The following is a 72,089-nucleotide window of genomic DNA, read 5'->3' as shown; positions in this document are numbered from 1 at the left end:
AGTTTTGGGGTGCCTGAGAATTGCATGACCCGCCACTACATCACCAGGGTCACATACAGCCTTGCAGGTACAGGGGGGCTGTTAACATCTTGCATCCCACCCCCTTCACCCTAATTGCCCAGGACAATTGTGGTGTACATCTCCCATTGGCACTCCTCCATCTGTGCCAGCACTACTCCATCTGTGCCATGGTTGGGAGGCCACCAAAGGTGAGGGGCGCCTTAGCTGGGCATCCTCCTCATGGCGGGCTTGGTCAGGGACGTGGCCGGGGTGACCAGGGAGTAGGGGGACTCCAGGGTGTCCAGGGTGGCCACAGAGGGGGAAGAGGCAGGGGTGCACCACTTGAGCATGATGTTGTGCCATGTGTCAGTGCAGTCATGCCACCACCCCCTGTGGTTCCGGGAGATGCAGCTTCTGCATCTGGCACTGGCACCTGTGTGACCAGGCAGTCCGTTTCATCGACTGCCACGGGCCCAAGGGTAGTGGTAGCTGCAGGTGCAGCTGTGGACACCACCACCCAGGTTCAGGGTCTGCCAGCGCAGGCTGCATTGGCACTTGAAGAGTCCTTGGGAGATTTCCAACAGGGCAAGAGGGAAACCGTAGGTACACGCAGGGCTGCCCTGACCGAGACACGTGTCCTTGGGGCAGTAATGTCACCTGCTGCCCGAACAGCTGGGAGTTGGCAAGTGCAGGGGTAGATGCAGCCAACAACACCCCGGTTGTGAGTCTGCCAACCAGGACAGTCACGGTCATTGACCCTGCCACAGCGGATGTTGCTGCGCAGGGTCCATTAGAGGGCACCGAGATGCCACTGACGCAAGTCAGGCCTTTAGTCATCCCTCCACCTTCCACTCCCTTGGCTCAATCCACTGGTGCCACTGGTCATACTGATCAGGGTGGCATTTGCCGGCCAGGGTCTGCGCCACAATCCAAGAGGAGGAAGGTTGCACCTGCAGCACAGGCTGGGACACCACACACAGCCACAACCTCCTGCATGTCGAGGAAGAAGCCTTTCTGCAACCAGGAACTGGACTACCTCATGGACTATGTGCGGGACCACAGCCGTGACATGCTAGTGGGGCCCAACTGTCAGACTACCGCTGCCCACCGTGATACCCACTGGAAGCAAGTTGCAGAACATGTGAGTGCATTTGGCCAAGAGGTGCGCATGGCGCAAGAGTGCAAAAAGCGTTGGAATGACCTCAAACGCAGTGCTAAGGCTAAGCGTGCCTCAAATTACAACTTGACTCTGGTGACTGGCAGTGGGCCTGCACCTGAGGAGGAAGGCCCCACTCAGCATGAGTCACTCATTGCGGAGTTCATACCACCTGAATCGGTCGAAGGAGTGGGAGAGATGCTGGACTTTGATGCCCAGTCCAGTGAGTGTTTCTGCGTGTTTGTTGAGGACATGTGTGTTTTACTGGTGTGATGTGTTGTGCATGACTGCCACTACATGTCACATGTACATGGTTCTGATGTGCAAGTAATGCAATGCTTCACAGATGCATGGCTGCTCTGCTGGATGGTGGACATGTGGAGCGGACGGGGACTGTCTGCATCACCACTATTGCACCCTACTCACATGCTGGTCACCAGGATGCCCCTCCAGTCCATGTTCCAGCTCACTGGCCCTTCTGCATGTAGCCTGGGGTGACCTTCCTCTCAGCCCAGGGACTATGTCATAGCATGACTGACGTGCATGTGTCCTCTGCATGCATGCAGGTACTCCATGTAGGCATGCTCCCTTGCCCCTCCACCTTTGCACTGGTCGGCTTCAATGTTGCCATTGAGTACTTGCCTGTTCATGCGTCCTGTGTACATGCTAACTTCCGCCAGCCAATCTGCCAGACATATGCTGTGTGGTACATCCTTTGTACTTGATGTAGGGTATCTCACTTGGACTGTGCAGAGGTGAGATGCCCCGCAGGGACATGAGTGCCCATTCATGCTCCATGTGTATTCCACGCACGCCCCTATGTGTCCTTGACTGGATGATCATTGTAGTACGTGTCCAGGGGGACCTACATTGCATGGCATTTCATCAGCCTTCCCATGGTCACTCTGGCTCAGTCCTGCATCGCACACATGTTAAGGGTATGACAGTCTGTGTGTCTGTCATAGGCCTCAGCCTGTTTAATGGCCAATGACTCTGTCCAACTGGTGTAGTGTCTTCTTCACATGTGGGTGTACTCCGGAGGTTGCATCATGTGTCCTGCTTACTGTCCCATCATCATTTGCTGTGTTGTCACTTGACTCACATGATGCAGTTGATGCTAGTCAACACTGTCTGTCAATACACAGGTCTACGGTCATCCTTTTGATACCATGCAAGGCATCCCTGCATTTGCACTTGGGGGAGGGGTGGTTTGCTTGTAGCCATGCTACCCATTAAATGCACATTGCACGTGATGCCTGAAGTTGACCTTGCACTGCCTTCACATTTTCAGATACACATCATGAAGTACTTGTACAAGTAGATAGTGAGTAACATACAGATTTGCTGCACTGCATCGACCCACTTCGGAGTAATATGACACCATTCTACATGCCTAATCACAGAAGCAATGTCAAGTTGACCCAGCATGCATGGCAGGTTCTCTTTTGTGTGTGACATGTCTGCTTGACGTGTTTGGTGTCTGTGAGATGTCTGTGTGTGTGTGTGTTTTGTGTGCTTCTAACATGTGTAGTGACCTTTTTTCTCTATACGTTTCAGATGATGATGCAATGGAGCCAGAGGATGGTGTTGTCATGCCAGGCACAGGGTTGGTATCACTACAGCAACCTGGCACAAGTGGGGGTTGTGGGGTGGTAGGCCACGAAAACCCACATGTGCTACAGTCCATCTTGTCTCTGGCTGGCAATGAGTCCAGCCCTGATGACCACTCTGACGTCCATGTCGAGTTGGATGTGCATCAGGTCCATATATCAGGGGTGAGTGATTCTGATGTGGGCACTCCTCTGTCCAGGACACCTGCACTGAGGGGTCAGACAGTGTTGGACCCTCTGCCTGTGGTGGATCGGGACACAGGGTCACACTCCACATCAGTCACTGATGTGCCTGGGACATCACGTCAACGGGGGCATGTAGTCGTGCAGCCCCGGGTGGTGCCAACACAACAGGGACACCCGGTCCTTGGTTCCCGCAGGGGTCAAGCCCAGCAACGCGGTCACCACGCGCAACCACAGTATACTGAGTGGGAGCAAGACATTACTGCCAATTCTGAACGCCAGGGAACAGCAATGGAGAACATTGCTGTGAGCATGGAGCGTGTGGCCCAATCCGTGCTCCCCCCTGCTAGGCAGGTACTTCTCCAGCAGCAGGCGGCACGGTCCACGGCCCGCTCGCTCAGGCTGGGCATGGTGGCCTCAGACAGGGCACGCCAGGCTGAAATGTTGTCTCTGCGTCAAGCAATTGCTGCTCACGCAGAGGCACACATGGAGGACCTGAGGGAGGAGTATGCTTCCCTCAGATCCACTCTGGGTGTCCTTCTGATGTCCCAGAGGGAGCAGTGAGAGGAGAGGTTTGTGCAGCTTGAGCGTACCATCCATCTCGGCTGAGCTACATCCTTGCCGGGAGGTGCATCAGTTGTCCAGCCAGGCCTTGCAGGAGGAACTCTGTGTTACACGTGCTACCTTGCAAGAGGAAGCACGTGTATCATGGGAGGTTCTGCATGCAGACCTGCGTGTGATTGCCACACAGAACCTGGCTCACCTGTCCGGCAGACTTGCTGCCGACGAGGGGCAAGCTGCGGCTAGGCGTGGTCAGGCTCCTGTGTCACGTCCTCCTTTCCTGGAAGAGCCAGACTCGACGACAATGTATCTCCCACATAGGTCAGGCTGTGTAGGCATTGAGCCCATGGAGGTTTTTTTTGTCCTCAACATCATCGCATGTGGGTGTTAAGCAGCACCCTGTACCTCCCCCCTCCTGGGTGCCCCCCCTGGGTCGTATGTGGCTATTTTTGATTTTTCTTTTAGTTTAGTTAGTTAAGTTTCTATTTGATAGTTAGTTTAATTAGGTAATGTAGGTTTTTCATAGTTAGTGTAATTAGTTAATATAGTTTAAAATTGCTTGTCTATTGTGCTTTCATGTGATGGTGTGGTGCTTTGTGGCTTTTGAAAGCATCCACTGTCTGTTCCAGCTGGGCCATTCAAGCTTGTCTTGTGTATGTGTTTGCAGCTTGGGGTCCTGACTCACATATGCCACTCCTGCTTCCCTTTTCCATGGGCTCGCAAGGATGGTTTGGTGTAACAGCCTCATACACAAGGACTTTGGACTGTCATATCTGTGGTATGTCTGCTGCTGTCCTACTTGTGTTAACACCCCTAGTGGGGATAATAGGGGTGTCATTGACCACTGTTATTCTTTTGCTAGATGGAGGGGTTTCATGATTCATGTGTACATTAATTGCTATACATTGTGTAGTATGTGTTTTATCTTTACTGTACATGTGCTTGTTGCAATTCATGATGTAGATAGTGTGTACCACACTTTGTTTGTGAAAGACGCACTGGTGTGATTTCTGATGTACGTCTATGACATGGTCCAGTAATGAAATGCCTGAAGAGACACACAAGGGTGATTTTAAATCATTAATCATGTGTTTCATGCCCTCTATGCAGGGGGATGAGCCTCCAGACCAGCTTTGCCAAAAGACATGGTCCATTGGACGTCTGGAAGCTGAACACGTTTGGTGGTGTCGAAATGCACATGTGTGCACAAGCAGAGGCACAAAGATTGCGCTCATACATCCAAAAAAAGCTGACGTGTTTCAAGGGACTCCAGGCAAGGTGAGCAGCACAGGGGGACCACACTGCAGCCAAACTTCCACCAGGCCAGTTGCACATGCATGCTTAGTAGCAGCACCAACGGTGAGCTTGGACAAATGTTGGCGTTGAAGCACACAATACAGCTGAGATGTGTTGGTGGACTAATGGCTAGTTGATTGGAAAGTTGTCTGGGGCACCTGCAGGGGCAGTGGCACATACCCTCCGGTTGACCATGGTCCATTGAGGCAGTTGTATTAGCCATGTAGCGTTCCAAGACATGGAAAGAAGCTGCTCACAGGGGCAGACAGCGAGGGACAGACTTGTGTGCAGTGCATTTCATTTCCATGTAGAATTTGACAAATGCACTACCTACTTTATTTCTGTTATAGTGGAACACGACTTGTTCTGAAGTTCTGAAGTCGTACCTTGCTATATGCTTCTGGCTGCTTACCCAGGGAACATTGTATGTTGTGTGCATCGTAACACATTGGTCTTTCTTTTGCCACGCACCCACCGGCGCCTGACTTACTGCATTGACTGTGTATGAACCATCACAGGGGGAATGTTACGTATGAGTACGAAGCACCACACCAGATTGTTTGTTTGTAGAGTAGTTTGTTACTTTGGTCATATATGGTAGTGTGTTATGGGCACGCAGAGATTAGTAACTGTGGCTCTCTTTGCAGCATTAAACTGCTCCTGTTACCGGACCGGAGAGTGCGTAGGCAGGAGGCCAGCACTCACCCCAGAGATAAGTTTCTCTCTGACTCTGATAAGTTTCTCTCTGACTCGATTTGAGTAATTTGGTACTATGTGCATGATAAACAAGTTTGGTCTAATTGTGTATGTGTTAATGTGAGTAGTACAGTTTTGTGCATTCCCTACTTTCCTGTGTCAATCCAACTCCCCTCTCCTGCCCCTCATTCCGGTTATCCAGTATACCAATGCCTGTCCCGACTGCATATCCCTGACCCTCCTTCCCCACCAGGGTCTCAGAGGCCTGTGTGAGTTTGACTTTGCAGGCACCCAGACCATGGTGGGGGTGGTTGGTTCGTGCCACTCCTGCGCCTGTACACGTGAGCTGTGACAGTACACATCAGTTTGTGGTGCATCATTCTATGTTATGTACCCCACATGGTACACATCCTGTTGTGACATTGTTTTACTGTGCTACCTTGGTTGTTACATCATTGTGGTAGTACTTGGGCTTTGTGACGTACTGCTACTTCAAGTCATCTACTGGAGACTCTTCTGGTTTGCTTTGCTGCCTGCAGGCTTTTTGCTTGGCTTCTCTGTTGGCCTGCTTTGAGTTCTCTTTGATTTGGTGTTTTTGCAAGTCAAGGTGGCTTCTGAGGGTGCTGGACACTTTTTACACACAAGGTGAAAGATGGTGACAAAGGGGAAGGGTGATCCTGTGGCCAGGTGAACTTCAAGGATGAAGGCTACATAACCCAGGCGCAGTTGTTCAGTGGGTCATGGTGATTTGTGAGGGAGGGGGGTATTTTGTTGTTGACATTTGCCTTGCCCTACAGTGTGATGGGCACCCTGACATTGTAATTGTGTATGTACATGATGTATTCGGAATAGTTGTGGTTTGACATGCTGGGGTGTACACATGGCCAATGTTCACATGTGATGTGTAGAAGACACTGATAGTCACTTGATTGCACATGCATGTATTGAATGCATGTCTCTACTGACACACACACTCGCACTATGATCCACAACATGTACAACCACCCTTCCATGTCCACATGTACACTCAGTTTGCCTTCTAGGGCCCACTGTGTCCCTGCAGCACATGATCTATGACCAATTGTGGATCCTGTACAGGGGTAATTTGCTTTTTGATGTAGTTTGTCGTTTTGATGTGATGCTCAGGGTGTGCGTCACACACAATGGCTGTTCACTATGCTGTGTGCTGAGCAGTGTGTTGCAGGAGATGAACACAACACACAGAATCTGCAGTGTTGATTTTGCAATGCACAATGTGCATGTAAACAGGCATTCATTGTTATATTACAACTACAACTGTTGGAATGCATTTGGGTATGACTTATTTTGGGTGGGAGGTTGTTGGTCAGTCATTTCATCTGATTCCATGTCAGGCCTCATTGTCTGATGCCCGTTTACATTTTTCACATGTCAATTTGTACCTTGTTGGTACTGTGTTGGTGTTTTGCTATTGCTTGGCATGTCATGTTGTGGTTTGGGAGGGTTTGGGTGACATATCAGTGATGGTCATGGACTGTTTTGCAGGGATGTGTGATTCACACCTTGCATGTGTGCCTTTTGGTCACACAGGATTGCTTATGTTTAAGTAGCTAGGGATGCACACAATGTGGCACTTCCATGGCAACATTCTCAGGGTGGTAAGGTTGTGACAGTTGACTGTCTCTTTGTCATCATCGATTTTCACCTGGTATGTGCCATGCCTGTGTGCACTCTGCAGGTGTGGGAGTTTAGGTGAAAAATGTGGCCACAAGCTGGGTCCGGGGTGCCTCGCCACATGCCCTGTCCACCGGTACGCCCTGCCGTGTTGCAACATTGTGCAGGACACATGCTGCCACAAGGATCCTGCACACTACTGGGGTGCATAGAGTAGCTGCCCGCCAGAGCGGTCAAGGGAGCGGAAGCGTGACTTGAGCACTCTGAATGTGCGCTCCACTATGGCCCTCGTTGCAATATGGGCCGCGTTGTATCTTACCTGGGGTGATGTGGTGGGGTTTCGGATTGGCATCATCATGTGGTTGCTCAGAGGGTAGACACTGTCCCCTGGAGAGGTGCTAATGGTTGTGATTATTGGGGTTTGTGGGTTTGTGTGTGTGTGACATGCATGCATGTGCACAACCATTTGTACTCACCTAGGAGCCATGTGTCACCATGCTGCCCAGCTTCCAGGGACAGGCTCAGGGCGGACATTCTGTATATGAAACTGTCATGGGTGGAGCCAGGGTAGTTTGCATAGACAGAGGTGATGATTCCCTTTGCATCGCATACCACCTGCACGTTGATGGAATGCCAGTGCTTGCGGTTTTGGTAGATGTGCTCAGTGGCCCTAGGTGGACATAGGGCCACATGGGTGCAATCTATGGCACCGAGAACTTTGGGGAAGTGTGCCACCCTGTAAAAGTCCTGGACAACGGCCTGCCTTTCTGTGGGTGTCCTGGGCATGTATATGTGCCTGCGGACTGAGGGGCGCGCTGTCATGATTGCCAAGACCTGGTGTAGGCAGCGTGACTGTGTGGCCTGTGAGACCCCCCCACTATGGAAGTAGTCCGCTGAAATGACCCAGTGGCCAAAAAATGCAGGACATTGAGCACCTTCTCCAAGGGGCTCAATGCTTGGGAGCAAAGGGTGGGGGATGTAAGGTCATTTTCCCACTCCCTGACCAAGTCTAGGATGATACGAGGTGTAAACCTATACCTGCCGTAGACCTGGTCGTCAGGCATCCCAAAAAGGCTTGTCCGGGGTGAAAGAAATGCGGGCCCTGGCTATTCTCCTCCTCCTGCGGTGTCCCACGATCAGTGGTGCGACAAATGGGGCATTCATCGTAGCTGTATATACGTGTTTGTTGTTTGCGCGCACTTTTATACTGTGCGCGGGGACGCTTCCACCTGCCTTCGGGTTTGGCACACATTTCGGGTAAAACACGCGCAGGGAATTCCATGAATCGCTTCATTTTTCACGCTAGCGCCTGCTTGCGCCAGCTTGCACCACTTTTTTCGGCGCACGTTTGTTCCATAAATCGGCCCCCTAAATACCTTAGAAAATTCACAAATCACAAGTTCTTACCCTAGATAAAGCACAGTCTTTAAAGAAGGCATGGCCTACATAGCACTATCACGCTTACGTACACTTAACGGTCTATTTCTAATCAACTTTGATGCAAGTAAAGTAAACGCTGATATTCCTTGCATTTTAGAATACAATGAACTACGTTCACTATACACCCCCATCTAAAAACCTATCATGTTCCACAAAAAGCAAAATGTTGTAAAAGAAAACTACTTCAAACAGAAATGCAACAGGATCTCACTGCAAATCCTCCAAAGAGAGTAAAAGAAGCTAATACTTCATCAATTACTACAACCAAAGAAGAATCTACTACTCAAAGTAACTCATGTACTTCTTCAAAGAAGCAATACACACTCCGAAGAAATGACTTGGACACAGAACTATCTGGTCTATTCAAATATAACTGGTGTAACCTGCTACGCAAATGTAGCAATAAATATTCAATTTCAATTCCCACCAATTGTTGACAACATTTACTTACACAGTACAGACCAATTGTGTTTGCAAATGTTAGTCCTTCATAGAAATGCCTGCAACAATCCTGACAACACATACATTTTACATGGAATAAGAAAAGAATTGGACTACTGTGCTGGAATGGTGAAATTCACTATAAACTCACAAGAAGATCCACATGAATTTCTAATGTACTTACTACAAGTACTGGAAAACAAAAACATACTTATAAATAAAATCTTCCAGATTTCATACATGTGGAAACATACATGCACTCTATGCAACAATATGCAAAACAAACAAATCCCTAATGAACGTTTTGTGAATGTATCCATACCTACCTATGAATCCATTCCATTCCAGCAACTTGTACATAATGCAAACCATGGCAGATTATGTACTACCTGCAATTCAGATAATCGCTCCACCTTACAAATACAAACACATAGTAAATACGTAATACTGATGCTTCTACGTTACAATGCAAATGGTACCAAATACAACTGCAAGCTGACTGGATTCACACATGGTCAAGTATTACTTGGTAAGAAAACCTTACCAAGGTAATACTATACTATCAGGCCGATTCATTGAATAATTAGCGCGGCGCAAGTGGGCAAAAACGTGCGAATCGCAGTGGAATAGCGAAAATCGCAGTGCAAGTGCGAAAATCGCACGAAAAGCAGCGCACATCGATTCATGGAAGGCCGTGCGCGAGAAAACCATCGGATGTGCGATAAAAAAGTGCGCGGCGCACGTTGGCGCACAGGCCATCTAACTGCGTGCGCCAGGTCACAGCGAAAATCGCACAGGCCACAGCGAAAATCGCACATAGCGCGGCGCACGCAACAAAAGTAGGCGGAACACGGGGTGTAACACTCGGAATGGGGAAAAACTTGCCAAAACGTGGGCGTCACGGGGGAAGTACAGGGTACAAGTGCGCGGAACGCCCACACGCTCGCCTACAACACGTATTCATGGAATAGAATAGGGCAAAAAAGCGCACGGTCAAACCAGCGCACAGGCACAAACACGACCGCCACAAGAAAGCAGGCGGTAGCGTCTCTGCGCCTGGAAGAAATGTGCGCCAAAAGGTGCGCCAACAAATAGCACCTATATACAGCCATGATGAATGTCCTATACTGTGGCCCTCCAGGACAAATGACGTGCAAAGGGGTACCCACAAACACGGACACCCGCTGACAAAAAATACGTGTGCGTGTATACCGGGGTGCGCGGGAAGTCTCACACGCGATTTCGGCAGGGTACGTGTATTTCAGGGGTGCGCGGGAAGTGCCACACACGATTGGCCCAGTGCGAGCAGGGTACGTGTATTCCATGGGTGCGCGGGAAGTTCCACACGCGATTTCGGCAGGGTACGTGTATTTCAGGGGTGCGCGGGAAGTTCCACACGCGATTGGCCCAGTGCGAGCAGGGTACGTGTATTCCATGGGTGCACGGGAAGTTCCACATGCGATTTCAGCAGGGTACGTGTATTTCAGGGGTGCGCGGGAAGTTCCACACACGATTTCAGCAGGGTATGTGTATTCCAGGGGTGCGCGGGAAGTTCCACACGCGATTGGCCAAGTGCGAGACGGGTACGTGTATTTCAGGGGTGCGCGGGAAGTTCCACACGCGATTTCAGCAAGGTACGTGTATTTCAGGGGTGCGCGGGAAGTTCCACACGCGATTTCAGCAGGGTACGTGTATTTCAGGGGTGCGCGGGAAGTTCCACACGCGATTGGCCCAGTGCGAGACGGGTACGTGTATTTCAGGGGTGCGCGGGAAGTTCCACACGCAATTTCAGCAGGGTACGTGTATTTCAGGGGTGCGCGGGAAGTTCCACATGCGATTTCAGCAAGGTACGTGTATTTCAGGGGTGCGCGGGAAGTTCCACACGCGATTTCAGCAAGGTACGTGTATTTCAGGGGTGCGCGGGAAGTTCCACACGCGATTTCAGCAGGGTACGTGTATTTCAGGGGTGCGCGGGAAGTTCCACACGCGATTGGCCCAGTGCGAGACGGGTACGTGTATTTCAGGGGTGCGCGGGAAGTTCCACACGCAATTTCAGCAGGGTACGTGTATTTCAGGGGTGCGCGGGAAGTTCCACACGCGATTTCAGCAGGGTATGTGTATTTCAGGGGTTCTGGGGAGTACTACACGTGAATTGGCCGTGTGGGTCCTCCCAGGTGTACGCTCCACAACCTCCATGGCCCCTGCAGGCAACCCACACCACGGGGGACTACCCTGCACCCCTGCTCATGTCCCGCAGGAAGCCCATCCACCATGGGCATGCCCCCCAGCCAACCCACATGTCGCCTTGCACTACTGATCAACAATGCATGTCTCCCACCACCCCCAACCCCCAGCAACCATGGCCAGCCCCCACCAGGCCCCCACTCATGTCCCCTATCACCCCCACCCCCAGCAGTGCAGGGGCACCCTCCACCAGGCCCCCACTCATGTCTACCACCACCCCCAGTCACCAGGGGCACCCTCCACCAGGCCCCCACTCATGTCTCCCACCACCCCCACCCCCCAGCCACCAGGGGCACCCTCCACCAGGCCGCCACTCATGTCTCCCACCACCCCCACCCCCCAGCAGTGCAGGGGCACCCTCCACCAGGCCCCCACTCATGTCTCCCACCACCCCCACCCCCCAGCCACCAGGGGCACCCTCCACCAGGCCGCCACTCATGTCTCCCACCACCCCCACCCCCCAGCAGTGCAGGGGCAGCCTCCACCAGGCCCCCCCTCATGTCTCCCACCACCCCCACCCCCCAGCCTCCATGGCCAGCCCCCACCAGGCCCCCACTCATGTCTCCCACCACCCCCACCCCCCAGCAGTGCAGGGGCACCCTCCACCAGGCCCCCACCCATGTCTCCCACCACCCCCACCCCCCCAGCCACCAGGGGCACCCTCCACCAGGCCCCCACTCATGTCCCCCTGCACCCCCACCCCCCAGCATCCAGGGGCACCCTCCACCAGGCCCCCACCCATGTCTCCCACCACCCCCACCCCCCAGCAGTGCAGGGGCACCCTCCACCAGGCCCCCACTCATGTCTCCCACCACCCCACACCCCAGCCACCATGGGCAGCCCCCACCAGGCCCCCACTCATGTCTCCCACCACCCCCACCCCCCAGCAGTGCAGGGGCACCCTCCACCAGGCCCCCACCCATGTCTCCCACCACCCCCACCCCCCAGCCACCAGGGGCACCCTCCACCAGGCCCCCACTCATGTCCCCCTGCACCCCCACCCCCCAGCATCCAGGGGCACCCTCCACCAGGCCCCCACTCATGTCTACCACCACCCCCACCCCCCAGCAGTGCAGGGGCAGCCTCCACCAGGCCCCCACTCATGTCTCCCACCACCCCCACCCCCCAGCAGTGCAGGGGCACCCTCCACCAGGCCCCCACTCATGTCTACCACCACCCCCACCCCCCAGCCACCAGGGGCACCCTCCACCAGGCCCCCACTCATGTCTCCCACCACCCCCACCCCCCAGCCACCAGGGGCACCCTCCACCAGGCCCCCACTCATGTCTCCCACCACCCCCACCCCCCAGCAGTGCAGGGGCACCCTCCACCAGGCCCCCACTCATGTCTCCCACCACCCCCAACCCTCAGCCACCAGGGGCACCCTCCACCAGGCCCCCACTCATGTCTCCCACCACCCCCACCCCCCAGCAGTGCAGGGGCAGCCTCCACCAGGCCCCCACCCATGTCTCCCACCACCCCCACCCTCCAGCCACCATGGCCAGCCCCCACCAGGCCCCCACTCATGTCTCCCACCACCCCCACCCCCAGGCAGTGCAGGGGCACCCTCCACCAGGCCCCCACTCATGTCTCCCACCACCCCACCCCCCAGCAGTGCAGGGGCACCCTCCGCCAGGCCCCCACCCATGTCTCCCACCACCCCCACCCCCCAGCACCTATATACAGCCATGATGAATGTCCTATACTGTGGCCCTCCAGTACAAATGACGTGCAAAGGGGTACCCACAAACACGGACACCCGCTGACAAAAAATACGTGTGCGTGTATACCGGGGTGCGCGGGAAGTCTCACACGCGATTTCGGCAGGGTACGTGTATTTCAGGGGTGCGCGGGAAGTTCCACACGCGATTGGCCCTGTGCAAGCAGGGTACGTGTATTTCAGGGGTGCGCGGGAAGTTCCACATGCAAATTCAGCAGGGTACGTGTATTCCAGGGGTGCGCGGGAAGTTCCACACGTGAATTCAGCAGGGTACGTGTATTTCAGGGGTGCGCGGGAAGTTGCACAGGCGATTTCAGCAGGGTATGTGTATTTCAGGGGTTCTGGGGAGTACTACACGTGAATTGGCCGTGTGGGTCCTCCGAGGTGTACGCTCCACAACCTCCACGGCCCCTGCAGGCAGCCCACACCACCGGGGACTACCCTGCACCCCTGCTCATGTCCTGCAGGCAGCCCATCCACCATGGGCATGCCCCCCAGCCAACCCACATGTCACCTTGCACTACTGATCAACTATGCATGTCTCCCACCACCCCCACCCCCCAGCCACCATGGGCAGCCTCCACCAGGCCCCCACTCATGTCTCCCACCACCCCCACCCCCCAGCAGTGCAGGGGCAGCCTCCACCAGGCCCCCACTCAAGTCTCCCACCACCCCCACCCCCCAGCAACCAGGGGCAGCCTCCACCAGGCCCCCACTCATGTCCCCTATCACCACCACCCCCCAGCAGTGCAGGGGCACCCTCCACCAGGCCCCCACTCATGTCTCCCACCAACCCCCACCCCCCAGCCACCAGGGGCAGCCTCCACCAGGCCCCCACTCATGTCTCCCACCACCCCCACCCCCCAGCAACCATGGGCAGCCCCCACCAGGCTCCCACCCATGTCTCCCACCACCCCCACCCCCAGCAGTGCAGGGGCACCCTCCACCAGGCCCCCACTCATGTCTCCCACCACCCCCAGCCCCCAGCAGTGCAGGGGCACCCTCCACCAGACCCCCACTCATGTCTCCCACCCACCCCCACCCCCCAGCCACCATGGGCACCCTCCACCAGGCCCCCACTCATGTCTCCCACCACCCCCACCCCCCAGCAGTGCAGGGGCAGCCTCCACCAGGCCCCCACTCATGTCTCCCACTACCCCCACCCCCCAGCAGTGCAGGGGCAGCCTCCACCAGGCCCCGACTCATGTCTCCCACCACCCCCACCCCCCAGCAGTGCAGGGGCACCCTCCACCAGGCCCCCACTCATGTCTCCCACCCACCCCCACCCCCCAGCCACCATGGGCACCCTCCACCAGGCCCCCACTCATGTCTCCCACCACCCCCACCCCCCAGCAGTGCAGGGGCACCCTCCACCAGGCCCCCACTCATGTCTCGCACCCACCCCCACCTCCCAGCCACCATGGGCACCCTTCACCAGGCCCCCACTCATGTCTCCCACCCAGCAGTGCAGGGGCACCCTCCACCAGGCCCCCACTCATGTCTCCCACCACCCCCCACCCCCCAGCAGTGCAGGGGCACCCTCCACCAGGCCCCCACTCATGTCTCCCACCCACCCCCACCCCCCAGCCACCATGGGCACCCTCCACCAGGCCCCCACTCATGTCTCCCACCACCCCCACCCCCCAGCCACCAGGGACAGCCTCCACCAGGCCCCCACTCATGTCTCCCACCACCCCCACCCCCCAGCAGTGCAGGGGCACCCTCCACCAGGCCCCCACTCATGTCTCCCACCACCCCCAACCCCCAGCAGTGCAGGGGCAGCCTCCGCCAGGCCCCCACTCATGTCTCCCACCACCCCCACCCCCCAGCCACCAGGGGCAGCCTCCACCAGGCCCCCACTCATGTCCCCTATCACCACCACCCCCCAGCAGTGCAGGGGCACCCTCCACCAGGCCCCCACTCATGTCTCCCACCACCCCACCCCCCAGCCACCAGGGGCAGCCTCCACGAGGCCCCCACTCATGTCTCCCACCACCCCCACCCCCCAGCAACCATGGGCAGCCCCCACCAGGCTCCCACCCATGTCTCCCTCCACCCCCACCCCCCAGCAGTGCAGGGGCACCCTCCACCAGGCCCCCACTCATGTCTCCCACCACCCCCACCCCCCAGCAGTGCAGGGGCACCCTCCACCAGGCCCCCACTCATGTCTCCCACCCAACCCCACCCCCCAGCCACCATGATCACCATCCACCAGGCCCCCACTCATGTCTCCCACCACCCCCACCCCCCAGCAGTGCAGGGGCAGCCTCCACCAGGCCCCCACTCATGTCTCCCACCACCCCCACCCCCCAGCGGTGCAGGGGCAGCCTCCACAAGGCCCCCACTCATGTCTCCCACCACCCCCACCCCCCAGCAGTGCAGGGCACCCTCCACCAGGCCCCCACTCATGTCTCCCACCCACCCCCACCCCCCAGCCACCATGGGCACCCTCCACCAGGCCCCCACTGATGTCTCCCACCACCCCACCCCCCAGCAGTGCAGGGGCACCCTCCACCAGGCCCCCACTCATGTCTCCCACCCACCCCCACCCCCCAGCCACCATGGGCACCCTCCACCAGGCCCCCACTCATGTCTCAAACCACCCCCACCCCCCAGCAGTGCAGGGGCACCCTCCACCAGGCCCCCACTCATGTCTCCCACCACCTCCACCCCCCAGCAGTGCAGGGGCACCCTCCACCAGGCCCCCACTCATGTCTCCCACCCACCCCCACCCCCCAGCCACCATGGGCACCCTCCACCAGGCCCCCACTCATGTCTCCCACCACCCCCACCCCCCAGCCACCAGGGACAGCCTCCACCAGGCCCCCACTCATGTCTCCCACCACCCCCACCCCCCAGCAGTGCAGGGGCACCCTCCACCAGGCCCCCACTCATGTCTCCCACCACCCCCACCCCCCAGCAGTGCAGGGGCAGCCTCCACCAGGCCCCCACTCATGTCTCCCACCACCCCCACCCCCCAGCAGTGCAGGGGCAGCCTCCACCAGGCCCCGACTCATGTCTCCCACCACCCCCACCCCCCAGCAGTGCAGGGGCACCCTCCACCAGGCCCCCACTCATGTCTCCCACCCACCCCCACCCCCCAGCCACCATGGGCACCCTCCACCAGGCCCCCACTCATGTCTCCCACCACCCCCACCCCCCAGCAGTGCAGGGGCACCCTCCACCAGGCCCCCACTCATGTCTCGCACCCACCCCCACCTCCCAGCCACCATGGGCACCCTTCACCAGGCCCCCACTCATGTCTCCCACCCAGCAGTGCAGGGGCACCCTCCACCAGGCCCCCACTCATGTCTCCCACCACCCCCACCCCCCAGCAGTGCAGGAGCACCCTCCACCAGGCCCCCACTCATGTCTCCCACCCACCCCCACCCCCCAGCCACCATGGGCACCCTCCACCAGGCCCCCACTCATGTCTCCCACCACCCCCACCCCCCAGCCACCAGGGACAGCCTCCACCAGGCCCCCACTCATGTCTCCCACCACCCCCACCCCCCAGCAGTGCAGGGGCACCCTCCACCAGGCCCCCACTCATGTCTCCCACCACCCCCAACCCCCAGCAGTGCAGGGGCAGCCTCCGCCAGGCCCCCACTCATGTCTCCCACCACCCCCACCCCCCAGCCACCAGGGGCAGCCTCCACCAGGCCCCCACTCATGTCCCCTATCACCACCACCCCCCAGCAGTGCAGGGGCACCCTCCACCAGGCCCCCACTCATGTCTCCCACCACCCCACCCCCCAGCCACCAGGGGCAGCCTCCACGAGGCCCCCACTCATGTCTCCCACCACCCCCACCCCCCAGCAACCATGGGCAGCCCCCACCAGGGCTCCCACCCATGTCTCCCCTCCACCCCCACCCCCCAGCAGTGGAGGGGCACCCTCCACCAGGCCCCCACTCATGTCTCCCACCACCCCCACCCCCCAGCAGTGCAGGGGCACCCTCCACCAGGCCCCCACTCATGTCTCCCACCCAACCCCACCCCCCAGCCACCATGATCACCATCCACCAGGCCCCCACTCATGTCTCCCACCACCCCCACCCCCCAGCAGTGCAGGGGCAGCCTCCACCAGGCCCCCACTCATGTCTCCCACCACCCCCACCCCCCAGCGGTGCAGGGGCAGCCTCCACAAGGCCCCCACTCATGTCTCCCACCACCCCCCAGCAGTGCAGGGGCACCCTCCACCAGGCCCCCACTCATGTCTCCCACCCACCCCCACCCCCCAGCCACCATGGGCACCCTCCACCAGGCCCCCACTCATGTCTCCCACCACCCCACCCCCCAGCAGTGCAGGGGCACCCTCCACCAGGCCCCCACTCATGTCTCCCACCCACCCCCACCCCCAGCCACCATGGGCACCCTCCACCAGGCCCCCACTCATGTCTCAAACCACCCCCACCCCCCAGCAGTGCAGGGGCACCCTCCACCAGGCCCCCACTCATGTCTCCCACCACCTCCACCCCCCAGCAGTGCAGGGGCACCCTCCACCAGGCCCCCACTCATGTCTCCCACCCACCCCCACCCCCCAGCCACCATGGGCACCCTCCACCAGGCCCCCACTCATGTCTCCCACCACCCCCACCCCCCAGCCACCAGGGACAGCCTCCACCAGGCCCCCACTCATGTCTCCCACCACCCCCACCCCCCAGCAGTGCAGGGGCACCCTCCACCAGGCCCCCACTCATGTCTCCCACCACCCCCACCCCCCAGCAGTGCAGGGGCAGCCTCCACCAGGCCCCCACTCATGTCTCCCACCACCCCCACCCCCCAGCCACCAGGGGCAGCCTCCACCAGGCCCCCACTCATGTCCCCTATCACCACCACCCCCCAGCAGTGCAGGGGCACCCTCCACCAGGCCCCCACTCATGTCTCCCACCACCCCACCCCCCAGCCACCAGGGGCAGCCTCCACGAGGCCCCCACTCATGTCTCCCACCACCCCCACCCCCCAGCAACCATGGGCAGCCCCCACCAGGCTCCCACCCATGTCTCCCTCCACCCCCACCCCCCAGCAGTGCAGGGGCACCCTCCACCAGGCCCCCACTCATGTCTCCCACCACCCCCCACCCCCCAGCAGTGCAGGGGCACCCTCCACCAGGCCCCCACTCATGTCTCCCACCCAACCCCACCCCCCAGCCACCATGATCACCATCCACCAGGCCCCCACTCATGTCTCCCACCACCCCCACCCCCCAGCAGTGCAGGGGCAGCCTCCACCAGGCCCCCACTCATGTCTCCCACCACCCCCACCCCCCAGCAGTGCAGGGGCAGCCTCCACAAGGCCCCCACTCATGTCTCCCACCACCCCACCCCCCAGCAGTGCAGGGGCACCCTCCACCAGGCCCCCACTCATGTCTCCCACCCACCCCCACCCCCCAGCCACCATGGGCACCCTCCACCAGGCCCCCACTCATGTCTCCCACCACCCCACCCCCCAGCAGTGCAGGGGCACCCCTCCACCAGGCCCCCACTCATGTCTCCCACCCACCCCCTTCCCCCCAGCCACCATGGGCACCCTCCACCAGGCCCCCACTCATGTCTCAAACCACCCCCACCCCCCAGCAGTGCAGGGGCACTCTCCACCAGGCCCCCACTCATGTCTCCCACCACCTCCACCCCCCAGCAGTGCAGGGGCACCCTCCACCAGGCCCCCACTCATGTCTCCCACCACCCCCACCCCCCAGCCACCAGGGGCAGCCTCCACCAGGCCCCCACTCATGTCTCCCACCACCCCGACCCCCCAGCAGTGCAGGGGCATCCTCCACCAGGCCCCCACTCATGTCTCCCACCACCCCCACCCCCCAGCAGTGCAGGGGCAGCCTCCAACAGGCCCCCACTCATGTCTCCCACCACCCCCACCCCCCAGCCACCAGGGGCAGCCTCCACCAGGCCCCCACTCATGTCCCCTATCACCACCACCCCCCAGCAGTGCAGGGGCACCCTCCACCAGGCCCCCACTCATGTCTCCCACCATCCAGCCACCAGGGGCAGCCTCCACGAGGCCCCCACTCATGTCTCCCACCACCCCCACCCCCCAGCAACCATGGGCAGCCCCCACCAGGCTCCCACCCATGTCTCCCACCACCCCCACCCCCCAGCAGTGCAGGGGCACCCTCCACCAGGCCCCCACTCATGTCTCCCACCACCCCCACCCCCCAGCAGTGCAGGGGCACCCTCCACCAGGCCCCCACTCATGTCTCCCACCCACCCCCACCCCCCAGCCACCATGATCACCATCCACCAGGCCCCCACTCATGTCTCCCACCACCCCCACCCCCCAGCAGTGCAGGGGCAGCCTCCACCAGGCCCCCACTCATGTCTCCCACCACCCCCACCCCCCAGCAGTGCAGGGGCAGCCTCCACCAGGCCCCCACTCATGTCTCCCACCACCCCCACCCCCCAGCAGTGCAGGGGCACCCTCCACCAGGCCCCCACTCATGTCTCCCACCCACCCCCACACCCCAGCCACCATGGGCACCCTCCACCAGGCCCCCACTCATGTCTCCCACCACCCCCACCCCCCAGCAGTGCAGGGGCACCCTCCACCAGGCCCCCACTCATGTCTCCCACCCACCCCCACCCCCCAGCCACCATGGGCACCCTCCACCAGGCCCCCACTCATGTCTCCCACCACCCCCACCCCCCAGCAGTGCAGGGGCACCCTCCACCCGGCCCCCACTCATGTCTCCCACCACCCCCACCCCCCTGCAGTGCAGGGGCACCCTCCACCAGGCCCCCACTCATGTCTCCCACCACCCCCACCCCCCAGCAGTGCAGGGGCAGCCTCCACCAGGCCCCCACTCATGTCTCCCACCACCCCCACCCCCCAGCAGTGCAGGGGCACCCTCCACCAGGCCCCCACTCATGTCTCCCACCACCCCCACCCCCCAGCAGTGCAGGGGCACCCTCCACCAGGCCCCCACTCATGTCTCCCACCCAACCCCACCCCCCAGCCACCATGATCACCATCCACCAGGCCCCCACTCATGTCTCCCACCACCCCCACCCCCAGCAGTGCAGGGGCAGCCTCCACCAGGCCCCCACTCATGTCTCCCACCACCCCCACCCCCCCCAGCGGTGCAGGGGCAGCCTCCACAAGGCCCCCACTCATGTCTCCCACCACCCCCCAGCAGTGCAGGGGCACCCTCCACCAGGCCCCCACTCATGTCTCCCACCCACCCCCACCCCCCAGCCACCATGGGCACCCTCCACCAGGCCCCCACTCATGTCTCCCACCACCCCACCCCCCAGCAGTGCAGGGGCACCCTCCACCAGGCCCCCACTCATGTCTCCCACCCACCCCCACCCCCCAGCCACCATGGGCACCCTCCACCAGGCCCCCACTCATGTCTCAAACCACCCCCACCCCCCAGCAGTGCAGGGGCACCCTCCACCAGGCCCCCACTCATGTCTCCCACCACCTCCACCCCCCAGCAGTGCAGGGGCACCCTCCACCAGGCCCCCACTCATGTCTCCCACCCACCCCCACCCCCCAGCCACCATGGGCACCCTCCACCAGGCCCCCACTCATGTCTCCCACCACCCCCACCCCCCAGCCACCAGGGACAGCCTCCACCAGGCCCCCACTCATGTCTCCCACCACCCCCACCCCCCAGCAGTGCAGGGGCACCCTCCACCAGGCCCCCACTCATGTCTCCCACCACCCCCACCCCCCAGCAGTGCAGGGGCAGCCTCCACCAGGCCCCCACTCATGTCTCCCACCACCCCCACCCCCCAGCCACCAGGGGCAGCCTCCACCAGGCCCCCACTCATGTCCCCTATCACCCACCACCCCCCAGCAGTGCAGGGGCACCCTCCACCAGGCCCCCACTCATGTCTCCCACCACCCCACCCCCCAGCCACCAGGGGCAGCCTCCACGAGGCCCCCACTCATGTCTCCCACCACCCCCACCCCCCAGCAACCATGGGCAGCCCCCACCAGGCTCCCACCCATGTCTCCCTCCACCCCCACCCCCCAGCAGTGCAGGGGCACCCTCCACCAGGCCCCCACTCATGTCTCCCACCACCCCCACCCCCCAGCAGTGCAGGGGCACCCTCCACCAGGCCCCCACTCATGTCTCCCACCCAACCCCACCCCCCAGCCACCATGATCACCATCCACCAGGCCCCCACTCATGTCTCCCACCACCCCCACCCCCCAGCAGTGCAGGGGCAGCCTCCACCAGGCCCCCACTCATGTCTCCCACCACCCCCACCCCCCAGCAGTGCAGGGGCAGCCTCCACAAGGCCCCCACTCATGTCTCCCACCACCCCACCCCCCAGCAGTGCAGGGGCACCCTCCACCAGGCCCCCACTCATGTCTCCCACCCACCCCCACCCCCCAGCCACCATGGGCACCCTCCACCAGGCCCCCACTCATGTCTCCCACCACCCCACCCCCCAGCAGGTGCAGGGGCACCCTCCACCAGGCCCCCACTCATGTCTCCCACCCACCCCCTTCCCCCCAGCCACCATGGGCACCCTCCACCAGGCCCCCACTCATGTCTCAAACCACCCCCACCCCCCAGCAGTGCAGGGGCACCCTCCACCAGGCCCCCACTCATGTCTCCCACCACCTCCACCCCCCAGCAGTGCAGGGGCACCCTCCACCAGGCCCCCACTCATGTCTCCCACCACCCCCACCCCCCAGCCACCAGGGGCAGCCTCCACCAGGCCCCCACTCATGTCTCCCACCACCCCGACCCCCCAGCAGTGCAGGGGCATCCTCCACCAGGCCCCCACTCATGTCTCCCACCACCCCCACCCCCCAGCAGTGCAGGGGCAGCCTCCAACAGGCCCCCACTCATGTCTCCCACCACCCCCACCCCCAGCCACCAGGGGCAGCCTCCACCAGGCCCCCACTCATGTCCCCTATCACCACCACCCCCCAGCAGTGCAGGGGCACCCTCCACCAGGCCCCCACTCATGTCTCCCACCATCCAGCCACCAGGGGCAGCCTCCACGAGGCCCCCACTCATGGTCTCCCACCACCCCCACCCCCCAGCAACCATGGGCAGCCCCCACCAGGCTCCCACCCATGTCTCCCACCACCCCCACCCCCCAGCAGTGCAGGGGCACCCTCCACCAGGCCCCCACTCATGTCTCCCACCACCCCCACCCCCCAGCAGTGCAGGGGCACCCTCCACCAGGCCCCCACTCATGTCTCCCACCCACCCCCACCCCCCAGCCACCATGATCACCATCCACCAGGCCCCCACTCATGTCTCCCACCACCCCCACCCCCCAGCAGTGCAGGGGCAGCCTCCACCAGGCCCCCACTCATGTCTCCCACCACCCCCACCCCCCAGCAGTGCAGGGGCAGCCTCCACCAGGCCCCCACTCATGTCTCCCACCACCCCCACCCCCCAGCAGTGCAGGGGCACCCTCCACCAGGCCCCCACTCATGTCTCCCACCCACCCCCACACCCCAGCCACCATGGGCACCCTCCACCAGGCCCCCACTCATGTCTCCCACCACCCCCACCCCCCAGCAGTGCAGGGGCACCCTCCACCAGGTCCCCACTCATGTCTCCCACCCACCCCCACCCCCCAGCCACCATGGGCACCCTCCACCAGGCCCCCACTCATGTCTCCCACCACCCCCACCCCCCAGCAGTGCAGGGGCACCCTCCACCCGGCCCCCACTCATGTCTCCCACCACCCCCACCCCCCTGCAGTGCAGGGGCACCCTCCACCAGGCCCCCACTCATGTCTCCCACCACCCCCCACCCCCAGCAGTGCAGGGGCAGCCTCCACCAGGCCCCCACTCATGTCTCCCACCCACCCCCACCCCCCAGCCACTATGGGCACCCTCCACCAGGCCCCCACTCATGTCTCCCACCACCCCCACCCCCCAGCCACCAGGGGAAGCCTCCACCAGGCCCCCACTCATGTCTCCCACCTCCCCCACCCCCCAGCAGTGCAGGGGCAGCCTCCACCAGGCCCCCACTCATGTCTCTCACCACCCCCCCAGCAGTGCAGGGGCACCCTCCACCAGGCCCCCACTCATGTCTCCCACCCACCCCCACCCCCCAGCCACCATGGGCACCCTCCACCAGGCCCCCACTCATGTATCCCACCACCCCCACCCCCCAGCAGTGCAGGGGCACCCTCCACCAGGCCCCCACTCATGTCCCCTATCACCACCACCCCCCAGCCACCAGGGGCAGCCTCCACCAGGCCCCCACTCATGTCTCCCACCCACCCCCACCCCCCAGCCACCATGGGCACCCTCCACCAGGCCCCCACTCATGTCTCCCACCACCCCCACCCCCCAGCAGTGCAGGGGCACCCTCCACCAGGCCCCGACTCATGTCTCCCACCACCCCCACCCCCCAGCAGTGCAGGGGCACCCTCCACCAGGCCCCCACTCATGTCTCCCACCACCCCCACCCCCCAGCAGTGCAGGGGCACCCTCCACCCGGCCCCCACTCATGTCTCCCACCACCCCCACCCCCCAGCAGTGCAGGGGCACCCTCCACCAGGCCCCCACTCATGTCCCCTATCACCACCACCCCCAGCCACCAGGGGCAGCCTCCACAAGGCCCCCACTCATGTCTCCCACCACCCCCACCCCCCAGCCACCAGGGGCAGCCTCCACCAGGCCCCCACTCATGTCAGACCACCCACCGACACCCCCCAGCCACCATGGGCACCCTCCACCAGGCCCCCACTCATGTCTCTCACCACCCCCACCCCCCAGCAGTGCATGGGCAGCCTCCACCAGGCCCCACTCATGTCTCCCACCACCCCACCCCCCAGCAGTGCAGGGGCACCCTCCACCAGGCCCCCACTCATGTCTCCCACCCACCCCCACCCCCCAGCCACCATGGGCACCCTCCACCAGGCCCCCACTCATGTCTCCCACCACCCCCACCCCCAGCACTGTGGGGTACCTGCCAGCAGGCCCCCACCCATGTCCAACTCATATTCCCCACCACCCCCACCCCCCAGCACTGTGGGGCACCTGCCAGCAGGCCCCCACGCATGTCCAACTCATGTACCCCTGCACCCCCACCCCCCAGCACTGTGGGGCACCTGCCAGCAGGCACCCACCCATGTCCAACTCATGTTCCCCACCACCCCACCCCCCAGCACTGTGGGGCACCTGCCAGCAGGCCCCCACTCATGTCCAACTCATGTACCCCTGCACCCCCACCCCCCAGCACTGTGGGGCACCTGCCAGCAGGCACCTACCCATGTCCAACTCATGTTCCCCACCACCCCCACCCCCAGCACTGTGGGGCACATGCCAGCAGGCCCCCACCCATGTCCAACTCATGTACCCCTGCACCCCCACCCCCCAGCACTGTGAGGCACCTGCCAGCAGGCCCCCACACATGTCCAACTCATGTACCCCTGCACCCCCACCTCCCAGCATTGTGGGGCACCCTCCACCAGGCCCCCACTCATGTCCCCTATTACCCCCACCCCCAGCAGTGCAGGGGCAGCCCCCACCAGGCCCCCACTCATTTCTCCCACCACCCCCACCCCCCAGCAGTGCAGGGGCAGCACCACCAGGCCCCCACTCATGTCTCCCACCACCCCCACCCCCCAGCCACCATGGGCAGCCTGCACCAGGTCCTCACAATCCCCAATCATGTGCGTTATGGTCAGCCTCCACAGCCAAAAAGCCCTACCAAGTAACCCATTCACCCACATGGAAATAGAAATTGCATGTTACACCCCCAATGTTCATAAAGCAAATGAACCCATGTCCGTCACACACAATGATTGCAATTGAATGGGAAAACACCCAACATGAAATGCATGAAACCAATGAGATGATACCACACAGTGAAGTATGAAAACAAAATTGTATTTAAAAAAAAGAATGGAAATGAAATGAAACAAACTACAATGGCAAAGAAAAAAAGAGAATCTGCATGTCCGTCTAAAAAAATAAAAACTACAAATCCAAATCCAAAAAAATGTTGTCCAAAGTCACATCAAAAATGAAATCAATCCAATGGAGAACTATGTACAAAACATCCAAGGGTCCATGAGCCCAACTGAACAAAGGAAACCTACAAAAAACCCTAACTAAAATGCAACTATATACAAAAAGTGGAGCAGTGTCCGTCGACTCCAAATCATAAGAACAAACAAAGGAAACCTAAAACTAAAGAACTATATACAAAGGCGGCGGGCAAGTCCAGCGGCTCACTCTGTGGTGTTCCGGGCCAGGGCATCATCGAACTCCTGTTCGATGTCCCGGAGGCGGTCCTGTTCCATGGCCCCGAGGGTCTGCAGGGACGACGCCGTGTCCTCCTCCAACCCCCTGCGGATTGCCTCGAGGCACTCGGCCCGCCTCAGGGCCCGCTGCATGGAGTTCTCTGCCCTGACCATTGTGAGCAACGCCTCTTCCGCCCGCCGCCGCTCCGCACCTATGGCGTGGCCCAACCGCTGCCACACGGAAGACACTCTCTGTCCTGGGTCCTCCTGCCCGCCGGCCGATGCCTGCCCCTCCGATGTCAAAGGCCCCGAGCCTTCATGGCTCCCACCATGTTGCTGCTGCTGCTCTGCCTCTGCCCGTGCACTGCCTCCTGCTGCCTGCACATCCTCCGCCAGCTGGGGTGCAGTTGTTGATGTGGCCACCCCTGCTGGACCTCCGACTCCCGACTGTGGCAGGGATGCCTCCTCCACCAGCCTGGCCGCACCGTCAGAGGCAGCTCCACAGGGCACCCAGGTGACTGATGGGTGGGAAGATGGCACAGAGGACGACTGGCGCGTAGGGGGTCCAGTTGAGGAGGGGGTCGGAGCAAGCCCCATCAGACGGAGGAATCTGGCCTGGGTGACCTGTCCCAGCAGGCTGACGTGGTCAACGAGCCATTCGAGATGACGTGCAGTCTCTCCATGAAAAGACTGCAGGTCACCTCGCATGGCCCGTTGACGCAACGCCACAAAAGCCAGGACATGCTCAACCCGGACCTGGATGGCCACGTCCGCAGGCAGAGGAAGGCCAGTTGATGTCAGCTCATCCCCTGCCTGAAAACGGGTCTGGACGTAGGCATCCCTGCTGGTGCAAGATGATGCAGGGATAGGATCGGGGACAGGATTGCACACAGGCACCTCCGCGGCGGCCTGTGCTGCCTCCTGTCCCTGGTCCTGCACTGCACCACTAGCACCAGTGGGATCCCCACCTCCAGACCCCGTCTCTGGTGCTTGCACGACCTCCTCCTCCACCAAACCCCCCACCAACCTGGATGACTCCGTGCCATCTTCCCCTGTTGGGCCCTGTGGGGTCCCAGCTGCCCCTTCTGCTGCCGAGGAGTCCAACTCCAACCTCCGCCTCTTGGACCTGCCCCCGGCAGCTGCGGCCTGGGACGCGGCACCGGACTCCTCACTCCCCGACGAGATGACAACACGGGAGGGGAGCCGGGCCTTGCGTCTCCGGCTGGCGGTCGGATCCACGCCGCTGTGCTCCACAGCACCTTCTCCGCCCTCTTCATCAGTTGACGCTGCAGACAGGGAGAAACAAAACACAGGCATCAGGGCACTGTAAAATGGACACATACACACATGACAGTTGCACATGAGTGGCATTGGCAAACCTCAGACATGTCATCACAATCCCCAACACACATGTCATTACAACTCGCACACATGAGCCATAACACAGCCATATCGCAACTGCCACCACCATCCCTACACATACAACTGCATGAGCAGCCAAAGGGGAGCCAGACATCACATGCAACACAGGAAGTGCACCACACATGTACACACACCACCACACTTGCATGCATGTGTACACCTCTGCCAAGTGTCGCACTGTTCAGACGGGCATCCATGTCACATCTGCCAATCAGGCTTCCACATACCGCTGTCACATGCATCCATGTTGCATCACTGTTGCACCCTTGTCAAATACACACACATGCACATGTACACAGTGCTCATACATGCAGCCGAAAACAACATACATGCGTGACATCACTGACATGTCTACTTACATACACATTCATCCAAACATGTGTGCACGCACAACTGCATTTGGCATGCAAGCCTACACACACAAGCGCCATCCATGTCTCACACATTACAGCCCTCGCATGTGTCAGCCCCACGGCCCTGTACACCCCCACCCATACTCGACCCCATACAAACAGATGTGCAACCTGCACAATACCGAATAATCACCACACGCACTGCTCACAATCAGGATGCATGTACACTCACCGCTCGACTCCAGACGGGTCTGCTTCTCTAGGACCTGGACGTGGAGCGCTGGGGATATGCGTTCCAGGACCCTCATCTGTTCTTCCGACAAGTGGCCCCGGCGCCCCTTGGCCTCCGCTGCCTTCAAGAGGCGCTGGGCCTTGTTCAGGGTCCTGGACCTGAAGTCCTCCCAGCGCTTCCTGACATGTTGTAAGTCCCGGACTGCCACCCCCTCCGCGTTGATGGCAGTCACAATGTCAGTCCAGATCCGAGTCCGTCCTTCCTTGTCGGCGCGGGAACTTCCAAAGAGGGCATCATACTGCCCCAGGACTTGCTCCACCAGGACACCAACTTCGGTGGCACTGAAGCTGGTGCCCCTCTGCCTCTCTGGCCGGGGGTTGTCAGTGGTCACAGATGGTGTTTGCCCCAACATGACAACCCCAGAGGCAGGAGTGGGTGGGCAACTGGGTCCTGGGGCTGGGCTGTGGAGCGATGGAATCCCAGTCGGGAGTCTTCAGTTCCAGCAGGGGTGGTCACAGCAACAGCACCCCTGGCTGATGTGCAGGCAGCAAATGGCAGTGCACGTGGGCAGCAGGCAGTCAGGCAGCAGCAGATGGCAGGTGGGAGCGTGCTAGGGGCTCTGGGGGGCAGTAGTTCGGCCTTCTGGGCAGGAGCGTGGTCTTCCGTGTGCTTACGCATGGCCAGCTTGGTACGGAGTGATTTGGCACGTGAAAATCCTGCACGTCAGCGTGAAAATCGAGGAAAGGCCCTTAGCGCGTAAGCGCGTCAGCACGCATACGCGATTCTATTGGACCAAAGGCCCTCAGCGCGTAAGCGTGTCTGTGACGTGACCCGCACGGGTGTTTCCCACACAGCACGTGATGACAGAGCACACGTGGAAAGACTGCACTTCAGAGTGTCATCGCGTGTAATTGGACAGCACGTCAGTGTCATCGCGTGTAATTGGTGGGAATGGGCCTAGCGCGTACACGCGGCAGTGACAAAGCGTGTAATTGGTGGAAATGGCCCTACACGCAGAAGTGACAAAGCGTGTAATTGGTGGAAATGGCCCTACACGCAGAAGTGACAAAGCGTGTAATTGGTGGAAATGACCCTAGCGCGTACACGCCGCGTAAGTGACGCTGGACGTGTGGGCCTGTATAAAAGGTACGTGTAGAACACCATTTCCTTGTACGTGCTTTTCGTGGAGAGCGAGTGGGTGAATTCTGTACTTCTTGTCGTTTCACACGCGATTTACTTCACAACGTTTCAAGTTCGTATTCCCTGTTACCTCTGACAGCTTTTTCTCTTTTTTCACTTTTACTGGTTTACCTGGGCCTGTTCCCTCAAACAGTGTTCCCTTCTACTGCTGTCCTGTCTCCTCAGACAGCGTACAAATCTTCTTTTGGGGGGGGTGTTGCCAACTAAACGCGCTCCTTTTTCACGCTCTTTTACCTGGCAGACGGTGAGTCACGCACGTATCTGACATCTGTGCTTTCCCCGTGTGTAGCCTACCCCTTCAGAGGTCATTCTAGGCTGCGTGTGACACGCATACGTTCATTCTTGTGTTACTGGGTGCCACAGCGTAGTGCAGCTTTTTCTTTCTGCACACGTGGTCTAGGAGGGGTTGCGTGCACGTCATCTCCCTTTTTTGGGGCTCCTGTGCGTAGCGTGACCTGTCATCTTTCCCCAGGGGTTACATTCAGCCTTGCAAGAGCACTAGGGTACAATTACCATCTGGTACCCAACCCCTTTGACCCCCAATTGCCCAGGACAATAGTTTACAGCCACTCCCATATGCACATTTACATCAGTGCCATGGCTGGGAGGCGAGGATTCCGTAAGGGTGGCAAAGGTGGAAGAGCCACAAGTGCTGGCTGTGGTGGATCCGGTAGGGGACGTGGTCGTTACTTGCAGGGTGAGCCTGTCCCCCCATGTGTGGAGGACCAGTCAAGGGCACCCATAATCCCCCCCCCTCCCGTTGAGGCTGATGTGGCTGACACCATCCATGCTCAGCCCTTGTTTGACCAGCCCATTGTGGCACCAGACCTGGCTGACTCCATGGCTGACTTCCAGGTCAGCAGGCCTATGACACGTGCGCTACGGACATGCAGCTTATTTTTTCTCATTCCCATTGTAGTTTGTTTCATTTCTTTAGCATTCTTTCTTTTTTTCAATACAATTTTGTTTTCATACTTCACTGTGTGGTATCATCTCATTGGTTTCATGCATGTCATGTTGGGTGTTTTCCCATTCAATTGCAACCATTGTGTGTGACGGACATGGGTTCATTAGCTTCATGAACATTGGGGGTGTAACATGTAATTTCCATTTCCATGTGGGTGAATGGGTTACTTGGTAGGGCTTTTTGGCTGTGGAGGCTGACCATAACGCACATGATTGGGGATTGTGAGGACCTGGTGGAGGGTGCCCCTGGATGCTGGGGGGTGGGGGTGCAGGGGGACATGAGTGGGGGCCTGGTGGTGCTGCCCCTGCACTGCTGGGGGGTGGGGGTGGTGGGAGAAATGAGTGGGGGCCTGGTGGAGGGTGCCCCTGCACTGCTGGGGGGTGGGGGTGGTGGGAGACATGAGTGGGGGCCTGGTGGGGGCTGCCCATGGTGGCTGGGGGGTGGGGGTGGTGGGAGACATGAGTGGGGGCCTGGTGGGGGCTGCCCATGGTGGCTAGGGGGTGGGGGTGGTGGGAGACATGAGTGGGGGCCTGGTGGGGGCTGCCCATGGTGGCTGGGGGTGGGGGTGGTGGGAGACATGAGTGGGGGCCTGGTGGAGGGTGCCCCTGCACTGCCTGAGGGTGGGGGTGGTGGGAGACATGAGTGGGGGCCTGGTGGAGGGTGCCCCTGCACTGCTGGGGGGTGGGGGTGGTGGTAGACATGAGTGGGGGCCTGGTTGAGGGTGCCCCAGCACTGCTTGGGGGTGGGGGTGGTGGGAGACAAGAGTGGGGGCCTGGTGGGGGCTGCCCATGGTGGCAGGGGGGTGGGGGTGGTGGGAGACATGAGTGGGGGCCTGGTGGAGGGTGCCCCTGGTGGCTGGGGGGTGGGGGTGGTGGGAGACATGAGTGGGGGCCTGGTGGGAGCTGCCCATGGTGGCTGGGGGTGGGGGTGGTGGGAGACATGAGTGGGGGCCTGGTGGAGGGTGCCCCTGCACTGCCTGAGGGTGGGGGTGGTGGGAGACATGAGTGGGGGCCTGGTGGAGGGTGCCCCTGCACTGCTGGGGGGTGGGGGTGGTGGTAGACATGAGTGGGGGCCTGGTTGAGGGTGCCCCAGCACTGCTTGGGGGTGGGGGTGGTGGGAGACATGAGTGGGGGCCTGGTGGGGGCTGCCCATGGTGGCAGGGGGGTGGGGGTGGTGGGAGACATGAGTGGGGGCCTGGTGGAGGGTGCCCCTGGTGGCTGGGGGGTGGGGGTGGTGGGAGACATGAGTGGGGGCCTGGTGGAGGGTGCCCCTGTTGGCTGGGGGGTGGGGGTGGGGGTGGTGGTAGACATGAGTGGGGGCCTGGTGGAGGGTGCCCCTGCACTGCTGGGCGGTGTGGGTGGTGGGAGACATGAGTGGGGGCCTGGTGGAGGGTGCCCCTGGATGGTGGGGGGTGGGGGTCTTCTATTTCTATGAACTTCTATTCATTGTCTTCTATTTTGTATGATAGGTCCACAGTTTTTGTGTTACTTTTATAAAAAATTCTACGGCAACATTCACATACATGGTTTGGTACTTCAGCTGATGTACTTTTAAATTTTAGTATTTCTTTTTTGTACGTGTTTAGCAAAAGGTTGCCATGTGTAGAATTGTTGTTTAATTGGTTTAAAGCTATTTCATTCTGTAAATGGCTTTCATTCCAAAATATTTTTTCTGGATATAGTGAATTTCTTCAAGTAGGTCTTTTGCTGTAGCATGTAGAAGGATGTTATTTAACTTTGCTAGTGCTAAAGCAGGACTTTTAGCATAGTACAGTTTATAGACTAGATTTCTTATAGTTGAATGATGTGTTGATATCCTTTTGATATCATGGAAAGTGGTTTTACAAGTAGGTCCTGTAATGCACGACAATGAATGTCCTTGTAGTCCTGTGTAATTGTGCACTGGACAGGTATCTATATTTTGCAGTAATTTTATTTTGATTTTGTCTTTGCTTTTTACATATTTATTGAGGAATTGGTGTAAAGATTTGAAACATTGTTTGGGAATGTTACACATTGACCTGCATGGCCATTTGTATACTAGACGTTCTGATTCAGTTGAATGGAGGGGTAATTCTAAGTTTTCAGGGCATATTTTTCTAAGGAGTACTTCTTGTTCCATTATGGTATTATTCACTTTTTCATAACCTCAACCACTGCTTTTTATGGCAATTGTATGCGTTTGCTTTTGTTTGTACGCTTCTTCATTAAAATTTGGTTCTGTGCTTGTAGTGTAGTGAAATAATTCAAGAAACACAAGAAGCTGGTCAATTTGAGCTACTAGATCCTGCTACAATATCAAATACTTTAGACCATTATACAATTCATCCTTTGCACTGTAATGACACCGTACAAGATGTACTGGAAACTTACCAAATGCATCAAACAAAAGGATCGCCAATCAGTATATGGGAAAAAAGTATAGAAGCACATGCTTTTCCTCTACTCTTTCCTACTGGCAAAGGAGGAAGGTATGATGATAGACCTATTCAAATATCAGCTTCAGAATGGCCATGCACCCAAGACTCTATGCCCTGGCAACAACCACCACAGCATATCACATCCATAGAGTCAAAAATTTCAACTATGATCTATGGGAAACTTTTAATGTCTGCGAACAATGTGAGTGTTCTTAGAACACTTTGAACTTGCCAGCAAGCAATACGGACACCGTTTTCAGGACACCCCCTACGAACATTTCAGAACAACGCAATAGTTCTTAGAACACTTTCAACTTAACAACGAACAATACGGACAGCGTCCTAAGGACACCCCCTACGAACATTCCAGGACACCGGGAGTGATCTTAGAAGCTTCTTCAGAACACCACCATCTTGTTTATTTGCGAACATTTCAGGACACCGCGAGTGTTCTTAGGACACATTCAACTTGACAGAGAACAATACGGACAGCGTCCTCAGGACACCCCCTACGAACACTCCCCGGACAGCGCGAGTGTTCTTAGAAGCGTCTTCAGAACACCACCATCTTGTTTATTTGCGAACATTTCAGGACAATGCGAGTGTTCTTAGGACACATTCAACTTGTCAGAGAACAATACGGACAGCGTCCTCAGGACACCCCCTATGAACACTCCCCGGGCACCGCGAGTGTTCTTAGAAGCGTCTTCAGAACACCACCATCTTGTTTATTTGCGAATATTTCAGGACACCGCGAGTGTTCTTAGGACACATTCAACTTGACAGAGAACAATACGGACAGCGTCCTCAGGACACCCCCTACGAACACTCTCCGGAAACCGCGAGTGTTCTTAGAAGCGTCTTCAGAACACCCCCATTTTGTTTATTTGCGAACATTTCAGGACACCGCGAGTGTTCTTAGGACACATTCAACTTGACAGAGAACAATACGGACAGCGTCCTCAGGACACCCCCTACGAACACTCCCCGGACACCGTGAGTGTTCTTAGAAGCGTCTTCAGAACACCACCATCTTGTTTATTTGCAAACATTTCAGGACACCGCGAGTGTTCTTAGGACACATTCAACTTGACAGAGAACAATACGGACAGCGTCCTCAGGACACCCCCTATGAACACTCCCCGGGCACCGCGAGTGTTCTTAGAAGCGTCTTCAGAACACCCCCATTTTGTTTATTTGCGAACATTTCAGGACACTGTGAGCGTTCTTAGGACACATTCAACTTGACAGAGAACAATACGGACAGCGTCCTCAGGACACCCCCTACGAACTCTCCCCGGACACCGCGAGTGTTCTTAGAAGCGTCTTCAGAACACCCCCATTTGGTTTATTTGCGAACATTTCAGGACACCGCGGGTGTTCTTAGGACACATTCAACTTGACAGAGAACAATACAGACAGCATCCTCAGGACACCCCCTACGAACATTTCAGGACACCGGGAGTGTTCTCAAAAACGTCTTCAGAACACCCCCATTTTGTTTATTTGCGAACATTTCAGGACACCGCGGGTGTTCTTAGAACACATTCAACTTGACAGAGAACAATACGGACAGCGTCCTCAGGACACCCCCTACGAACACTCCCCGGACACCGCAAGTGTTCTTAGAACAGTTTCACTTTGCTTGCGAACAAAACGGACACATATTGAGTCCTTAGAACACCCCCTAGTCAGTTTATTTAGAACATTTCAGAACACCGTTGATGTCCGCAAACAAATTGAACACAAAAAGAACGTCTAACACATAAAAAACACAACTTTCATCCTATCTCATACACTCCCACCCTCCCCAAACACTCCTACACACCAACACACTCTACAAAATACACATTTTGAACAATGTTTCACCACGCTGTCCGCGGACATCCGCAAATCCAAGATGGCGGGCGCTACCGAAAAATCTGACGCGCTTCACGCTCCACGCGGTCCAATCAGCGAACACGTTGCATGTCCGCGGACATCACGCAAGACGATTGGCCAATCAGGACACCGTCTGCGGAGCGAACAGGGAAGTGTGTCCGCGAACCGAACACAGATATCACTAATTTTTTTTTACCTACTTTTTGGTCATTTTAAAAAAAACTACTGGACGGATTTTCACCAAATTTGCAAAAGCACGCTTTCGGGACCAAGCCGCTGCTCCTGGTCCAAATTTGGTGGAAATCCGTCCAGCGGTTTGGGCTGAAGGTGCGAGCAAAGTTTTTTTCCCATTCAGTCTATGGGAAAAAAAAAGTTTTGGGACCCCCCCTATAACTTTGCCCCCCCTGGACGAATCCTCACCAAACTTCGCAAAAAAATTCAGAGTGACCCAAATACTTTTATTTGCAAAGTTTGGTGAGGATTCGTCCAGGGAGAGTGAAGTTATAAGCCACCCAAAAAGTGCTCTTCCTATGGAAACAGCAACTTAACCATAACTACATAGCCACTACCGTAGCCATGTAATATTTAGTTCCAACTACCTACACTTTAATATGCTTCTCAATAAGCATATTCTCTTTTCTATTCACTTCTGCAAAATCTGTGCATTGCAGCATTCAGCACCTGCTCACATCAAGCAGCAAATACTTAGAATGCTGTCATGTAAAAAGAAATCTTTTTAGGGGCAATTTGGTAACATTTTAAACATTCACATGTCCATTTATAGCAACAATGTATCTAACTTTTTTCTAACAGAAAGAAAACGCAGATGCAACACATTTGTAAAACATTTTAGGTCGCACTAGTTTTGTGCCAGTTTAAGATGAACAGTACATGCATACCTGCCAACATGACATGCTTATCAAATCTTCATTTCTTTTTTTGCATTCTATGGCTTGTAGTCACACTGCTCCCATTATACAACTTAGACTAGAAGTCCCACAATGCAAAGAAAAAAACAGGACGGGAATGCGATATTCGCAAGTGTGGCATTTATATCGAATGGAAAATATAGAATACTGTGCGTTTAAAAATGTTTCTTTTTAGGAGCATTTTCATGAAAGTAAAACATGCATATGTGCATTTATAGCAGTGCAGTCTGTAACATTTTCCCCAAAAAATCAATAGCAAATGCAAAACATTTCTTCAACATTTTGTGTCACTTGATACGTGGAAGTATAATATGTTAGCAGTACTTTCATACTTGCTAACATAACCCATTCCAATCTGAAAGTGCTTATCCAGTTTTGCAGGATCCCACATAAGCAGAAGGACAGAATGTGTAGCACTTGGTGTGTGTATGTTTAATATGTTAGCAGTACATGTTAGTTGTCAGTCTCAGAGCATTGTTTGTACTGGAAATTTTCAGTCATTATATTGCCAGGGGAATTATTAGAGGCAGAATACATCTGCAGCATGGTGATTTGTTTCATCTATCTAAATGCTTATGTTATGGCCCCTGATCTTTTTAGCAAACTCCTCTTGAAAAGATTAACACCAAGATGAGCTATGTTCGATGTTAACAATAGCAGTACTTTTCCATTCTACTTATTTTAAGATTTTAAAAAAGTTCGCTGGATCTTGATTTAGCGTTATTAATTAATAATTAATTCTGGTGTAAACAAATATGTAGATTTTTCTGCAATAATCACTTCCTTGTAATTCCTTGTAATTATTCACTGCAGTTATGTAGTTGACAAGTATTTTTGGGGTCTAACCCACTCTCTTTCATAGGTCCTTTTCACCGACCTAGATTTAAGCACAGTTTCATTAAAGCAGGCATTCTTTTTGCTTTCAGGTTTAAGCAGTTTCGTTTTTTCAGGGGCAAACACCTCTATACCTTAATTAGTGAATTGTGTCAGGTGGGTCCCCAATGAGATAACGTCTGTGAATGAGTTAGGGTGCAAAAGTTTAGGTTTTACAATTTCCATGAATTTGGTTGCTGACTCACTCTGAACATTGCGAGATTTTACAATGGTTCTTGTGGCCATATTCAGTTGGGTGGGGGCAATAGGCAGACAAATTGTAAATAAGATTAATGAGTGGTCAGACCAAGAGCATGGTAAATAGGTAAAGTTAGAAACTTTCATTCGGTGTGTAAGAACCGAGTCAATGGTATGGCCATTATCATGGGTTGGCTCTTTGATCCATTAAGTATAATTAATGGTTTTCAATGCAGAACAAAGAGATTTGGCAAATTTTGGATTTTTCCCCACAGCCCAGTAGTTAAAGTCGCAGAGGATAACAATAGTAGATGTAATTTCTGTAATTAACAAGAGCAAAAAACTGTTCTTGGAACAGAGGCATATCTTTGGGTGGTCTACACATAGTGAGAATAGCCACAGATTTATTGTTATCTGTTTTAACCTTCACACAAAGACTCTCACACCCTTCAATCTCCAAATGAGTAACCATATGACAGTCAAGATGTTTTTGTGTGAGAAGTGCGACCCCCCCTTTGGCCCGTCCAGTCACCCCTGAAGATATTAAAGTCAGGGGAACCGAAATAGAGACTGTCATATTAGTTGACTCATTGAGCCATGTCTCTGCAATGCCCATTATATCAATAATGGAGATATTAAGGTAGTCCTCCACCCCAACCCCGTATTAGACAAGTGAGCGGTTGTACAAAAGGGCCATTTTAAGATTGGGCAAAGGTGAGCAAAGAGGCCCAATATTATTGAGTGAGTTATAAGAAAGAACCAAATTTAAAATAGTTATGGGTGTCAATTGGACGTTACCAAGGATTGTGGATCCATGAGTGGATGGCGGGGGGGGTTCATACCGATAGTCTCAGTCCTCAAAGGAGAAAAGGAAGCCTTAGGTGCATCTGATAATGTTTGGGTTGCTTTAATATTGGTATTACAAGAAATTGTTCCTATGTTGATATTCGTCATGGTTTGAGTATCGCCGATGACTGTTTTAAAGATGCTTTTTACATTTCCTGCATTTGGGAACTTCAGGGGCACTAAGCAGTCCTCATGGGAGCATTTAGCTAATGCTCTTTCTTGTTTATCCACAAAGCCATTGTGTAAAACAACGGCATCACATGGTGTGCATAGAAAACCATGCAGGGCATTTCAATAAACCATAATGCCAAAAAATAGATTACTAGGGCAACAGACAGCCGGACAAAAGAGCAGAAGACCTACCGTTTCACACGGAACAAGTACCAAATCTCCTGGCTCCCAGAAATAAACCGGCACAAACCGGCTTGGACCCGCTGACGCCCCTGACAACGTCCGTAAAAGGCAGAAGAAACTACTAGAATTCTGGAAAGTGTAGACTATATGGCTAAAGCAGGTAGCAATTGCAAGACAGAAGTAAATTGGCCGGCAAGGTCTCTGGGCTACCTATGCATACAATACTATTAGTGTGTGTTCCCAAATAAGATTAAAACACAATTAATGATCTGTAGTGCACTTTATATCTATCTATATACAACACTTCACCTTACATATAAAGTACTCTTCTTTTCCAACCTATACTATAATAAACCGAACAGTGCTACAAAAACAATCCACCATAGCTTACCATTAGGCCACACTTTCCCTATTCTTAAAAAACACTGCAGCACATTCCAAATGCATTGCCCCATAAACACAACACCACTAGAGTAACCTACACATGCACCTTTTTCTTACACCCATATCTGCCCTGTTATTTCCAATCCGCAAACACCCCTACTCACACTCCAATTGTTCTAAGAACATACTTAATATACCCTAGTACACCATCCATAAAACACCTGTATAAGCTCTTTTTTCCCAACAACTCCTCCTACCTTCATAATCAACAACCTCTCTTACTGTAGGTACTTGAACATTACCATATATACCTACTAATTTTCTTAAATAATTACAGGAAAGAAGAAAAATCCCAAACACAGCTCCCGAAAAAAGAACACTCTTCACATCCTACAAGGTAAGGGTTCCATGTGATATGGTCCCGGCATAAATGTCACCATGCAAACAATTCACAGAAAAATTGCTGTTTTTTGCGGAGACATTATTACATGGAACATCCAGGGGACACCCCGCAACCCCAAAACCTTTTTTTTCAAGGGGAGCACAACCCCTGCTCCCCCCTATCCCTATATATATATATATATATATATATATATATATATATATATATATATACATATATATATATATATATATATACATATATATATATATATATAAATGGTCACATATATAATGTCGCCACAACCTTTTCCCTGCTACATTATGTATGGTGAGCATATATATAGGGACTTATTAGCTGATACCAAAGTAAGTACATTAATACAGTATTCATCTCTCTCCTATTGTAACAATGTAGCATCACTATACAGACCCTCCAGCATATTGCAGCATGCTGTCAAATTTCTCTGCACAAACATTTATTTATTGTGGCATTTTTGCAGCATATGTTTTATTGACTGGAGGGTGCAAGATTGTCACATTGCAGGAAAGAGGCAATATACAATGCTACAGGAGAGCCAGGGTCTCATTATTTGTACCTTGTTTATCAATTTAATAGGAAGAGTCCCAGATGTCTCTGGCTTGGCAGAACAGTGTTTGTTTTGGCTATATTTTTGGTTTAATGTGCATTTAATAGTATTAATTGTAATGATCATTATCAGTTGTACTGCTGAAACAATGCCCCTTCTTCGTTCTCCAATCCCCCAAACACTAACACAGCTCTCACCAACACACCTCACACGTTTCACCAATTCCCCATCACAACTTGTATTCCCGAACCTCCCATTCTCAGTCATACACATACGCACATGCTCTGTCACACTGCCAAGTCACAATGTGCAACCTCCAGTCCCTGCCAAACTCCAAATCATACTCAAACCTTACACTGTCAATTCCTCCAGCAGTATACAGTCCTTCATTCTTTCATGCTACTTCTGCATCTTGCCTCCTTTCTCCCATTCTGTCACACTCTTCCCTTATCCTTACTCGCAATCTGCAGCTCACTGCCTCTTTCCAGCCAACCCCACTCTGCTTTGCCCAATGCTCCCCCTGAGCCCATACTCCCTCTATTTTCTGTTCCTATGTTCTCTCTCTGATTTCTGGACCACCGAACCACTGCTTCCTCTCTACTCTCTTACCCACTGCTTCCCCCTCTTCCCCACTGCTCTAACTCTGCTTTCTTGCTAACCACTACCCACCTGACCCATCACTACCCCTCTATCTCCTTTCACTCTCATATTGAGAACATTTTTTAATTTTTGAAAACTGTAGATTTTGGTCCAGATCCTCAGGAAATGGGGCATCTAAAAATAGAGCAAAGAATATGCTATTTTTAGATAACACTTTTTTTTTAGAAATGAGCAGGTCACCTTATTCTCAAAGGTGACCAGCACATTTCCACAGGGTTTAGCTGTAGCACAAGTGATGTGCTGGCATGCCGCCTTGAATACATTTGTGTTGGAAGCACTCTGCTGACAATGTTTTACAGGTTCCCTGCGCATTCCCCGGTGACAGCCACTTTGGGCCTGCTACTGTAAAATTCGACCCAAAATAAACATGTATATCATTTTGAGAAACAGAAATGCAAGTGATGAAAAGAAATGAAAGTGATGCAGCAGCTGTCAGACTTAATAATAAAAATATATATTTTTTTTAAAGAATTGCATGACTGGTTCAATGAAAACCCTGTCATGCTGTGGTCCTTCCCTTGCACCTATTCAAAGCAGGCACATAGGGTTGCCTACAATTTCTGCACATTTATAAGCACATCTTGTTTGTCAATTTGGGATGTGCTTTTTAATGAGCAGAAACGCCACCTGATTTGAGCAAAGAGGTGAAAAAAGCCAGGTCAATGAGTGCACATAAAATGCACCCATGCAGATGTCCTTTGTGGATTGGGCTGCTCTTTTTTTTTTGGCCAAGTGATGAGATGTGTTTGTGCATTCCATTTATTGAGTAAAAGAAAAAGAATAGATAAACTGGCCCGCAGGTGTTTCAAAAAAAAAAAATTAAATCGCTATAAGCTGGTGGGTATGAATATATATTAGCCTAGATTATTCTTTTAAAATCAACAACATTTATTTCACTCTTCCTTATTATATTGTAACATGCACACTCTTTCTATTCCCATCGTAACACCACTGGTATAACACCCACTGTTTCCCTCAAAACATCACAATGTCCTTACTTATTCATTCACAACACCACTTCCTTACTCACTAATTCAAACCGATCACAACTGTACACACTCTTATTCTTACAACCTTCCCAAGCACACCTATCATCCCACTACACAATCACACAACACACTATTCATCTCTACAATCACACCCACACACTCAGACACAATACATCCATATACATTCCACACTTTCAAACCCAAGCTTTCTTTTTTCCAACAGACACAACACAATGCCTAAGCAAATCTGTAGAAGAGACATAAAAAATAGAGCAGAAACAATTAAAAACAAGCCATATACTCATCCACCTCTAAATTGTTTTATTAAAAACATTAAGACAAAAGTGCTAGTAAAAAATAAAGGCAGACACAATTAAAAAAGGTAAATCTTCTCTTGTAAAAACTAAAAGTAAAAACATTTCTGGAAAGAAAAGCAAACATACTAATAAACCTACACTATGTGTACCAGTCTTAACATAACAACTATAAAGCAATCCAAGATATTGTTCGAAACCATTATCCACGATAGAGTTCTTCACAATTTCATCACAAAAGCACAATCTACTCTTAAAAAATACTGCAGGAGTCTAATCTGTCAAGCTCTTATTGACAGTGTGTTTATATTGATTTTAAACAGAATGAAACCACTAATTAAATTACAAAAAATACTTATAAAGATGCACACTGTCAATATAGATACATATTCAAACTTCTGTGATGGTGAATTAATTCACAAAAGCAACACAGAACCATATTTCAATGAAGAGGCTTATAAACAAGAACAAAAACAAACCATTGCCGTAGAGAGTGATGGCCGAGCATATGGAATGTTTGGAGACACCGTTATGGCAAAAGAAACCCTTATAGGAAAAATGTCCCCAAGAACATTCAACCAAATGTTCCTTTTGCCTAAACAAACCGTCCAGTGCACAATGGACATGTAGTTCAATGTGTAATGTAAGGCCGCAATCCTATACATGTTTATGACCATTCCTCAATCACTATATCAAACTAATAGACAAAAGTAGAATGAAAACTTTACAAACCATGGACACATGTCCAGTGCTCAGCCACACTGGCCTACGAATCATTCATTGGCCTGCATTGGCCCAATGAGCATATTTGAAAAAAGTGTAGAAGCACATTCATTTCCTCTATTCCTTCCTACAGGAAAAGGAGGAAGATATGACAAAAGATCCACACAATTAGTGCATCAGAATATCGCTCTTTACAACTGAATTCTGAAGACCCCAGATTCAGACACAATGTAGAATACATTTTCCACATCCTGTTTGAAAGTGTGCTAGCAACTCTATGTTATGGAGTGGCAAACACATTAAAAACAGGCTATAATCTTTTAAACATGTCTGCTACCCAACTGTTTAAAAAAATAAAAGACAAAGATGACTGTTTGCAGTCGAGTATCACAAATCTGTTGGCAAACATGCATGGTACAAAATAATACTGTTCTGACGTTAAGCTGATGTACGTTGTATGCTTAGGAACCTAGGCCCACCCACATGGTTTGTTACTTTAAGCTGTGCAGAGTACTCATTGGATGACGTGCACAGCTTTTTACACACTGCAAACCAAAATGAAGATGGAATAGATGTAAAAACACCAGGAGAACTCTGTTCTCTTAACCCTGTCAATGTATCAAGGTACTTTCAACATCGCTTCATTACCATGCTGCACTTCATCTGAAATAAATCTACCCCTCCGCTCGGAGAAGTGCAACACTTGTTTTGGAGAAAAGAATATCAATTCAGAGGAGCAACACACAGCCGCATGATTTTGTGGATAAAAGATGCTCCCAAATTTGGTCATGACAGTAATGTCATTGTTTTTTACTTTATTGAAAAATACAAACCCTGCAACATCCCTTCATAAACCACAGATAGTGCCCTATTTACACAATTCACACACTTTCAAAAACATAAGTGTGGCAAATACTGCCAATGTAGATATAAAAACAAAGGTAAATACTACCAAATGTTGCTTTGGCTTCCCTGGACCCATTTGCAAAAAAAGACATGTAAATAGCTTCATGTCTTCTGTTAGACATAGAGTAAAAGGGAAATCCCCTAAAAACACATACAACATTTAAAGGGCCAGCGTATCCAAGTACATTGATGATTACAATGGAATCATTGCCTGCTTGTTGACTGCAAACATAGACATGCAAACAATGGCTGACAATTCCACTGCAGTTGCAAGATATGTGACAATCTATGTCATCAAAGCTGAGAAAACAGAAATAAAAGACCTCTGGGATGATATAACATCTGACAAAACACTTTGGCAAAAACTGTACAGCTTTGGTATAAAAATGCACTTCTGTGCGTACTATGAGGCTGCCAACCATTTAAAAGGTACAGCCTTTTATGGCAAATTGGAAAACATTGTCTGGCTAAACCTTGGTCCAGCTTCATCCGGAAAAAGAGTACTAAAATCCTATGAAGATATAGAAACAAATCCACAAATGATCCCAGAAGCCAGGACATTTAAAAAAAACACTTTAATTGACACATACTACCCAAACAGAAGTACTGATTTGAAAAACATCTGCCTTGATGGCATAGCCCAAAACTAATTCCTACAAAAACAATGTCACACCAGATGAGACAACTGGCAAATATTAAGTCTCAACTTGTGAGGGAAACCTAATGAAACATATCAAACCCAGCCTAATTAATAATATAACATTATCATTTAAATCTCTGCAACATAGAGAACTGTATTATATGGCACTACTGAAACATTTTAAACCTTGGAGAAAAGAAACTGAATTATTAGGTGACTATGACTAATTTGACTCTGCATTCAAAGCAAATGAAAGTAGTTTAGCAAATGACAATTTTAAACAAAGCAAAGAAATGTTGGACAATGAACGCCAACAAGAGGACAAAATTGAAGCTGAACTAGATAAAGACACTCCTGAGGGCAGTCAACCTGCCCTTATAGGAAGTCAAGAACAACTTGGAGAACCACTAATTCTAAATGAAGCAGAAATAGCTATGACTGAGGTATAAAATGCCATGTGTCAATATAAACAATCTGAAGATTTGTCAATGCTCAAGTCATGACTAAATGATGAGCAACTTACCATGTATCTAGAAGTCACTAAAGAAATGTAACCATGTTTTTTTTAAACATGAAAGTAAAATATGTAGCTTATTATAAACCCCTGCACTCCTGTATGTAAGTGGTGAAGTCTGTTCTGGTAAAACATTGTTAATTCAAATAATCAGCAAATTTCTACAACAACTTTTCGTCTGATATAACAGCCTGCACAGGTTTAGCTTCCAACAACATAGGAGATGTAACTTTACACTGCCTACTACTCCTTCCTGGGGAACACCAAAATAATTTAGAAAGCTACAGGCTGCTGCTGAAGTAAGCAGAATTGTGAAACAAATTAAAGTGCTCCTAATAGCTGAGGTAAGCTTGGTTTCCAACCTCATGTTGGCCTTAATTCACCTCAGAATGCAAGAAGTTCTAAAAACCGTTTGGAGGAAAACATGTTATTGTTTTCAGAAACCTCCTACAGCTAACACCAGAAAAAGTCAACCTATTTTCAAAAATATAGGACATAAACAATGCCACAACACATACACTAGCATTGGAAATGTAAATCTCTGGCAATATTTTCAGTGCAGAGAACTAACTCAAAACATATGTCAGTCTGCAGACGTCATCTATGCTAACATTTTAAAATGCATTAGAACTGGTCTGCTTACAGAAGATGCTAAATCCATCTTTAATACTAGACTAATCCATGAGCTGTATGGGTGAAACACACCTGGTCCTGATGTCATGGAAACGAGAACTCAACTAAATCTAAAATGCATGTCATGAATGCCCACCCTTGCAAGCTGTAGTCAATTCAATGGGACAATGTTAAAAAAAAAGAAATGCAACCAATACTGCATATCAGCTCCACAGACCAACTAGAAGTGCACAGCATGACACTCCCTATGTGTCAACAAGCAACCACCCAACTCATTTACTTAGAACAATCTATTTCCAACACAGCTGCATTGGAGAAAATATTAACTGGGTGACTAAACAGCAGATTAATTCTAAAATATAACCTTGATGTAAAATAAGGTTTGGTAAATTGAACAATTGACACAATTGTTGGCTTCCAAACATATCCACACGACAACAACATTCAGTTTGTCAACATCCACTTTGACAAACTTGCAGAGGTTAAACAAATTGGCCGCACAATAGCACGTTTCCTTCTTTTCAAAGAAATGCACACATATAGAGAACAATGTTCTCTATTTCTTGCATATGCTGTCACTATTCTCAAATCAGAAGGTCTAATTTTAGATCATGCTTTGATTAATATTGGCAGCACAGTCTTTAAGGAAGATATGAGTTATCTAGCACTTTCACTTCTGCATATACTCAATGGTCCATTACTAGTTAACTTTGATGCAAACAAAGTCAATGCGGACCTTCTTTGCATTCTAGAATACAACAGGCTAAGTTCACTCAAAATCCCCCATCAAGATATGTACCCTGTAACTCAAAAAATAAAACCTTCAAAGAGAAAAGTAATGCAAACCAAATATACAATAGATCTCCCAACAATACCGCTAATGAAACAACAACCAACTCCTTCTCCATCAAACAATACAACAAAACAGTTTACTACAAACTCAACTGCACATCAATCAGAAATGAAAGAGACACATTTCTCTTCTCCAAAGAAATGTGAGGGCCCATCAAATGATGCTGACACACAACTCTCTGGTCCATTTAAATGCATCAACACAACTGGAGTAAATTGCTATCCAAGTGTAACAATCAATATTCTCTTCCAATTGCCACCAATTGTTCACAACATTTACTCAAATTGCTCGGACCAGTTGTGTTTGCAAATGCTCATCATTAATTGAAATCCCACAAATAATCCTGATGGCACTTACAGTGTCTCAGGTATAAGGCAATAATTGGACTAGTGTGCAGGAATGGCAAAATTTGCCATAAACACACAAGAAGATCCTCAATAATTTCTAATATACTTACTACAAGCACTGGAAACCAACAACATCCCTATTAATTACATTTTTCAGAGTTCACACATGTGAAAACATATATGTCCTGTCTGCAACCATGTTTCACTAGACCACATGCCTACCGAACCATTTGTACATGTGTTCATAACAAATTGTGTGTCCATTCCATTTCATCAGCTTCTGCAGAACAGCAGCTTCTGCAGAATGCAAAACATGGCATAATATGCAATTTTTGCAATTCAGACAATCGTTCCAGTATGCAAATCAGCTCACATAGCCAATGTGTCATACTAATACTTCTTAGGTACTAAAAATAACTGTAGGCTTACCAGTTTCACACACGGCCAAGTATCTCTTGCCAAGAAAACCTTCACAACAGTAGGTATAATATACCACACTGGTGTCACAATCACGTCAGGGCAATATACTGCATATGTCAAACAAAGAAGCGGTTGGTTTGAATGTAACAACACCTTTGTTGCTCCAAAACAAAGGTTACCAACAAATCTAACAAATGCCTACTTTATATTCCTTCAACCCAAAGTTACTCACTAAACTGTAGCACAATAAACAGTTAGAATACGCCACCAGGTATCAAACTACCTGAAAAATACCCTTCATTGAAATACACTTGAAATACACCATCACAATTTGTGTTACTACAAAACCTCTCCTAAAGTTTAATGTAGTTACAATACGCTAACAGGTATCTAACTACTTTAAACATTCCCTTAATAACAACACACTTCAAACAAACATACTATCACACTTACACTGACATACTTGTAGTGCTTTAAGAAAAAAATACTCTATTGATTTTGTTTTTCTCCCACTAACCCTATGATTATTGAACTCAACACAACAACAGTGTACCACACATTAATGTTTTACCAAGAATAGTACATCGATTGTACTGTTTATGAGGGTCAGAAAAAGTAAACGAATATGTAAAATGGTATGCTATTAAACCTTTTCAGCAATCCTGGTTAAAAAATGATACTTTTTTTTAAAGAAACGAACCAGAGATTCCAGCTTTACTATAATATACAACTAAGACCGTACCAACTGTAAACAAATATATATTCCATAAGAACTATACTCAATTGTACTACAATCATACATACCACATGCTTTCTACTCCCCCTACAGTAACTATAATTACTATACACATATTACTATAATGGTTGTGGCCAGTGGCCACAACCACCACAATATAATTAAACCATATAACACGTAGTACAATACACCTGCAAATAAAAAAACTTGCCTTGAACCCCCAGCCATTGAATTGGTGTCTGCGGACACCGAAACTGACGGTGGACTCAATGGCACATGCAGATCCTATTGTCACCTTTAAAAACAGCTCCATATCATCTTCATTCCATTCCCCTATCCTTTCTATGCCTTCTTTAAGCTGTCACATAAACTCAAATGTGGTTTCCAAGCTGTTCGTTCAAGGCCCTGTCCGCAGCCTACTGCAGAGTACGCAGAGTGGCAACAACCACGTCCGCCTTTTTCACATAGGAAAACAGCTCCATATCATCTTTATTCCACTCCCCCACGCTTTCCAGTCCCTCTTTCGGCCATCAAATAAACCAAAATGTGTTTTCCAGAATTTTTCCCCAGCGTGCTGTCTGTGGACTCTGGCCGCAGCCGCGGACCCAACATGATGGCCGTTTCCAAAATTGTGATGCACCTCATGCTTTTCACCATCCAGTCAGTGGGCACATTCAATGCCTTCGGACATTACGACGGCCCCTGGACTAATCAGAGGCCTATTTCCAGGCTGAACAGTGAAGTGAGTTTGCGGACCGAACCCATATATCACTATTTTTTTTACCTACTCTATGGGCATTTAAAAAAAAAAAACTACTATACAGAATTACACCAAATATACAAAAGCATGCCTTTGGGACCAAGCACCCACTCCACCCACAAATTTGGTGAAAATCCGTCCAGCGGTTTTGGCTGTAGGTGTGAGCACAATTAATTTTCTATTGCGTCTATGAGGAAAACCACACATTCTGGGACACCCTATAACTTTGCTCCCCCCTTTATGAAACACAACCACATCTCATAGAATCAATCCGAGGGGGCCATACACTTGGTTTGTAAAATTTAGTTATGATTCGTCCAGGGGTGGCAAAGTTTCATTTCGACCAAAAAGTGTTCTTCCTTTGGATTGAACAACTTATAAATAACCACACAGCCACTGCAGCAGGCCATCTAATACCTCTTCATTTTTATTGATTCATTTTAGTCAGGCTGTCATTCGTAGGATAATATTAGAGATAGCATCTGAAAATCTGTATTTAAAATGTACTATGATGTAGCCCTCTGGAAATAATTGCAGTGATACAGACTCACAATGAGAAACATAGTATGTGCACTCAGTGAAAACAGTAAGAAATTTGACAGACTATTATTTTGGGCAATGCATGGCAAGAACATAGCCACTGGTGTCAGCATGTTGTGACAGGCAGATTCATGATTGCTAATCAGTGAATGTACAATACATTGGTATGTTACTATAAGACACCACACCATCCTTGATAGGATTTGGCCTATCAATACATACATTCTCTGTGCTCCAACATTCCATGTACTCGGAGTTTCTTGAGTTTTCCACCATTTGTGAAGTTCTCTGGTGACTGTTGAAACTTTAGGAAAACAGTGGGTCCAAAGCTTACATCAATTCCTGGCTTTGTCACAAGAAACAGAGTACAAACTTCAAAATTGAGATTTGGTCTCATTTAGGATATTTGTCTTTCAGACCAATGAATATATGTAATGCCTCAGTGTGATATACACATGCGGCAGTGATGTGTGGGTGTGATCTGCAGGCCAAAATTGCAAAACATCAATATGTAATAATTGTATCTCTAAGCACTTCAGACAATAGCTGCAAATATTGGCAAACAGAAAGGTGTTCATAATTTTAATGTTAGAATAATAGGTCTTGGTCATCACCACCTGAAAGTGAAATCTGTTATCTCCTGTGTAGCAAATTCATTATTCCATATACCATGAGCTGCAATCCTGACATGGGATGCTGCCATCTCCTTGTTACATCCCCTTTCCTGCATTAGGCACTCAAGCCAGTGATTAGTCATATTAAGATCAGAACGCATTGCACAACAAAAGTTTGGCTCTTCAAATGCTGAATGTGAGTTCCTGAAAAATAAAACTATACCAGTGGACCCATATACACCATTCAACACTGGTACCCCATATCAAAAATAATCTGTTGCTGCATTATATACACTGTTATACCTACAACAACAAATAAACACAATGAGCTATATCGCTGTGATTTATAACTGTGATATGCAGGAAAGATATTAATCTTCAAAATGCAATAATTAGACAATCGTTCTTGTTGGGATTGGAATCTGCACCATGGAGTTTGCACACATCTGTTTGCAGTACTTTCAATAACATAGTTGTGCTCTCAGTAATATATGACATTGTGATTGTTTGTGAATATAAATGCCTCTGTCTCTGCACCACCACCTGACCTTTTCAGAGACTGTGACCTGACAGTGTCTGGAATTAGAGAAACCTCCTGCTAGCTTGGTTCTTTCAACATCAGTTAAGTCTTACGGAGGGTCATCTATGATGTTAATTTATCAATTTCATCATGACGTAAAATCCAAGTCAGCCATGCCTGAAATATGGCTGGCTCTATCTCAAGAAAAATCACAATTGAGATGAACTTATTAAAGGCCCATGATGTACTTTTGTGCAAGTCAATAGTGCTGGTATTAGTTACATTAGCAGGATTAAAGTCTGAGCAATCCATGCCTGATATAAGACTTACTCTAACCCAACCCTATCACTATTACAAAGCAAATGAACACCCCTGTTGTCATCTACGCCACTCAATAGTTTTTGTGTATTTAGTTAAAAAATTGAATGTCGTCTGTTATTCCATGCATGGGTTTGACACTGTCTGCTGAAAGGTATAAACACATCTATGTAAAATTCATTGTCATGTGACATACTTATTTCCCTTCATTGTTTTGCGCACACAGCTCCCAAGCCTATCACTACATGTACCAATTCTTCAATCTTGCTTCTCTAATTTTAGAGACATTTTGATATCTGATGGTTTGTTTATAAGTGATATTTCGCTAGATTCACACAACATCAAACCACATAAATCAATCAAAAATCTATGGGTTGGGTATTGTTTAATGTGACCCCACTCATACCACATGAACTGCTTGAACAGTGAAAAAGATGTGATGCTTTCAAACAACAATCAAGATATCAATGATGACTTTGACTTTGGTGAATAGTTGTTTGGCATTACTTAGAAATTAGCATGACCTACTAACGCTACCAAAGAGGCCATTTGTGATGTCATCTTTGATTACCTGGGTATTAGTCTTTTCAGTGCATGGCAATGGCATCAGTTATGTCTTCAAAAAGATAGCAGGTGCTCCTCTCCAGAAAAAAAACATGGCATGATAACCTGTTCTGAGATGAGAGTTTGCAGCACACGTGTTTTGCTCACTGTACCTTTTACAGATGGGAAATATCCATTTACATATCAGTCTTTGTCCCACCCACATGTGCAGTCCAGCACCGAAATGCTATGGCAATTCCTCTCTGAACAAGAGTACCAACAGCAGCCCCATACACGTGTTTCATCCTTTTTGGGCCTCATCAGTGAGGTGAAGCTGTGCCTCTCTGAGCACAGTGAGCAGGGTGTCCACGTCTGGTTGCTCCCAGGTAACTCAGGGTGACCAACCCCAAGTTCCTTGCAAATACTTCCAAAAAGGTAGCATGTGCTCCTCTCCAGAAAGAACATGGCATGATTGTTAGGAAAGATTCTGTTTACTGCACCATAGCATGGAAAAGAGTTGATTTTCCATTGTATGGTGCCTTAAGAAGTTGAGGTCCTACATCTATGGGACTCCCTTCACTGTGTATGCTCCCCCTCAAACCTTGAAGTGGTTGATAGATGTTAAGGGAGAGAATCCAAAGTGGCTCAGGTGGTTCATGAGTCTTCAGGCCTTGAACTTCACTATTGGGCATAGGCCAAATCCCAAATGTAGCAATGTTGATGGGCTGTCCAACAGGGTTAACCGACTGGAACAGAGGACCCATCAAGGGGTAGATTAGATCCCCCTGTCCCTTAGTCTGGGGGGGGGGGGTGTTAGGAAAGATTATCTTTACTACACCTTTCCTTCCATCTTCATGGAACCCCCAAACTTTTTGCTTTCTTTTTTCAATCAGGCCTGTACTTTTTGCAGTACAGTGAAGTCTTAAGCTTCACTGTACTGGCCTTTGCTCACATGTTATGGGGAAACTGATATGTCCTTAAGGCTATCAGTACTGGGAAACAGTGTTTTCTTAGTCTTGTGACTATGTTGCTACTTGTGGTTACTTTTGTATCACCTGTGGTAACTTTTTATCATTGCACACAGCAGCTTACACTGCAGTGCAATGGAGTTCATTTTTGTTTTGCCCTAGACTAACACTCAAAGGATTTTTTGGTTATTCTGAGGTGCTTAAAAGATGGGCAGGTGGGACCAAGCCTGATTTGCATATGGTTTTTCCCCTTTTGTAATGGCTTGGCAGGCGAAGAACGATGGTCTGGAGGTTTGCCCAGAGCAATGCCAGAGGTTAAGATTCATTCTAAACCTTCCAGTCATCACCTCGTTTGTTTTGCTTTTGTCACCCCGAGTGGGACGGGTATGCCCAGACGTGGGTCCCATGCCTGCTGGGCCCAGAGACCCAAGCTACTCCTCACTGATGATGCCCTACAAGGCTGAAACATGTCTGGGGATGCTTGTGGTCTCATGCAGAAGGGATGTGACCTAGCAGTTCGGGCTGGACTACCACTTTGGGGGTGGGACCAAGCCTGATTTGCATATGTTTTTTCCCCTTTTGTAATGGCTTGGCAGGCGAAGAACGATGGTCTGGAGGGTTGCCCAGAGCAATGCCAGAGGTGAAGATTCATTCTAAACCTTCCAGTCATCACCTTGTTTGTTTTGCTATTGTCACCCCGAGTGGGACGGGTATGCCCAGACGTGGTCCCGTGCCTACTGGGCTAGAGACCCAAGCTAATCCTCACTGATGACGCCCAACAAGGCTGAAACATGTCTGAGGATGCTTGTGGTCTCGTGCAGAAGGGATGTGACCTAGCAATGCCAGATGTTAAGATTCATTCACAACCTTCCAGTCATCACCTTGTTTGTTTTGCTGGTGGCAGCAGTGACTTTTCCCCACTTTTTGGAGAATTTAGTTTTATCTTAACCGTGTTTACTGCGTTTGGCTACTTACTGTGGCTACTAGTCAAACATGGCTGTGCCGTGAGGTTTTTCACCCATTCTTTTTGCATCTTGTTGTTTAGCCTTCTTCCTTTCCTCAGAGGCCAGAAAGATCCTTATAAGGACTTCCAGTGCCTGGGAAAGCAGGAGCTTTTGGCAGGCTACTAGAGGGCTTTGTGTGTTTACAGGCAGGATGTATGAGTTGTATTATGCACTTGAACCTGTGATTTTATATATGTATTATAGTTTGATGGTATTGGTTGATAAGTCTACTTGCTTGTGTTCATTTTTCTTATAGTGTATTTGGCCATAATTAAATAACTGTATTTTTATACATCCTGTCTAAGGGTAATGTGTGACTCCCATTGTGTGACCTCATTGTGGACCCTTTACACTCTCACCCCTCTGAAGATCTTAGCCTAGACTGCCTGTCACTGCTACCTTAAACTGGTGTGGCTACAGCTTCCCATGGTTGCCAGGCCTCCTTCAGACAGGTTTCTTTGCGGGTCTTCTCAGCTGGACGGATTCTTGGCTTGGCTTGTGCGCCATTTACAAAATTGCATGTCCCTATTGACTCCACTGCAGCCTACTTGTGCCATTGACTCAGTCCTTCCTACTTGTTCGCACTCCATGAACACTCATTCCAAGACATGGATGTTGCCTCAACTAACCCCTTCCATTACTGCCACATATTAATGTGATTGTGAATGAGTCCGACTTGCAGGTCTTGATGCACACAGTTAATGCACACTTCGACAACATCACGTAGAGGTGCAATCCTACACATGTTGTGTTACTCGCCAGGCTACATTAGTGCTGCTGCCTATTGCCCCAACTCGATGCTTGTAATCCACACCCTGTGTAATTCATTCGGGACAAGGGTGCAAGTATTATGCTTGACGTAAAGGCAAGGGTCCACATCTGTCTGACACTGATTGTCCTCCATTGGCTAGCTATGGCAGACAGCGTTGGGTCATAGGAAGTATGTATTGTGCATTGTGATTTGTGAGGCCTGCTTACTCCCTATCTGCTAATATTCATTCATCAATGCTGTCCCTCCAGAGCCATTTCATCGTTTTACTCTGACCTTCTTCAGGTGATCCAGTTATTGATGGATATTTTTTCCATGGGGCCTTTATCGTCAGCAGGGGATAACCATCCTGCCGCCCTCTGTTTGGGGACTCATTTCCTTACTTTCCATGAAATACCCATGTGTTATATCTTCTTCTCTTCCTTCTCTCTGCCTTTCCCTCTTCCCTGCTAAGCAATCCCTCTGCTCTCTCACTCTCTGCATTCCATTTGTCCTTGCTGCTTGATGACTGTCTGCTTGATGTGCCTCAAGGTCTAACACGCCCCTGTGAAACCCAGAAATGTGTGTGTCACAATGATCCTGCACACTAGTGGTGGTGCATACAGCAACTCACCACCAGAGTGGTCGAGGGAGCGGAAACGTGACTTGAGCACTCAAATGTGCGCTCCACCATGCCCGAGTTGCAATATGGGTTGGGTTGTATCTTACCTGGGTCGGTGTGGCAGGGTTCCGTAATGGCGTCATCATGTAGGTGCTCAGAGTTTAGGCACTGTCTCCTGTAGAGTTGGAAATGTTTGGCATTGGTGTGCATTTCTCTGCGTGCAACATGCATGCATGTGCTGGGACATTTATACTCACCAATCAGCCATGTGTTGCCATGCCTCCCAGCTTCCAGGGCCTGGTGTAGTGGTGACATTTCTGAATATGAAACTATTGTGTGTGGACCCTGAATAGTTGGCATCACATACAACCTGCATGTTGATGGAATGCCAGTGCTCGCGATTGCAATATATGTGCTCTGTAGCCCTAGGTGGACGTAGAGCCACATGAGTGCAATCCATGGCACCAAGCACTTTCAGGAAGTGCACCACCCCATAAAAGTCCTGGACCACGGCCTGCCTTTCTGCAGGTGTTCTGGGCATGTAGATTTGCCTGCAGACTGAGGGCGTGCAGTCATTATTGCCAACACCTGGTTTAGGCAGCGTGACTGCGTGGGCTGTGAAATGCCCCAAACTATAGCAGTTGTCCACTGAAATGACCCACTGGCCAAACAATGCAGTACATTGAGCACCTTTTCCAAGGGGCTTAGTGCTTTTGAGCACAGGGTGGGAGATGTAAGGTCATCTTCCCACTCTGGGACCAGGTCTGATATGATATGAGGTGAAAACATATACATGCCATTGACCTGGTTATCGGGCATCCCAAAAAGGCTGGTCCTAGGTAGAAAGATTTGGGCCCTGGACATCCTCCTCCTCCTGCTGCATCCCACGATCACTGCTCCATGAAATGATACTTTCATCGTAGCTGTATATGCGCGTTGCTTGTTCGCGCAGGCTTTTTATGCATTGGTTTTCATGGGCAGTGATGCTTACACCTGCTTTCGCATGGTGGACGTGTTACTGGATTTGCGTGCCTTTTTCCAAGCGCCGGAGAGTCCTGTTTGATTCCATGAATATGTGTTGTTAGCGCACGCATGGCCGTTTCGAGTATTTTACTGTGGTACTTCCCATGTTATGACCACATTATCGATTGTTGTTCCCCATTCCATGTGTTCAGCCCCCTTTTTAGGTGACTGCTCAAGTCGGTACGCCCCTTTTGCAGGGAGTCTCGCGCAAGCCGTTTGTGGTGTTGCAGTGACGTGTTGGACCCGCGGGGATTCAGCACAAGTCTAGGGTAAGCCCTGCGCATTGTGTTCCATGAATCGACTAGCGGGCACTTGCGCGCCTTTTTGCCTGCAAGTCCATATTTTTCAGCCATGAATCGAGGCCTTATTGTTTTTTCTGCATGTAATCAATGGGGAAAAAATTGTACAGCAGGCACACTGATGTATTTGTTGCTTAATTGCTGTATTCTAAGTTGCTCCAGTAAAAGGTAATTTTTGTTCCCTTCTATTCTGTATGTACTGATGGGTGTTGGGGAGTAGGTTATTCTACTTTTGCAGATCAGTGAGTACATTTTGGTTTCAAGAATATTACGTAGCCATTGGCAAGATTTGCTGGTAATCTCTGCTTTAGAGTAATGGAAGTATCATTGCACTCAAACCATGCACATTGCTTTCAAATGTATGCCAAATAGTGATCTGCAGTGGTTATGTTGCCTGTATAATCTGCATTATATCTTAAAAGCATTAACATTACGTATTGACTATGTGATTGGATATGTAACATGGAACGATTATCGGAATTGCAAGTGATACACAATATGCTATGGTTTGTATTTTGTACGAGTTTTAGAAATGGAATGGCACCACAGGAAGGTATAGATACATAGACAAAGTGCTTGTTAGGGACTCAGTCCTGAATTACATGCTTGCAGAGAGTGCATGTATATTTCCACATGTAGGAAATCTGGAATATTTCATTCATGGGTATGTTTTTGCTTTCCAGTACTTGTAATAAGCACACTAGAAATTCCTGTGGATCTTATTTTGTTTTTAAAGAGAATCTCACCTTTCCAGCATAGTAGTTACAATATCTGCCTTATTCCTGAGACACTGTAAGTGTTTTGAGGATTGTTTGTTGCATTTCTATGAAGGACTAGGTACTGTTGGGAGATGATTTATAAGTTGTGAGTGTATTCGTTTTCGTTTACAAAGTTTCTGTTTTTGAGGATCAGAGTATATTTTGCGATGGGGTGTGTAGAGTACACATAGTCTGTTGTACTCTACGATGCAAGGAATGTCAGCACACCATTTTCTTGCATCAAAGTTGACTAGAAATAGTCCTTCAAGTCTACGTAGGTGTGACAGTGCTGCGTAACTCATGCCTTCCTTAAAGACTGTGCTGCCAATATCAATTAATGCTTGATATAAGGTTTGACCTTATGCTTTATGAATATTCACTGCGTATGCTAGCGACAGAGAAAACTGTTCTCTGCGTACATACAGTCTTTGAAAAGAAGGAATCGAGCTGTTGCGTATCCTATCCTTTTCACTTCTGAAAGTTTGTCAAAGTAGATGTTCACAAACTGAATGCTGTTGTCATGCGGGTATGTCGGGCATATACTAAACTTTGCTCTATGTCAATATTACGCTTTAGCATTGCTCTACAATTAAAACACAATGTTAACATTTTCTCCAAACCCGCTGTGTTGGAGATTGAGTTTTCTAAGGTATTTAGTCGTGCTATGGCTTGTTCACACATAAGTATTGTCATACCCTGTACGTCCAGTTTGTCTATCGAGTACATTTTCAATAGTGGTTTAATTTATTTTTTCAGCATTGTTTCATTGAATTGTGCACAGCTTGCTAGAGTAGGCATTAAGGGCATACAGTTGACATTTTTGTGTGCTAATTGTTCCCAGACATCAGTAGCAGATGTGTTATGGCCGTATAGATCATGGATACGTCTGGTGTTTAGGGTAGACTGTGCTTCCTTTGATAGTACACCAATCTGAATGTTTTTTTTAAATGTTGGTATAGGTGAGGTCTGCAAACTGACACATGTTTTCAGTTAGTTCTCTGTATTGGAAATGTTGCCAGAGATGGATGCGTCTGGTGTTTAGGGTAGACTGTGCTTCCTTTGATAGTACACCAATCTAAATGTTTTTTTAAATGTTGGCATAGGTGAGGTCTGCAGACTGACACATGTTTTCAGTTATTTCTCTGTATTGGAAATGTTGCCAGAGATTTACATTCCCTATGCTTCCAAGAGTTTTACGAAACAGTTTGTGTCCTAAGGTTTTAAAGATAGGTTTACCTTTCACTGGTGTTAATTGAAGGAGATTGCCAAAAACAATCCCATGTTTCCCTCCAAACTGTTAATGCTAGCGACATACATGGTCTCTTTGGCATCGCTGGCGCAGTGGGAGGAGGTTAAATCTACGTTCACTAATGATGACGCCCGGTGTGCGACTCAGCGGTGCAGCTTTCACAAGGGAAGTGACCAACGTAACTCCTCCCCTTCTCCTGGAGCTGATACTTCTGATGTCGCATTCTGAGCAACAGTGCGTTGCTTTTGTCTCAGCAGCCACATTCTGTGAGTTTCGCTCTAATCTAGGTTCTGAAACCATCGGATCTGTAATTTGAAACTCTGTCATCATCATCTTACTTTACTTTCATTCACTTCCATGCAGAGATTTCTCCTTCTCTGATTCCCGTCCGATTTGCTTTTGTTTCCGGAATCAGCATAGACATCTTCAGAGACAGAAATCGTGTACATAACGTAGGTACATTTAATCTGTCTCTCATTCTTGCATTTAGTCTCGTCAGGCTCTCTATAGCAGGTTCTTTTACAATTCAGAGTACGTGCATCTATTCATTTCCTCAAACTACATTATCCAGCATTCCCCATGGAACATCAGCACTGTTTGCATTCATTTGTTCTCACACAGAATCACAAAGTCTCAGCTCTTGGTAGGAATACATCCTGACTGTTTTCTTCTACACTCTTCTCCTCTGAGTTTCACCCTTTCACCATATTACCCAGCGCTCACAAGCTTCAAAGGTTTTTCTCCCTCACAAGGGTTTCCCTAGTGATTTCACTAAGCTCCTGTTTATTTTGTTTGACACTCAGAGAGAGGCCAGGTGAACTTCTCTTAGCTACAAGCAGTGTCTGAAGATCAGGTTGGTGATTGCTCTTTAGTTGACTGCTGTTTACTGTGGATGTAATTATTGCAAACAGACCTACCATAACACAAACAGTTCTACATAGTCTGTTTTGAGGACCTCTTCCAAGCTGAGGTGAATCAAAGCTAAAATTAGGTTGGAGACGATGTTCACCTAATCTATTAGGAGCATTTTCATTTGTCTCAAAACTCTGTGCAGCTCCGTAGCAGCTTCCGTTGAAAGTTTGTAGTAGTCTAATTTGTTTTGGTGCTCTACTGGAAGGAGTAGCAATTGCTGTAAAGTGACACCACCTATGTTGTAGGCAGGTAACCTGTGGGGGAAGTTACAACAGCTGAAAGCTTGTTGTTTGTTAATTGTTGGAGGAATTTACTGATCATTTTTATTAAAACGATTTTGCATGACCCAGGTTCAACACTTACATATAGCAGTACAGGTTTGTCATGTTCACAGGTACAAGTTTTACTTTCGTGCTGTGTACTATGTTCAATTTCTTTAGTTACTTCACGGAAAAGGGTGTGCTGCTTGTTGTTCAGTTGTGATTTCAGTACAGCAAAGTCTTCTGCAAATTGGTCATACTGACACATGGGGCCTCATTATGACTGAGGCGGTAGACATGCCGGAGCCATTTTTTTACCGTCACCCGGCAATGGGGATGTACCGGGGCATTCCAGCCCCGGTAGACCCAGTAATTCCTTTTTCCAGGGTGCCGGTAAAAGGTTACTCCCATTCCCATTTGAGTCCATAACGGTGCCAGTGATACCGTCTGTGTCTGCTTGCGGGTGCCACGAGCAGACCTTGTAGTTTGCCAGTCCGTTAATAACAGTACCGGAAATATTTGCGGTGCTGTTGTTACCAGACCGCCAACCTTGTAATGAGGCCCACAGTGTTCTCTACTTCAGTGATGGCTAATTCTGCCTCATTTCCTATGAGTGGCTGCCCAAGTGGTCCTTGGCTTCCTGTCACAAAATGTTCACTGCTCTCAGGACTGTTTAAATGTGCTTGAAGTTCTTCTTCTTGTTGGCATTCATTGTCCAATATGGTTTTGTACCGGTTATATTTTTATTTATTATGGTACTTTCACTTGCATTGAAAGCATCTTCATGGGAGGCATGGTTGTCTAATAAATCGTGTTCTTTTCTCCATGGTTTAAAAAGTTGCAGTAGAACCATTTAGTACAGTTCTTTGTGTTAAGGACATTTTAATGAAAGCTTCATATGATTAATCAGGCTGTGTTTGGTAAGTTTCACCAGGCTGCCTTCACAACTTTTGACTCTGTATTTACCTTTTTTCTCATCTGGTTTAATGTTATTTTTGTATGAGAGGTTTAGGGCTATGTGGTATGGGCACATGGTTTCTAAAGCAGTACTCATGTTTGGGTAGTATGTGTCTAATAAGTTGTTTTTCAAAATGTCCTGGCTGTTGGGATCATTTTTGGCTATTGTTTCTATGTCTTTGTATGATTTCAGAACTCTTTTTCTGGATGCAGAAGGACCAAGGCTTAGCCACACTATGGGCCTCATTATGGTGTCTAGTCAAATGGTCGACAGACAAATGGTCGACACAATTTGGTCGACAGGTCAAATGTTTGAATTTTTTTTATTTATATATATATTTTTTAGGTTTTCGTTTAGGAAAAAAAGGGGTTTTTAGGAAATAAAAGGGGGTTGGTGGGGGACCCCCCAAAAAAAAAAAAGATTTGAAAAAACAAAACAAAAAAATTCAACCATTTGACCTGTCGACCTTTTAGTGTCGACCATTTGACCTGTCGACCATTTATATTCGACCAAATGACCTAGAACCCCTCATTATTACCCTTGCGGTAGACATGAATTTACCGGCACCAGGGAATGGGCAATTACCGGGGCATTACAGCCAAAGAAGACCCGCTAATTGCCCATTCCTGGGTGCCAGTAAATTCTAGCCCCCATTCCCATATGAGTCATGTTGGACTCAATGGGAATGGGGAGGCCGGATGCACCGGCACCATTTGTGAATGGTGCCGGTGCATACGACATATTCGGCTCGCGGGAGCCTGTCCGCCCACCAGGTCAGACTTGGCAGCCAAAAAGGTGCCTGCGAACAGCACTCGTAGTTTGTGGTCCGGTAACAATGGTACCGGCAAGCTTACCGGTACCATTGTTACTGGACCGGCAAACTTATAATGAGGCCATACGTTTTCAGATTCCCCATATAAAGAAGAGCTGGTTAAACGGTCTGTGGCGCCGTAGCAGCCACATTCTCTATGGGAGAGCATTTTTATGCTGAGGCAGTACAAGTTGTGTGACAGTGTTTTGTCAGATGATATGTCATCCCAGAGGTCTTTCAGCTCTGGTCTCTCTGCTTCGGTTAAGTAGGCTATGACATATCGTGCAACTGCAGTGGAATTGTCTGCAATCTACTGCACATCTGCATTTGCATTCCATAGGAGGGCAATGATTGCATTGTAATCATTGGTGTAACTTGATGCCTCGCTCCTTTTTATGCAGTATGTGTTCTTAGGAGATTTGCCTTTTACACTGTGTCTAACCGTAGACATGAAGCTGTTTACTTGCCCTGTTCTAAAAATGGTCCTGGGAAATCAAAGCGACATTTGGTGTATTATTTGCCTTTGTTTTTATATTTATGCCGACAATCCCTGCCACACTTGTGTCTTTGAAACTGCAAAATCTGTGCATGTAGGTCACTATGTGTACTTTTAAAGGGATTTCGCAAGTCACATATTTGTCAATGAACTGCAAAATAGTTGCATCATTGTCCTGACCAAATATAGGAGCATTTGTTATCCACAAAAGCATGTTGATGTGTGGTGCTCCTCTGGCTTGCTATTCCTTTCTCCAAAAGAAGTGTTCCACTTCTCCGAGGGAAGGAAGTGTTTTATAACAAATGAAGTGCAGCATGGCAATAAAGCGATGATGGAAGTACCTTGATACATTTACAGGATTAAGAGAGCAGAGTTCTCCTGGTGTTTCCATGTCTATACCTGTTTTGTTTTTGTTTGCTATGTGTAGGAAAGGGTGCAAGTCTTCCCATGCATACACAACTTAAAGTGACACACCATGTGTGTGGGCCAAGGTTGCGTAGCAGACACCATACATCTGCATTCCGTCGGAACCAGTATTCTTTCATACCACTCATGTTTGCCAAGATATTTGTAATACTTGACTGTAAAACTCCATCTTTGTCTTGCACCTTTTGAAGTATCTGTGTAGCAGACATGTTTTGAAAATGAGAACCTGTTTTCAATGTTTGTGCAACTCCATAACATAGAGTTGCTAGTTCATTTCAAAGAGGAGGTGGAGTATGTATTCCACATTCTGTCTGAATCTAGGGTCTTCAGAATACATTTGTAAAATGTGAGATTCTGATGCTGTTATTTGTGTGCATCTTTCATTGTATCTTCCACATTTTCCCGTTGGAAAGAGGAGAGGAAAGGCGTGCGCTTCTACACTTTTTCCCCATATACTGATTGGCGATCCTTGGGCTTGCCACATTTGATATGTTTCTAGTGCATCGTCTATGGTGTCTTTGGAGTGCAGTGAGTGAATTGTATATTGTTCTAAAATGTTGGAGGCTGCAGTATAATCTAGAAGTTCAAATTGGCCAGTTGTTGAGGAGTCCTGAATTATTTTGGTGGTTTCTCTCATGTTTGCTTCAACGTTTATTTCTTCATAGTATGTATTGTTGTTTTTAACGTATTGCAAGGCTTTCCTAACTTTGCCTAAATCCACTAGTTGCTGCCAATTATTCTTTGTCTTTTGTAGGTACACCATTCACCAGGATAATCATAATCAAAGATTGTTCTTTTGGCCATTGCACTCGTAGAGTGTCTACATTTTCTTTCATATCTAATGGTAAATAAACTACTTTGCAAATAATGCCTCTTAGTAATTCAGTGGAAGGCAATTTTTCAGTTTTTGGTTGCAGTCGTATTATTGCTTGAAATTGGTGTACTCTTTGGATTATAATATTCTCATACTCTGTTGCAGAGCGTTTGGCAGTTGGAATATTTCCAAATTGTTAGTGACAGCCTGTGAAGGCATTTGGTTATTGTCAAGTTATGTGGTGCAGTATGTGCGCAATATGGAGGTATTAGTAATTTCCTATTTGTTTTCTGCTATAAGGTAGAGAGCTAATTGGAACCATTGTGATTCCTGATTGTCTCCTATTTTTTACATTATATCTATAGTTTTTGTGCTCTTTGTATAAAAAGTTCTGCAACAACACACACATACTTGGTTTGGTACTTCAGCAGATGTGCTTTTGAACTTACGTATTTCTTTTTTGTATGTGTGAAATACAAAGTTGCCATCTGCAAGGTTGTTGCTACTGTTTTCTGAAGGCACTGGAGTTTTTAAGTGCTCTTCAGTGCCAATATATTTGCTTTGAATGTCCTTTATTTGTTTTAGCAGCTGTTTGGCTGCACCGTGTAGGAGAACATCATTTGTGTATTTGCACACTGGACAGGAGTCCATTCTTTGTAGTATTTTCATTTTCCCTTTGTCGTTGGCTTTCACATAGCGATTGAGGAACTGCTGCAAAGGTTTGATAGAGTTTTGGCGAACGTTACACATTGATGTGCATGACCATTTGTAGACGGGCATATTGGTTTGGTGGAATGGGAGTTGAATCTAAGTTTGATGGGGATATTTGTGAAAGCAGTGTTTCTTCTTGTCTGTATGATTCTTCATTGAATAAGGCTCTATGCTTGTGGTGTGACTCCACTCACCTGTACAGATGTTGCCAAAGGTATCTATGCTGATATTGCATTTGTTGCGAAGCACTGGTTGTAGTTTACTAATTAATTTTGTTAGTGGTTTAATTCTGTTTAAAACTAATATAAAAAATGTCCTTTTCAGGACCATTGAACTTTCTACAAGAGCTTCCAGGATTACTTTTCGGCAGTAAGTTTTAAGGGTTGAGCGTGATTTCTCCCCTGTATTTATAAGGTTCTGAAGGACTCTGTGGTGGAAAAATGTTTTGTAAAATTACTTTTTTGGAATGCCTTCTTGTGGATACGTGACCATTTGTACGTGCTCTGTTAGCACTAGTGATAGTTGCAATCTTTTAAGTACTTTTTTATGTCTACATTTTGAAAGAGGAGTTTCAGTTTGCTTACTCGTAGGTGCTTTTCGTTAGTGTCTGCATTAGCTACTGTGTTTGAACTTTCTGGACAAAAGCTGGTAGAGGTGGATGACTATTGTGTATGCTTTTAGGTTGTTGTGCTCTATTTCTGCATTGTTTTCTATGGAGTTGATTTTTGGTAGGCATTCTGTAGCAGCTGTTGGAGAAAAAAGGAAAGTGTGGGTGTGCATATTTTGTAATGTATATGTGTGCACTGTGCATGAATGCTTGAATATGAGGGTAGGTAATTACATAGAGGTGTGTGATTGTGTAATGCTCTGTTACTTTAGGTTGGGAAGTGTAAGTATATATTTGGGGATCTTATTGATAGTATGCAGTATGCAATATCTAAATGCATCCATTTCAAAAATAGGTGCAAAATAAGTGCACAATAGGTGTAAAACAGTTTTCAGTAACAGCCAGCAGGCAATTATTCAGAGCATTTAGTAAAATGTTTTAGCACAGTGTGCTGTCATTTTAAAATGAAAAGGTGCACATTTCTTTTACAAATTGGATGTTTTCATGTGTGTGAACTGCATTAGAAATGCATAATTAATTAACCTTATACTAACTGTCTTACTAATATATTAACTTCAACCCCTCTAACATTATTATGCAGTTTTTGTGCACAATGAAATGCCTTCTATGTTTTCACATGCACGGTTTAAAATCCACTTTATTTTCCATGAAGAGATGCACACTCTGAAATTCAGTCCATGTGAGACTTTTTCCGTGGAGAGCAGAAATATGGCACTGGCAGGAAGGCAAAACAGAAACAGTTGCTTTCCAGAGCTGAAATCTTCATTGTCTTGAAAAATGAGAGCTGGTAGAGGAAACATTCTTTTATTTGGATAGGTAGAGATTGGAGCTGGATGGGCCACATCACTAGAGGGCTGACCTAGGGGTGAGAGGCAGGAGGAGTTTTCTTAAGGAATAACCAGGGGGAAGAGATCAGATCGAGCTGGGGCAGAGGGACAGAGGTGCTTCCAAAGAAATGCTGCTAGACTCCATGTCGGTGTGAGCGCTGGCTATAAACTTAAACAGCTGGGAGCTCACTACACAAAGAGGTTGAGTTGCTGGCTTTCATGCGAAGGACTCCTTAGCACTGGATCTGCGAAACGGCAAGGTCGTGCAGATAAGGTCCTGACAACGAGAGTTTAAGACTTCACTGGCCTGGGTGAGTTAGTGCCAAGTGAGGAAAAAGGAATTTATGGGAGATGACATAATTTGTTGGCAGTGCAGGGAGTTAGAAAAACAAATAATACTGCATGTTCATCTTTCCCCATGTTTAAAAGTGCTGAACACCAAATTCGTTTTTTCCAATGTGCCTGTTGTTTTCTGTTCTCTTTTATATTTTGTAGGCTTGATGCTGTGATATCATGTGGTAAGATGTGTTTCTGTTTATAATTGTTATATGATACAGAGTGTACAAAAAACAAAGGCTGGGATTTTGTTGTAATTTCATCCGTCTGTGAATCATTTCTACACAGGGGGATCACAAGGGTTTGATGTTTATACCAGAGCGGTAGAGCATTTGCTAATTTACCACTGTAGCTAAGATAGCAAGCAAGGAAAAGTGAATAAATATCTGCAAGGTAGGAAGGTTTGTGTAGGTGTTGTGAGTGAGCCCTTCTTCGCATGCTGAAAAGAAGGCAGTGTCAGATGAGACACATAGATTACTGCATGTAAATTAGCCAGTAATACCAGCCACACACAATAGGTGGAGTTCTGAATAAACTCACTGTGATAGGTCTGGGGGGCGTTCGCTACAGGCGACCAAGAGATATTCTAATAGAGAGGAAAGTGAGATACCACTAAAATTACCACCAACACAAACTAACACTATATTATCACCAAAATAGGGTAATAATAAACTATCTCTAAATGTAAGGCCAGTTTACCGCCAGTGTACCAACAAAATATGACAGTAAGAAAATACAGCCAAATCCCAAATTTGCCCCAATAAGACAAAACCTCCTACATAATAAATGGTGCGTGGGGCCTGTGGGAACAGGCTGTAGAGCAACTACTGGGCATGGCAAGTGTGTTCCCCACCGCCATACGTGTATTAAACGAAACTCATTTTGTGAGAGCAGTGTGACACTAAAAGTGAATTTCAGAATGTCTCAAATTGATGCCACATTCCCAGAATTGGTGAAATATTTAGAGACAAAATTATATGCACATGGAACATGGTCATCAAATAATGCCACAGAATGGAATGACCGTATCTATGCGGAAGTTCAGAAAGAACCACTGAACAACATTTTGAAGAGGGTAGCATAATTCAGGTCTGTCTTCTGAGATTATTAAATGCTGCTGACAAACCTGCAGAGAAAGATTGTTTGATACGGCTATGTGAACAGGAGAAAAAGTTATGAGCAGAACTGGAGGTATGTCAAAAGGACATGCAATCAAAGTGTAAATAATTCGACACACAATTGTCTCAAAGGAGAAAATAGTTTGAGGACAGTGAGCAAGAATTAAAACACTTGAAAGGATTGGTAGGTCACATTAGACAAGATAAAGAGGAGGCTATTTTATAGATGCAAGTTTTACAAAGAGAGAATCTAGAGAAAGAATGTGAGCTCCAGCCTTTTGAACAAGAGATAGCTAAAATGTTTCAAGAAAGGGACAAACGGGACAAAGAGTTTAATGAATGTCAAATTCGATAGCGATATGCAAAATGTGATGAATAAAATGGGTGATGAAAACACATACTTGCGTGAGGAGGTAGACCGACTCCTTAAAAAGTGCAAGGATTTGGAACAACAGATATGCGATTTCAGGTCCCAGGACAAGCTACAGGGCACCACATTCAATGGAACTGAGGTGAATTCCATTTCTACACGGGGAGATAGCGCCCCAGTGGCTGTTCCGGTGTCTGGGCTTGGTTGCAGCGCCTTTGGGGGTTTGGCTCACCCATTGGGAGTTGCCACCGATCCCATACACCTGAGACAAGGGTTGAACCACAAAGTAATGCAATTCCAAAAATAGCGGCAAGTAGCCCTATCAAGATAATGAAGTCAATCAAGGCCCTGATCAAACCGTTCAAAAAAGGAGGGGAGTGCTGTATAGAGGACCACTTAGAAGCAGTGCACAATATATTTAAAGCCCTACACATACACAAGGAACAATACAGACAATACTTTCACTTAACTCCGGATGCTCCCACAGCGAGCATCATCAGGGGATTGAATGAACAGGAGAACATGTCATGGGCAGAATGTGAAAAAGAGGTTAGGTGTCATTTTTCTCCATTCCAGTCATTACAGGAGGCGAAGAAAGTTGCACACATGATCACAGCTGGGCCAAATACATCACCTCGCCAATTTCTTCAAGACTTAAAAAGAGCTTTTCCTCATTTGATGTGTCCTTTAATCCGAATCTCAATGAGATTAAACCTGCCTATTTTTATGGTTTGCAGAAAGACATTGGGCCTCATCACGAGTTTGGCTGTAACCCTTAAATCCAGCGGTAGCGCTATTAACGCCGGATTTAAGGGTCCGCCAAATCATGGCTTCAGCGGAAATCCACCGGCGGTAAGAGCGTGAAAATTCCCCATTGGACCCAATGGGGAATGAGGAATTCCCGAATGGGCCCAATGGGGAATGGCCAATAACCCTTCCGCCAAACCTGTGATCCGGTGCTTATAGCGCCGGGGGTTCGGCGGTAGGGCTATAGCACAGGCGTTACCGCCCAACTCGTGATGAGGCCCATTATATCACAGTTAGTCCACAAGTTTGATCATGAGAAGTCCCTTGAATGGATGTTGCACCAAAGTACAAAACTGTATGAAGTGCTCTAATGTCAGGGTAGAGAGGGCGATAATATGAATGAACAAGATTAAAATCTAAAGAATCCTCAGCAACATTAATGGAGATCAGGTCGGCTAAAATGTCACTTAGTCCGTTTAAAGTCCATGCAAAAATAATATGACACCCGAACAGAGGGGTAGTCCACAGAAGTTGCCGCCCTCGGCACCAATGTTTCAGTCACATGATGCTAGTAATAGGGAGAGTTGCATTAGCCATAGGTACTTAGGAGACATACCCCAGGCAGGATAGCAGCCCGATAAAACAGGCATGAACAACAATCAGAGACAAAATCAAGATCAAAGAAGTAATAGTCCCTACCAGACATTGGCAACACAGAGCAGATTTGACCCCAACACCATGATATATGGTAACCAGGACAGACCACAGTGTGTGGATCGATTTACTGAAAATGGAAATCAGCATAGGGGACTTTACTCACACAATGAGAGACAAGACATGAGGCAGAATATGAACTATGCTCCACTTCAATACAATCAATCACCGCCAACAGGGGATTACAACCAAAGAATAGGAACACCCCGCTCCACATGAATCAAGAGTTCAGAAACAATTCAAATACAAATTACTCTCCCGAAAGATATTAGAATAGGTTTAACCAGGGGGAGAACAACCAATATCGGCATAGGCTGCAAAGAGAAGATTCTAGAGAAATGGAAAAATTCCAGTGTCTTGAGGCCCAAGTAAAAATGTTGGCTGAACAAATAGGAAAACTCTGTACAGTTCAAAAACAGTCATCAAATGAAGGGCAGAAGGTCATAGAAGTTGCCTGGTGGCTTCTGATAATAAGTGACTTAATATTCATGACACCTGCAATAATAAAAAGACAGCCAGTTTTGCATAATAGCGTTGAGCTGTTTAATAATTTAAAAACGAAAATACCTACAAATGAACATGAGGCAGAAGTTCCAAAAACACATCTAAGAAAGAGCCAATGATTAGGTGAGCTAACGCTTGTTATTGCGCCGCAGGATTCTCATAAAAAGAGAGAGAAGTCTTGAAACGTACTTCAAATTGCTTTAATTGAACATAGCCTTTAGTCGATGACACGTGTTTCTCAAATCTAGGCTAAATACAAACATAACATAAACAAAAAGAGAAAAAGAGAAACAAAGGACATGGTAAATCACTCAAAAAAAGTAAAGCATAGATCAAAATCATATGATCACTGGAGTGGTAAAAACGGTGGTCTGGAGTTTCAAAAGTTGAGTGGCTGTAGGTGGAACCCAGTATTTTTAACCCATGACTGGTGTTTTTTTTTAGAGAGAATGTGGAAAAAGGGGGACACGTGAAACCGGAGAAACCGGAGACATTAATTTTAGAGACCTTCAGATTTAAATTAAATGATTGAGATACGTGAGAGAAGAGATGGTTGAACATATGTAGGTGTATAGGGAATATACAAGCTTATATGATGATGGATTCATTAGGGAGTCTCTTACCCTTGCTCACTTCCGTGAATATAAGCATAATGCAGAGTAGTAATAAGTCATGGGCTCAATCCCACCTGTATGAGAAAGAAAACAAACGCATGCATTTACTTTTCAATACTCGTCCATGTGCAGAATATGTATATTCACTACAAGTCACTGATAGTTGAGCCTGTCTATGGTTCATGGATACGTATTTGAAAAAATATACCACTATATTACTTAGTTCAACATGAGTTGCTTAACATTGCATCTTGGGTAATCATTACACGTTAACACCATCAAAAAATAATTATTGAAACAAAAATTCATCATATATGCTTACATGTGCTCACGTTATTCAGCACGTGTAGGAAATGTGGTAGGATAGAAAAATCTGAGCCCCCCGTGTCTGGGTAGGTATGATTTTTCCGGCTTACCTCATACGTTTGTGTCCTCCGCTATGCTGAGTGTTCCGCGTTCGGAATGCCGGTCCGTATAAATGAAGGGAAATTTTGAGTTTCAAGTGTTAGTCCTTCTACAGTGTTTACCACGGCGGCCATATTTTGGGCTTCGCAATCGTATGGCTGATAGTTTTGTCAGAAAAGGTTCCCATCTTGCAGTAAGATTTACACTAAGAGCATAAACTAGCCTGGTCCTTCGCCTGTGCCAAGTTATGTGTTATTCATATAAATGAATACATTTAAAAAGATGAAACCTTTGTGGAAGTACTGGAGCTTCAATAAGCAGTTCAGAACAAGCATGTGTTCTAGAGAAATGGCCTATTTGCAAGGTTAAGAACTGGAAATAGGTGCAAGGCATTATGGTTATTGTGGTTTTACCTATTATGAAGAGAGAGTCCTGGTATTATACCTATTCTGGTACACGCTAAAATGTATGGAAAAACATGATATCTACCGTTTAACCTTATTGGGAGTAGGGGATCCTGAACTCAGTTTTATGAGGTAGATGGAGGGCATTATGGTTAATGTAGTGCTGCCTATTGAAACCGATACATTCGTAATTGTTGAATAGTTACATATGAGGACCCTAGTTCATCTTTGGATAGAATCCCACAGGAGAGAGAGAACATTTTTTGTAAATTAGATAGAATACATCATGTGTGAAATATATACAGGAGTGATAGTACTGTGTGCATTACATTATAGAAAATGAACCATTTCATTATCAGAGTTCAATCCAAATTCAACAGATCGGTAACGCCAAATTAGTCTGGCCTCTGCTCTTCTTAGATATAGTTCATGGTTTCCCCCTCTTTTGTTCAACTGTATTTTTTGTAAACCAATGAACTTGATGTCTTGTTTGTTGTCTATCTGATTGAAGGTTTGCCAGTGTTGGGTCAGAGGTAGATTGCTGTCCTGGCTACTCATTGCTGAAAGATGTTCTCTTATACGTGTTCTTAATTTACATATTGTACTTCCAATGTAGATGAGTTGACAGATACATTGAATTGCATAAACCACGTATTTTGAGGGGCAGTTGATTTGTTCTGTGATTGCTGTTTTGGTCCCATTTGTGTCTGTAAATATGGTTGTTTCAGGTAATGCATGTTTACACATAGTACAGAATCTACATTTCTGAACCCAATTTTTGGTTGTTGGAGCCAGTTCATAGTTGTTCTCTCTTCATTGTCCGGTAGTAAGGAGGGACTAAGAGTCATTTTTAAAGTTGTAGCTCTTTTAAGATCAAAGTTGGTTGGTCTCTAATGTTTTTGGCTATATGAGGATCCGAATTTAGGTGATACCAGTTCTTTTTGAGTGCTTTCCTGATCAGTTTTGTGTTTTCACAATAGGTGGTAATAAATTGGACAAAATCTTCCTGTTTTGGTTGTTTAACTTTGTGAGTCAGTGTTGCTTGTCTATTCATTTGTTTGGCTTTGGTTCTTGATTTCTCAGTAGTATTTCTGGGGTACTGTTCTGACTTGAGTGTCGTGTAGATCGTTGAAACCTCCGTCCTCAAGTGATGCACAAGGGAACTAAAAGAAACCCTCTGTGCGACCTTTGGGGCCACAGGTGGGAGATGTTACTTCTCGGATCCACGGAACCTCTGGAACACCAAGGCTGCTGTCAAAAAGAACGAGGTTAAGTACAAGGCAATTACAGTATATAATCACGATAACCAAAGAGTCTGAATAGCCTTACCTATCCGGTGTTTGGAAAACCCAGGAAACCTAGGAGGGAGGTTCGAGACTCAGATGAGACGGTCCCTATAACATGAGGACCTCAGACAAGTGTGGATGCAGGATGTACCACCTGTAAGACTGAAGTCGTGACTTGAATCCCAAAAAGGAAATGACGTAGAAGTTCAACAAGGTACCAAGGATGATCCGAAGGCAAGTCAGGTTCGTGTCCGAAATCCAGCAACAGGTAAACAGTTCCAAGCAAAGGTACAAAGGGGTAATCCGAAGGAGTCCACGAGAGAGTTCCAAGATCAAGGTAAACCAGAAAAGCAAACCAAAACGTAACGCCAAACAGGGTCTGAAGACAGCTGAGAAGCAATGAGTGTTCCGTGTCTCAAGCCTTATATACTGTGCGTTTCGGGGTCATGTGACGTCCACCAAGGTCACGTGAGGAACGCCACTCTGGATCACGTGATCGGCGTGGAGATGTAACGCCGCCCCTTCTGCTGTATGTTCTCCATGGCAACTGCCAGTGCAGGAAGGGTTGCAATCGAGCCCGTACACCATACCTGGTACGGAGCTTTCAGTCCTTTGGGTAAACCGAATCACATGAGCCTCGAACCCTGAAAGGAGGTGTTGGTGAAATGTGGGCAGTATTCTGGTGTGCAGTGGGTCGGTGAGCAGAGGATCGCCTAACAGGTACCCCCTGGCAAGAAATCTGTTAGATAGAAGATCACATTCAGATTCAAAAGACAATGGGCTTCATTCTGAGTGGGGTGGTAAGGGATAACGGGCACCGGTAAGGAGACCGGTGCCGGTAATCCCTTACTGTCCTACTACCATCCTACTACGTGCTCCCTTAGCGGGTCCCTCCTTTAACGGTCTGACCAGGAGTTATGGACGGGACCCGTTAAGGGAATTCAGAGTCAATAACGGTACCGCAATTTGCGGTACCGTTATTAGCACCTTCCCCATTCCCATTGAGCCCTATGGGGGCTCAAATGGGAATGGGGAATGGCTTTTTCAGTGGGGATTTACCGGTCCTGCAAGGGTCGGACTACACCGGTAAGTCCCCATTGAACGAGACCGGTGCCGGACACGTCTTTGGTGGCAGTCATGGCGCAAATAGCGCCATGACTACCACCAATCTCGTAATGAGGCCCAATGTTTCTGTGCAGTTCCATTTGGCACAAACAAATTCACGTTTAGGGATATTTTTTATGACCGGTTTATAGTGATACTGGTGGCAAAAGGGTTGAATTTACTTCAGTTTATTTTCTGTAGGTTTTAGTTATTAATTTGTCACCTGATGTAAAAATCATAAGGTCCAAAAAGTTTATTTCTGAATCAGTAGAAATTCCAGAGAATTCAAGACCATAATTATTATTGTTGACCTGATTCAAAAAGTTGTCAAGTTAATTTTTGGTTCCATTCCAAATTAATAATGCTTCATCTATATAACGAGTCCATTTGAACACTTGGTTCTTGAAATTGTTAATGGATAGATAAACAAATCTTCAAACATTCCCATTACAAGATTAGCAAGCGCTGGTGCAAATTTAACGCCCATTGCGACACCACATGTTTGTTTAAAAACATGGTTGTACATTATTTAAAAGTGTTGGGGAATGTCTTGACATGAAGAGTTACTCTGTGTGTGTAATTGGATGGCTTTATGTATGAATGGTGGTTTGGGAGCATCAGTATTTTTGGTAAGGGGCTAAGTGGTTTATTTGTAAGTGTGCCGTATGACGTCCACTTTAGCAAGTGTGTTTATTAGTGTAGGACTATTTACTTTGAAAATTGATTAGTCCTAGTTGTAGAAGGGTGAGAAACAGGTTTGGAAAGATGTACAGTTTGGAAAGGAGAATGTGTTTGTGTGTGCAATGCATTCATGTATCTGCAACTATATGTTTGCTACATGAGTGGAGGATTCATTTCAGTTGCTTGATTTAATTTATTTATCTACATTTGTAAATGGTACTGTTCAACTAATGGTGCATTCTGTGAAGTGTGCAAGTAAGTGGCAGGCACCCTGTTGATATGCATGCAATGTATGTAGTTGGTTTACTTTGGTAGGATACATTCAGTGATCCTTTTCTGTGACAATTATACAAATTATACACATTTCATAGGAGGTGTGTTAGTGGGGGAAAAGGTCGTAAAAATGACAGAAGCAAAGAAAAGAGTAACAGTTTTTACATTACAATGGGTGATATGGGCAAATGAACATTTTAAAAGCACATAGCATTGTAGGTGGCGTTTCATGATAGGTGATGGGAGAAATGACAGTATGTTTTTTGGGTACGTTATGGAGGTTAAATGGCAGGTACACTGTTGAGAGGCACTTATACCAGAGTTGCAAATGTACTTTATAAAACATATTGATATCTGTAGTTTGTGGTGATGGATGCCGATGTGGATGAATCTGGATGCAGAAATCTTGGATAGTAATTTTTACTGGAGGTGGTTTTGAATCACAGGAGTGTTTAACAGTAAATATGGAGTATGGAGTAAGGAGTGTTGAATACAGAGGAGAGAGTTAGATGCAGAGTTCTTGGATGTGATTGGTGGATGCGTGTGTGACTGCTTAACAGTACCCAATGAGGGAGAGCTCCTAAGAAAGTAGTGAAAAGCGAAGAAGGACTGGTCCTGCCTTACAGGTCCGCGTCCACTGCAGTAGTTGGTGAATCGAAAGTGCCACATCCTGCCCTTCACAATATGCCTGGCATGGAAATGGGACTGTGGGGAGTATCCAATCAGGTGTGGAGGGTGTGCTTAACAGGAAGGGGCAGTAATACTTTTTTT

This window comes from Ambystoma mexicanum, chromosome 1p, assembly GCF_040938575.1.
Source record: "Ambystoma mexicanum isolate Mex_15411 chromosome 1p, UKY_AmexF1_1, whole genome shotgun sequence".
NCBI classification, from domain to species: Eukaryota; Metazoa; Chordata; class Amphibia; order Caudata; family Ambystomatidae; genus Ambystoma; species Ambystoma mexicanum.
This window is presented reverse-complemented; position numbering follows the sequence as displayed.